This window comes from Grampus griseus (assembly GCF_964374135.1).
Source record: "Grampus griseus genome assembly, chromosome: 9".
NCBI classification, from domain to species: Eukaryota; Metazoa; Chordata; class Mammalia; order Artiodactyla; family Delphinidae; genus Grampus; species Grampus griseus.
In genome coordinates, this window is record NC_139003.1 from 82,958,830 (window position 1) to 83,030,918 (window position 72,089).

The window sequence follows — 72,089 nt, forward strand, 5'->3', positions numbered from 1 at the left end:
CAAGCCTACCTAAGGAAACAAGAAAAATCTCAAATAAACAACCTAACCTTACACCCAAAGCAATTAGAGAAAGAAAAACAAACAAACCCCCCCCCCAAAGTTAATAGAAGGAAAGAAATCATAAAGATTAGATTAGAAATAAATGAAAAAGAAATGAAGGAAACAATAGCAAAGATCAATAAAAATAAAAGCTGTTTTTTTGAGAAGGTAAACAAAATCGAAAAACCACTAGCCAGATTCATCAAGAAAAAAAGGGAGAGGGCTTTCCTGGTGGCACAGCAGTTGAGAGTCTGCCTGCCAATGCAGGGGACATGGGTTCGTGCCCTGGTCCGGGAGGATCCCACATGCCGCGGAGGGCTGGACCTATGAGCCATGGCCACTGAGCCTCTGCGTCCGGAGCCTGTGCTCCGTAATGGAAAGGCTGCAACAGTGAGGGGCCCGCGTATCGCAAAAAAAAACAAAGAGAAAGAAAAAAGGGAGAAGACTCACATCAATACAATTAGAAATGAAAAAGGAGAAGTAACAACTGACACTGTGGAAATACAGGATCATCAGAGATTACTACAAGCGACTATATGCCAATAAAATGGACAACCTGGAAGAAATGGACAAATTCTTAGAAAACCATAACCTTCTGAGACTGAACCAGGAAGAAACAGAAAACATAAACAGACCAATCACAAGCACTGAAATTGAAACTGTGATTAAAAATCTTCCAACAAACAAAAGCCCTGGACCAGATGGCTTCAAAGGTGAATTCTATCAAACATTTAGGGAGCTAACACCTATCCTTCTCAAACTCTTCCAAAACATAGCAGAGGGAGGAACACTCCCAAACTCATTCTACGAGGCCAGCATCACCCTGATACCAAAACCAGAAAAAGATGTCAAAAAAAAGAAAACTTCAGGGACTTTCCTGGCAGTCCAGTGGTTAAGCCTTTGCCTTCCAATGCAGGGGTGTGGGTTCAATCCCTGATCAGGGAGCTAAGATCCACATGCCTCATGGCCAAAAAATCAAAACATAAAACAGAAGTGGTATTGTAACAAATTCAATAAAGACTTTAAAAAAAGAAAGAAAACTATAGACCAATATCAGTGATGAACACAGATGCAAAAATCCTCAACAAAATACTAGCAAATAGAATCCAATAGCATATTAAAAGGATCATACACCATGATGAAGTGGGGTTTATCCCAGGAATGCAAGGATTCTTCAATATATGCAAATCAATCAATGTGATACACCATATTAACAAACTGAAGGATAGAAACCATATGATAATCTCAATAGATGCAGAAAAAGCTTTCGACAACATTCAACACCCATTCCATTTATGATAAAAACCCTCCAGAAAGTGGGCATAGAGGGAACTTACCTCAACATAATAAAGGCCATATATGAAAAACCCACAGCTAACATCGTTCTCAATGGTGAAATACTGAAACCATTTCCTCTAAGATCAGTAACAAGACAAGGTTGCCCACTCTCATCACTATTATTCAACATAGTTTTGGAAGTTTTAGCCATGGAAATCAGAGAAGAAAAAGAAATAAAAGGAATCCAAATCAGAAAAGAATTAAAGCTGTCACTGTTTGCAGATGACATGATAGTATACATAGAGGATTCTAAAGATGCTACCAGAGAACTACTATAGCTAATCAATGAATTTGGTAAAGTAGCAGGATACGAAATTAATGCACAGACATCTCTGGCATTCCTATATACTAATGATGAAAAATCTGAAAGAGAAATTAAGGAAACACTCCCATTTACCACTGCAACAAAAAGAATAAAATACCTAGGAATAAACCTACCTAAGGAGACAAAGACCTGTATGCAGAAAACTATAAGACACTGATAAAAGAAATTAAAGATGATACAAACAGATGGAGAGATATACCATGTTCTTGGATTGGAAGAATCAACATTGTGAAAATGACTATACTACCCAAAGCAGATCCAGCGCAATCCCTATCAAACTACCAATGGCATTTTTCACAGAACTAGAACAAAAAAGTTCACAATTTGTATGGAAACACAAAAGACCCTGAATAGCCAAAGCAATCTAGAGAAAGAAAAATGGAGCTGGAGGAATCAGGCTCCTGGATTTCAGAATATACTACAAAGCTACAGTAATCAAGTCAGTATGGTACTGGCACAGAAACAGAAATATAGATCAATGGAACAGGATAGAAAGCCCAGAGATAAACCCACACACATATGGTCACCTTATCTTTGATAAAGGAGGCAACAATATACAATGGAGAAAGGACAGCCTCTTCAATAAGTGGTGCTGGAAAAACTGGACAGCTACATGTAAAAGAATGTAATTAGAACACTTCTTAACACCATACACAAAAATAAATTCAAAATGGATTAAAGACCTAAATGTAAGGCCAGACACTATAAAACTCTTAGAGGAAAACATAGGCAGAACACTCTATGACATAAATTATGGCAAGAGCCTTCTTGACCCACCACCTAGAGAAATGGCAATAAATGCAAAAATAAACAAATGGCACCTAATGAAACTTAAAAGCTTCTGAACAGCAAAGGAAACCATAAACAAGATGAAAATACAACCCTCAGAATGGGAGAAAATATTTGCAAATGAAGCAACTGACAAAGGATTAATCTCCAAAATTTACAAGCAGCTCATGCAGCTCAATAACAAAAAAACAAACAACCCAATCCAAAAATGGGCAGAAGACCTAATAGACATTTCTCCAAAGAAGACATACAGATTGCCAGCAAACACATGAAAAGATGCTCAACATCACTAATCATTAGAGAAACGCAAATCAAAACTACAATGAGGTATCACCTCACAATGGTCAGATTCGCCATCATCAAAAAATCTACAAACAATAAATTCTGGAGAGGGTGTGGAGAAAAGGGAACCCTCTTGCACTATTGGTGGGAATGTAAATTGATACAGCCACCTATGGAGAACAGTATGGAGGTTCCTTAAAAAACTAAAAATAGAACTACCATATGACCCAGCAATCCCACTACTGGGCATATACCCTGAGAAAACCATAATTCAAGAAGAGTTATGTACCACAATGTTCATTGCAGCACTATTTACAATAGCCAGGACATGGAAGCAACCTAAGTGTCTATCGACAGATGAATGGATAAAGAAGATGTGGCACATATATACAGTGGAATATTACTCAGCCATAAAAGGAAACGAAATTGAGTTATTTGTAGTGTGGTGGATGGACCTAGAGTCTGTCATACAGAGTGAAGTAAGTCAGAAAGAGAAAAACAAATACCATATGCTAGCACATATATATGGAATGTAAAAAAAAAAAAAAGGCACTGATGCATACTACCGAATGTAAAATTGTTAGCTAGTGGGAAGCAGCTGCATAGCACGGGGAGATCAGCTCTGTGCTTTGTGATGACCTAGAGAGGTGGGATAGGGAGGCTCAAGAGGGAGGGGTTATGGGGATATATGTATGCATATGGCTGATTCACTTTGTTGTACAACAGAAACTAACACAGTATTGTGAAGCAATTACACTCCAATAAAGATTTTAAAAAAAGAGAGAGAGAAAATGGATGATAGAAATGTAATTTAAAATGTCCTGAAGAATTATCCATTTTATGTTTGTTTAAGAAAATATCATTTTATATTTAAAGAAAATACTGTAAGTCTTATCTTGTGGGAGAGTTTCACATCATCATTTTGAAACTCAGGGACACTCAGGTGGTCTTTACATCCAGAGACAGCAGCACCACCCCCTGGTGGCAACACGGCTGAGGTGTAAGATCAACAGCTTGGAAGTAAAATAGCAATTTATACGCAATCTATCTATCTATATATATATATATGGCAATTGGCCAAGCCTATTTTAATATACTATATCTACATTGTTATGGCGTATAGCCCTTACATTCTATACTGCCTCCCTTATAACATTTAATCTTACATTGTCAGGTAAATATAAATTTTTGCTTAATGGCAGTACTTATCACTAATCATGTTGGTTGTTTGAGTCATGTTCTCTAGTAAGTTCCTTAGGAAGGGCTCATAGAACTACTCTGAGTTCTTGCTTCTTCCTGTTAGCCCACAATCTTTATTTTTGAGGCTGTATGTCTGGATATAAAATTCCTGGCTAACATTTTTATCTTTTTGTGAATTTCTTACATATATTGTTCTTTTATCTTTTGGTATAATGTGCAGCTGAAAGTCATATTTTCTTACCATTAAATGTGACTTGGTCTTTTTGCTTAGGTGCCCAAGAGTTTATTTTCTTTTTCTTGCAATACAATAGATTTATAGAACACTGCTATCTTGGCTATTTTGGGTCTATTTTCCAAAATACATAATGTATCTTTCAATATTTAGTTTCAAATTTTTTTAATGGAATTTTTCATGGATTATAATTTTTAACATTTGTTCTGTTTCATTCTCTATCTTTAATATTTATCATTTTATATCAGATTCCTCTTGTCACATTATTCATCCCTTTTTAAAATTAATTTTCATTGGTGTATAGTTGCTTTACAATGTTGTGTTAGTTTCTGCTGTACACCAAAGTGAATCAGCGATATGTATACATATATCCCCTTTTTTTTTGGATTTCCTTCCCATTTAGGTTATCACAGAGCATTGAGTAGAGTTCCCTGTGCTATACAGTAGGTTTTCATTAGTTACCTATTTTATACATAGTAGTGTATAATATAGGTCAATCCCAATCTCCCAATTCATCCCTCCCCTCTTTCCACTCCTGGTATCCATACATCTTTTCTCTACATCTGTGTCTCTCTTTCTGCTTTGCAAATAAGTTCATCTGTATCATTTTTCTACGTTCCACATATAAGTGATATTATATGATATTTGTTTTTCTCCTTCTGAATTACTTTACTCTGTATGACAGTCTCTAGGTCCATCCACATCTCTTGCAAATTGCACAATTTTGTTTCTTTTTATGGCTGAGTAATATTCCATTGCATATATATGTACCACATCTTCTTTATCCATTCTTCTGTATTCATCCCTTTCTGATATTTAAAAATGTCCATTGAGATCATGATCATTCCGTCTCTAGACTGAGAAGAGCCGGAAGTCTGAAAAGAGCCAGACTCATACTTTTTTGTCCTCCTGCATCATTCCATTTTTCATGTCAGCAGCTGAATCTCATCTCAATATTTCTCATTATATTTTTTTCTTTAAAAAAATAACTTCTCACTTCACTCACTCGGATAGAGCTACTGAACCACCTAAAAGAACAGTCTTAGGAATGCAAAGATAATATTATTTTAATATTTAAATATTTAATTTTAGTATAATTATAGAGATAATATAATCTCTATTAAGATTTATACTCCTGGTGAACATTATTTTGTCTTCATATTCTACACCTAAAAATATTTTAAACACTGAACTATGCTAATATAGATAACATTAAAATTAGAAATTTTTTAGCCAAGCATTGCCTCAAGACATGCTAAAATTTTTTTTTTTTTTTTTATTGGTACACGGGCCTCTCACTGCCGTGGCCTCTCCCATTGTGGAGCACAGGCTCCGGACGCGCAGGCCCAGCGGCCATGGCTCACGGGCCTAGCCGCTCCATGGCATGTGGGATCCTCCCAGACTGGGGCACGAACCCATGTCCCCTGCATTGGCAGGCGGACCCTCAACCACTGGGCCACCAGGGAAGCCCCCATGCTAAAATTTTTAGCATACATATTTGAAGAGCTAAAAAATATAAGAATGAAGAAGTCAGTTTGAAATTTTTTTTAATTTAAAAAAACCTCTGAAAGCTTCCTAACTGCTGGTATTTACTCATTATACAAGTCAAATTAGTTTTCCTTCACAAATGAAATAATACATCGTTCTTTAAAGATTTTTTTTTTTATATGGACCATTTTTTAAAGTCTTCACTGAATTTGTTGCACTATTGCTTCTGTTTTGTGTTTTGGTTTTTTGGCCTTGAGACATGTGGGATCTTAGCTCCCCAGCCAGGGATTGAATTCTCACCCCCTACATTGGAAGGTGAAGTCTTAACCACTGGACCACCAGGGAAGTCCCACATTGTTCTTTATACTTTCCCTTCTTACATCTGTATTTTTGCCCTGGTTTATATTTTTAGAGGTAGGAATCAGAGGGATGTTCAGCTCCAAGTATATGGTATAACTAAAGTATGGGAACAGTTTTGCTTGCCCTGGTCTTCTTGTCTTTCCTCCCTTCTTTGTTCTTTCTTAAGCTTTATTGGTTTAGTCATAAAAATTGGTTAGTATGAAAATCTCCTCACCATCTTCAGTATGAGTTTGGGTATTCTAACCTAGTTGCAATCCTAAAATGTGCCTCCAGTAAGTGCTATTGCCATATTTTTCAAATGTTAAGTTCAAAGAGAGGATGTTCTTACATCCTTGAACTCCTAATTGCACTTTTAAAGTTTTGCTAATATTAAAATATTTAGGGGAAAATATTACATCAAAGAAAAGGCAATCATAACATAATATGGAAAGATATAAGAAGTGAACATACAGGAAATCTAAAAGTGTGGCAAGTCAATTACATATTAGAAATTAGACAAAACAAGAATTTAAGAACATCAAAAGGAGCTCCAAAACATGTGATGTGTAAGTACATCAAAAGTAGAGGGTAAGTGGGTACCCTTATTGATAAAAGTATAAAAATGCTCTTGTATCTAAAAGGAAATGATATCTTTGCCTGAAAGATTTGAAAGATTACACTTTAAATTATTAGCACTCAGGAGATATTAACTAGCCTTGATATGTTAAGACATGTTTAATATGTAAATGTTCTAGAACTATGACAAAAATGGAGTCTTCTACAGATTTTGGAAAAACTTTTGATTAAAATACATAACCAGATTGGAAAAGAAAAGGCAAAATTGAGCAGTTAAAATATATTTGAAATGATAGCAAAGATACAATTTAAAGAGGATTAAATTAAAATGTACAGGTTCAGCTTTAGAGAGAAGTGGGCTTAACCAAGAACCTGTAGTTTAAGTAATCTATGCCTCTACCATGTAGCCTCCCTCTACCAGGAGATCCACAGAAGTTCATTGAGAGGGCACCTAGTGCTCAGATATTGGTTTCTAAATACCATTATCCACTGAAATGAACCAGGGTTTTTAGTGAAATGCCTGATTATAGGCCTTTGGCAAGGAAACAGGACAGTGAGCTGGAATAACTTGTTGTTCCAGAAAACAAGAAAAGGTTCAAAGACTGATGGGAGTATGCTAAAAAAAACCCCACACAATTTACTGAAGAATAAAATAATATCTCAATAAATGCAGACATATGCCACATTTATGGAGTAAAGACTTAAACTAATCTATAAATTTTATGTAATTCCTATCGATATAACTATATTATATTTAAATATAACTAATCTAGATGATGAATAGTTTATATGAAATAAAAATGAGCACTTTGAAAGACAGAGCTGTGTTACCTCACAGAAAAAAATTACATTCCATAAAACAAGAATTTGAGTAGTTTAGAGCTCATATAAGAATTGAAAAATAAAATGAAACATAATATCCAGAAACTACTACTATACATGTGGGCATTTGAATAAAAATTCTTGGGAAATTAATTACATGTAGAGGAACACTTCTACCTCACACCATACTATAAATTCCAGGTAGATTATTCACTTATAAGCCTTTGAATGAGAGTAGAAAATATTTAGTATTTAATATATATGAAATATACTAATATTAGAAGGAATATTTTGTTATTAAATGAGAAAAGTAATAGAAATTAAGGAAAAATAGGGGTATTTTGGATTTGTGATATAGTAAAAATGGTGGTGCTAAAAAATATTTTAGCCTTTTTATATGTATGGTTGAACTTTGAACAACATGTGTTTGAACTGCACAGGCTCACTTATATGAGGATGTTTTTCAGTAATAAATACTACAGTACTACATGATCCTAGGTTGGTTGAACCCATGGATGCAATACTGCAGATACAGAGGACCAACTCTCAGTTATATAGGATTTTCGACTGCGGGGAGGTTCGGCGCCCCTAAACCCGGAGTTGCTGAAGGGTCAAGTGTAATCCAAAGTATCATATGCATAATAGAATATTCTATTTTATAAACAACAAGACTTTCTTCTGTGGAGTTAAATAAAATTTTTAAGACAGTCTCACGAAGTTGGATGAATAGACAGCCCCCTTAGACACAAATTCCCTACTGAACACTGCAGGGATACACAGGCACAGTTCAGGATTCCTTTGGAAATTACATTGCTGAAAGGTCTGCAGACAATCTGTCTCATCTCTTAGCCTTGGCAATTATGTTTCAGATAGTTGTTTTTGTTTCCCTATGTTATTCTTCTAATTGTTAGTCTATTCTCAGCTACTCTTCTGGCATTTGACCTCATGGATTCATTTCCCTGACTCTTGCTTGCTTAATGTTCCCAGCTAGCTGAAGTCAGGGGATACACCAACTGTTGATTTAATAACATCTATCCTTTGAAACAGATCTAGAAAAACCCTCCACCAATGCACTACCACCAAAAACAATACCAAATAGTTGAGCTCAGACTCACGTTGGCCTTACTTCTATCACAGTGTAGTCCTGGGTGGGCTGATTCTCCATGGAGAAGAATTATCCACCTTGAGAGCTGCTGAAATTTATTAGAGGAAGTCACCCAACTTACATGACTGGAAACTCTAACTTCAAACTCTCAAAACAGCACTCAACATGCTCCAGCAATCTTTTTACAGGTTTCTATTGGTTTCCCACCCTCACTAATATTTAATACTTTCTACTTTCTCCCCAGTCTCTCCTGCTTCATTTCTCATTCATAATCTAATTTTGTATTTAACTGAGAAAACAGATGTAAGTAACACTAACTTCTTCATTCTCTTACCATCTATCTACAATTATATATAATATATATTCTATATTATATATAACTCTGTCTTTTCTCCTATAATCATAGAAGGATGACCTTATGTCCATTAAAGGCTAAAACCTATGCTTGTTCTCTGAATCCTAACCTCCTTTCCTTTTCTAGGACTTTGCTCTTTCATTTACCTATTTTTTTGATCATCATCAACATTTCCCTCTCTTTTCTCATCCCCATTAATATACAAATATGATCCAGCAGTTCTGATCTTAAAGGCAGTTGCTCCCTTGAGACCACATCTCCCATTTCTCTTCTCCCCATCATAGAAAAATATATAGAATGAGTTAACTACTCAACCCGTCTCCACTTTTTTAACTCCTTTCCTACCTAGCCACTCCATTTGTCTGCAGACCCATCAGTCCAGTTCTCTGGCCTTATATTCATCAAATTTCAGCAGGATTAAGTGCTACTGAACACATTTGTCTGATTTAAACTCTCTTCTTTTGTTTTCAGTGACAAAACTCTCCTAGTTTTTCTTTTATCTCTCTGGTTCCTCCAGTCCATCTCACTTTACTTTATAGGCTTCTCCACCATTTCTTCACTTCTAAATGATGGAGTGTTCGAAAAATCTGTTGTATCCTCTTCTCACTCTTTCCTTAACAGTAGGTAATTCTACTGTTGTTTTGCCTTTAAACATTGAGTATGCACAAATAATGCTCAAAATTATATCAATATTCCTGAACTCTCCTTTGAGCCACAGTACTTACACATTTAACTACCTACTTGACATCTCTCCTTAAATATGTAATAGACATCTCAAATACAGAACATTCAAAACAGAGCCATCTATCTACATCTCTAACTTTTTCCTCTCCTAGTATTTGTCATTTAGTAAATGATATCATGATCCAAAAAAAAACTTAGGCTACATGCCTGACAGTTTTTCTTTATTCCACACATCAAATTCATTATCAAATCATATAGAAAAATTTCCAAACAATAACCAAACCTTTCTATATTTCTCCAAATCTATACCATTAATCTGGTCTAGGCTACCCTCATTTCTCACTTGTGTCATTATAATATTTTCATGACTGGTGTGCCTTCCTCCACTTTGTCCTCAACACCTTCAACCCCAGTTCATTTGACATGGAGAATCCATATTGTTCTCTAGAAATAAATACAATCATGTCATGCCTCAGTTTAAAAATCTTCAAGGCTTTCTTTTTGGATTTATTCTTAAAAAATCCCTACCATGCCTTATGTGATTTGACTCCTGCCTGCATTCTTAACCTCTTCCAGCAGAACTATCCCCTTGCTAAGTATATCCTATCCCTACTGTCCTCTTTATTGTTTTTCAAACATGCCCGGAATGTTCCTGGCTTATGGCTTTTCCACAGCTTAACAGTCTATCAGAAATACTTTCTACTGGATTATATGGCTGACTCCAGTTGGTCTATAATTCATTCATATAAGAATTATTCAGTTAGTACCATCTGTATGCTGAGGTACGTGATAATCTGTTATGAGGTTCCCCTGTATTTTATATCCTTGTGTTGTCTCCTCCTCTTAAATGTGAACCTGTTACCTGAGCAATACAGTATGGCAGAAATGATGGGACACTTTGCTAGTTCTGGTAGTTCTGGGCTTAAGCTTTAAGAAGCATTGGTACTTTGGGAACAGTGTGCCATCATGCCTGAAATTCAACTACTCTGAGACCAAGATGCTGTAAAAACCCCAACCTAGCCACATGGAAAGATCTCATGGAGGAGAGCTAAGGCCTCCAGCTTCAGATGAACTTCCAGCCAATAGACTGTATCAACGTGGCCACCTTGCAAGTGAGGCCATCTAGGAATTGAGCCTAACACCAGTCAAATCAGCCCAATTGGTGGCATGAGAAGCAGAGACGTATAGACATTCACCTACTTGAAGGTAGCCAGAGAGAGCTACATGATTGCTTACTTTTCACCTCTAGGAGATTACAATTCATTAGAATATGGAACACAGAGAACACTTCTCACTTCAGAGTGAAAGTGAAACTATTACTCAGCTTTTGTTATATATTAAATTCCATATCCATTTTGCTAAAAACTGGAAAGAAATTTGGTTCATGACCTTCAATTTATTTTCCCTTTTGAAATGGGGAATAGTGGTAATACTTCACTGTTGTCCTCAGAGGAGCTATAGTCACTAACCTTTTAAATGCAGTTTACGTTATGATTGGTATGCAATACAAAGTATTTAACTAGAAAAGTATTACCAGAGTTAGCATGGTTGATTTCTTTTGTATGATTTTATTATGTGATATTAGAGATTTCCTTGGGTTTAAAGTCCAGTAATAATAATGAATTTATTGTTTACTATATTTGAAACGGTCATGATATAAGATAATGGGCTTCATCACCAGCAGGGTCATAATTTCTGCCATCCTCCCTTATAACACATTTATATATAACATTCGATTATATTTTCCATCAGCTTCACAGATGAGTTTGCTTCTGGAAAAGCACATGCATTCAATTTAGTTTTTAGTGCCCCCATTCATCTGTGCCCCCATGAATTTCAATCAAATCCCGTTAACAACAATAACAAAAAGTTCCCTGTGAAGTATGATGCTGTTAACTTTCATATATTAGGATATGCATTTATGCAAAGGAGTTTGGGGCAGAATCATATTATTTTTATTTTGGTACTTTGACCTGAGGTTTTATTGGAGTATATATTCACAGAAAGCTTTTACCTAACCCCACCAAGAATGCATCTGATATAAGAGGCACTGGGTATGTTTCTTTATTTTAAATAATTTCTTTAAAAAAAAAAACCTCTAAGACTTCCCCAAACTCTCTGTCTGAAAAGTGAGGTGATGCTTTCATCCTCCTTGAGACATGGAAAATTTATCAGGCAGTTTACACATGGGCTGTTTCAATTTTCTCAACTGATATTTCCTTTCCCCTGAAAGATATGTAAGATGAATGTGTTGCTCCTAAACTCTAATCTGAGTTTTGGTCTTTGGTTTATTTTTTGTTCTTTGTTCTCTTGCAAGGAACTCAAATTCACAGATCATCTTCAAATTTAAGCAATACTTTCCATCAATATCTTCCTCCAAAATTTATATTGAAGATCATAAAATTGAATGGTAAATCTATAAAGAAGCACTGATATTGAAATGGATCTTTGGTATAAGTTTTTAGATGAAATCAATATAAAGATGGAATGTCTCCATGGAAGGAATATCTGCACCATTCTGGAGCATAGTGTGGTAGTTTGATAAACCAAAGTGTTTCTGCATTTCCTGTTGAGATGCAATTGTGCTATGTTTCTATGAAATCCACACATTTAAAGTAGATCTAGAAACAAATATTAACTAGAAATCCTCAGTAAAACCCTTTGTTTTTAGGGTTGAAGTATTATCTACATAATAGACAACCCACAGATAGGTTCTTAGCCTTATCAATGGTAAGCTGGGCAAAAGTGCCTGGTAGAAATTTGGGAAACAGAGAGTATGAATCATTAAGACCCAAAGATTGCACTTAAAAACTGACTTTCTGTTAAATTTTATGAGATTAGGGTCCAAAGTTCAAACTGAGATTAAATATTTATTATTATAGTCATTGAAAAATATAAAGGAATGGTACGAAATACAAATGTACGTGGAAGGGATGGAGATATTCTAAGAAATATTTCATATTTTTTCCATTTTAATATCACTTTAGAATCTGAATGATTCTCCTAGAGAAGAAAAAAGTAGAGCACAACTAGGTTCATACTCTTTGAATCAAGTCATGATAGAAAACATTTCCTAATGACAAAAATACTCATTTTTCATCTGTATTTCTTAAGAGCTTTTGGCACTTCTTTTGTCTTCTACGTTTGTATTACCACGTATAAAGAAATGACAATTTTAGAAAAAGTAGAAAGGTATTTATTTTTTAATTAGGCATGACTATCTTCCTAGCTAACAGTCTTTGAAACAAGTACATATTTATAGCTGTTCATTGTTAAAATAATTTATAACTCTTCAAAACCATCTTAATCTTATAAGTAATATTTGAAAATTTACAAATAATTTTTCCTGGGCTTCTCAAACACAGAATTTAGATAGTCATGTAAAGATTAAGCACTTCTGGGTTCTGGTTCACAATAGGGAGGTAGGAAGATCCTGAGCTCACCTCCTTGCACAGACACGCCAAGACTACAGACACACATGGAACAATTTCCTCTGAAAAACACCTACAGCCTGGCTAAGCAACAACTACATGTTGCATAAATGAGAAAAAAACCACATGAAAGCAGTTTGAGAGACTAGGACACAATCTCACCGTAAACCCACCCCTAGCACAGTGATGCATAATTGGGAGGGAACTCAAAATGTGGACCTTCTTCCTGAGAAGTGAAGGGTTTGAACCCCACATTGTGCACCCTAACTTTTAAGACCTGGACCTGAGAGATGAGCCCCTAAAATATCTAGCTTTGGAAACCAATGGGGCTTGTGTTCAAGAGACCCACAAGGCTGTAGCAAGCTGAGAAGTGGCCCTTACAGGGCCCGCACACTGACTCACCTGCCCCGGGGCTCAGTGCGGACACACCCTATTGCAACCATAAAGCATCAGCCTGGGGGATAGGCATCTAGCTTAACACACATGTCTAGCAGCCTGCTGGAACGCTCTCCAGAACAGACAGTGGCGGGCACCATCTTTGCCTTCTCTGTCTGCCATGCTCCAGAGTGCCAGTCCCTTCCAGAAGGGAACTTTTACACACATCTGGTGCCCAGTTCTTTTGGCTGCCACCCAGGGAACACCCCTTGACTTCCTGGCTCTGGAGACCACGGGAACTTGTGTTCCTGGGTCCCATGGGATAGTAACAGTGGGATAGGCAGATCTTAGCAGGCTACCGCCCCCAGAGCAATGCATAGATCAGACCGAAACACACCCCAGTCTTTCTGTGATAGAGTTCCAGTTTCTTGTCCAGGAGTTTTGTCCTGACAGGCAGGCTTCAGGTTTGGAGCACATCTAAGGGACCATGTAACTGCTATCAGGGAATGGAGGCCAGTGGACAATCTTCATGCTCACCCTCTGCCTCATGCCAGCTTGCCAGTATCTTCCAGAAAGGCATCTATGTCCTTGTCTGGAGTGCCAAGTTTTGTGGCTACTAACAGAGAACATCTTTATATGGCCTGGCTCTGGTGGCCAGTGGGGCTTATATTCATGGGTCACACAGACCTGTAACCAACAGAGAAAGAGTTCTTAAACAGCTACCACTCCCAGGACACAGCAAGAAGCAACAGACCAAGGAACTCAGTCTTTCTGTGAAAGAAGCCCATTTGCTTATCATCATAGCTTGCAGCCTGAGGGGCAGGCTTCTAACTAAGCACACGTCTAAAGTCTAACTGTTGGGCGCTATCTTTGTGCTTTCCCTCTGCTGTGCTCGAGTGCCAGCATCTCCCAGATGGGCCTACATGCATCTGGTGCCCTGGTTTTTATATCTAGTGTCCCTGTTTTTGCAGCTGCCACCCAGGGGATGCCCCTTGATCACCTAGCTCTGGTGACCAGGGGTCTTGCATTCCTGGGTCCCACAGGACTATAACGATTGGAGAGACAGTTTTGGGCAGGCTACAACTCCCAGGGCATTGCACTAACAGCAGAATGAAACACATACCTAGTCTTTTTGTGAAAAAGGTCTATTTGCTTGTCCTGGAGCTTTGACCTAAGGGGCAAGCTTAGCCATGGCTAACGGGCCCAGCCGCTCCGTGGCATGTGGGATCTTCCCAGACCGGGGCACGAACCCGTGTACCCTGCATCGGCAGGCAGACTCTCAACCACTGCTCCACCAGGGAAGCCTATATATATATATATATAAAGTCAGCCATAGAAAAGAATGATATCTTGTCATTTGCAACAACATGCATGGACTTTGAGAGCATTATGCTAAGTGAAATGAGTCAGACAGAGAACAGATTGGTGGCTGCCGAAGGCAGAGGATTTGGCGGGGGCAGGGGGCGGAAGTGGGGGTGCAGGTGGTGAAACCAGTTAAGGGAATCAAAAGATATAAAATTCCAGTTATAAAAATAAATGTGTCAAAATAAATAAATAAATAAATGTGTCATGGAGATATAATGTATACCATGTTGTGTATAGTTAATAATACTGTGTTGTATATTTGAAAGTTCCCAAGAGAGTAAATCTTAAAAGTTCTCATTACAGGATAAAAAAATTGTAACTATGCATGGTGATGGATGTTAACTAGACTTATTATGGTGATCATTTAGCAATGTATACAAATATTGAATCATTATGTTGTACACTGGAAACATAATGTTATATGTCAATTATACCTCAATTAAAAATTTAAAAAGGGGTTTTGCAGCTAGGGAAGTAGTTCCATTAAATGATCTCCTGATAAAAAACAATTAAAAATGTTTTATAAAATATTTTAAAAGTCTTTTAAAAGGCAACATTGAGCTGCTAAGATATTAAAGAGCTAATAGTCCAGGGAATTTGCTAAGATTGATCTTGAATTTTTAGCTTAATGTATTTACAGTTTATAGTGCCCTCGTGAACCTAAGAAGATGCAAATTCAGATCCTGTTTGGAGAAGTCTGTCTTTAAGCCAGGTTTCAAAGAGTCTTTACAGAAGAAAAATTCTAAGGACTATGAACATACAATGAAACTCATGAACAAGAGAAAACAGCAGATTAATTTTTAGGTCCAACAGGGGAAACAAAAACCAGACAGCTTGGTCAAAATGTTAAAAATTATTCAGATATTTGAGTATCAATATCAAACAAAGTATGTTAGAAAAGAAAAGGAAAGGCCATCAATCGCTCATTATATTCAGATGATACAATTTTCCATCTATGAAACACAAGAGAAAGTACAGATTGATTATTAGAACTACTGAATTTACCATTATTGCTGAATATAAGATTATTATCAAAAAAGCAATTGCATTTTTAAATAGAATATATTTTAAAAAGTAATATTTATAAAAGTACCGATATACAAAACATTAATAAATTAATATATAAATAATTAATAATATTAATAAATCTAAGTCTTTAAGATCTCTATGAAAAAATTAAATGTTCAAATACACTGAAAAGACATAAATAATTAGAGAGATATATCATGTTCTTGGTTTGGAAGATGCAAATATTTTAACCAGTTGTCCCCAAGTTAATCCATTAAAACTTACAAGATTTTGTTTGTTTATTTCAGATTTTGACAAGTTAAATTGTCAAATTCTAAAGCTTATGGAAAATGACGAAAGGCCAAGTACTAAGATATTTCTGAGGAAGAACCAGCTGGGGGGGGCAGTATAAAGTGCTAAGAAACAAACCATGTTTATAGGACAGAAGTGGCTTTGAGGATAGTGGGGAAAGATTGAGTTTCAATAGTGATGAGATAATTACTTTTCCATGAATCTGAGTTCTCACCTCAAATCATATGCAAATAAATAAATTCTAAGTCAAAAATGCCAAAAATATAAAAGTTTAGAGGACAATAGAGAGTAACAATTATGAACATGGGATAGTGGAAGACTGCTTACATTATACGTCACAAGCACAAATAATAAAAACAACATTGAGAAACATAACCACCTTACAAGCTTCCATTTATCAAAAGAAAAACAAGCATGGATATAAATGCTACAAGATATTGTAACTGATAAAGATTATTATCTACAAATCAATAAGAAAACCCAAGAAATATTTAGTACATGCTACTTATTGACTCATTTCTACCACCATTCCTCTCTCTGTGTTTCTTCTTATAACTTAGAGGATATCAAACTAAAAGCTATGTTTACTAGATTCTGGTTCAGCTAAGCTTTCTGGATGCCAAGTGGATCCTGCCAATTCACATGGAATTCACAGGGAATTTGGTCAGCAGAGGTCTTTTTATTATTCTTTTTGGCTGTTTTCCTCTGGCAAACCAAGTAAGTGGAAAAGTACATTTTTTTCCCTGCCTTGGCAACCCCTGTCTCTCTCTCAATCTCTCTGTCTCTGTCTCTCCCTCCCCAGATTTATTAAGGTATTTATTACATACCTTATTCATCCATTTTAGGTATTACAGTTCAATGACTTTAGGTTCTTGTGTACAGTTGAGTAAACATGATCACAATATATTATAAAACATTTAAATTACCTCAGAAAGTTTCCTTGGGCCGTTTTGAAATGAATGCCCTTCCCCACTTGCCAGCCCCAGGTAACACTGATTTCCTCTCTGTCATGATAGGTTGCCTTTTCTAGAACATCATGTAAATGGAATCATATAAATATAGCCTCTTGTGTTTGACCTCTTCCGCTTTGCGCAGTGTTTTTGAAACTTATTCATGGTGTTGTGTGCATCACTAGCTTGTTTCTTTTTGGCATTTGCAGATCCTGCCATCACCAACCTAGCCTTCCAGGCCATCAAGAGCTTGCCACCAGTGCCCCAGCTGAGCCTGTGGCAGCATCCTCCCCGAGGTAACGTCAGCAAGATGGAGACATACCTCGATCCACTTCAGTCCCCCTCACAAGAAGATCAACTACCATCTGCCCATAGACAAGACACCACTGAGAAAATCCCAGAACGTAGGGACAAGGCTGAAGCACCCCCCTGGACCACGGAGACTGAGAAGGACCACGTGAGAAAGTAGGAGGAACGTTACACGCTGACCACATTGCCCCTCCTACAGGCCGGCGCAGCATTGCCCGGAGAGGCTCGCTCCTCAACCCCTACCTACAGTTTCTCCAGAGAGAAAAAGAGAACCCACAGTAGACATCCAGCTTTCCCAACGGCGGAACGCATTTCCAGCGAGGCCCACTCAGGTCTCGCCTCAAAGAGATCACTTGGGGAACGGGCAGGGCTCCACCACTGGAAATCGAGTAGAGACAGAGAGCGCCCGGCTTGCAGCAACCAGCACTCAGAGCTCCGCAGACCACATTCCTACTTACTGTGCGCGGGAGCAGAGATCCCAGTCACGGTGCTGCTGGTGGTCCTGTCTGTCCCCGGAACACGGTTGTTTGGCAGTTTGGGGTTTTTTTTGCGGTACGCGGGCCTCTCACGGCTGCGGCCTCTCCCGTTGCTGAGCACAGGCTCCAGACGCACAGGCTCAGCGGCCATGGCTCACGGGCCCAGCCGCTCCGCGGCATGTGGGAATCTTCCCGGACTGGGGCATAAGCCCGTGTCCCCTGCATCGGCAGGCGGACTCTCAACCACTGCGCCACCAGGGGAGCCCCTGTTCGGCAGTTTTGACTGATTTGGGTCTCCAGTCAAAGGGCCCTACCGGTTCATTTTACCGCTTCGCTTCAGCAGGAAAGCAAATACGCAGCCTCCGTCCCTGCCCATCCAGGAAGCCTGGCCAGAGAACCTGGGCAGCCGCAGACCACACCCTATAGTGCTGGTGGGTCTGGGATCCAGGTCAGCAGCCCTGACCAACTGCTGAGCATAGTCTCTGGCCTCACGTAACCAGAGAGCCTGAAGAGAGGCCTACGCAGCCTCAGAACGCAGCTCCATGGTAGCACTGCGCTGTGGAGCCCAGCCTACAGCCCCGCCCAGCGGAGAAGCCCAGCCTATGACTCTGACTCATCACCAAACACAGCCAGTGGCCTTGTTCAGGCAAGGAGACTTGCCAGTGACCCAGCCCAGTCGTGGAGCAGTAGCGTGTGATCCCACCTGAAAAGGGAACCCGGACAGTGATCCCAGCTCAGGAAGCACAGTCTCTAGCCACACCCAACTGTGGAATACAGCTGGAGGACCCTCTCAATCAGAGAGCTCTGCCAGTGATCTTGCGCCAAAGTGGAGCTCAGCCAGATGTCTACCTGATCACAAAAAAAGCAATGAGTTTTTGGGTATGACACCTAAAACACAAGAAACAAAATAAAAAATAAACAAGTGGGACTACCTCAAATTAAAAAGCTTCGGCGCAGCAAAGTAAACCATCAGCAAAATGAAAAGGCACCTACAGAATAGAAAAAATATTTGCAAACCATGCATCTGATAAGGGGTTAATATCCAAAATATACAAGGAATTCACACAACTCAACAGCAAGAAAACCCAAATAATCCAAATTAAAAACGGGCAAAGGACCTGAATTGACGTATTTCCAAAGAAGATGTTCAAATGGCCAAGAGGCACATGAAAAGATGCTCAACATCACTAATCATCAGGGAAATGCAAATCAAAGCCACAATGAGGTATAGCCTCACACCTGTTAGAATGGCTCTCACCAAAAAGACAAGCGGTAACAAGGGCTGGTGAGGATGTGGGGAAAAGGGAAGCCTTGTACACTGTTGATGGGAATGTAAATGGATAGTCACTATACGAAACAGTATAGAGGTTCCTCAAGAAATGAAAAATAGAATTATTATATACTCCAGCAGTCCCACTTCTGGGTGTATACCCAAAGGAAATAAAATCACTACCTCAAAGCAGTATCTATATCTTATTCATTGCAGCAGTTTTGAAAATAGCCTAGTCATGGAAACAACCTAAGTTTCCACTGATGCATGAATGGATAAAGAAAATGTGGGAAATATATACAATGGAATATTATTCAGTCACAAAATAGAAGGAAATTCTTCCATTTGTGACAACATGGATGAAGCTTGAGGGCACTGTACTAAGTGAAATGTCAGACAGAAAAAGACAAATACTCTAAGATATCACTTATATGTAAAATCTAAAAACCAAAACATGGAAACAGAGAGTAGATTGGTGGTTGCCAGGGTGAGGAAAGAGTGGGAGAAATGAGTGATGTTGGTCAAAGTGTACAAACTTACAATTATAAGATGAATAATTTCTGGGGATGTAATGTACAGCATGGTGACTATACTTAACAACACTGTATTGTATATTTGGAAATTGTTAAGAAAGTGTATCTTGAACTTTCTCATCACAAAAAGAAAACAAAAAGTGTAACTACGGTGAGGTGATGACTATGTTACCTAAACTTATTGTGGTAATCATTTTGCAATGTCTACATGTATCAAATCATCACATTGAACACCTTAAACTTACACAGTGCTAAACGTCAATTATACCTCAGTAAAATTGGAAAAGCTCGTTTGTGTCTTTTCATTGCTGAATAGTATTCTTTTGTTAGGATATAGCGCAGCTTTCTTATGCATTCACCTGTTTGTAGACATTTGAGTCTTTATAATAATTTTGGGCTATTACAAACAAAGCTGCTATGAGCATTTGGGTGATGTGATGTAGACACATACTTTTTGTTGTTGTTGTTTTTAACCCAACAAGCAGAATTTGTTAATTGTATTTGTGTCATATATATTTTTAAGAATTAAAATATATATCTACTCCCTATATTCAATTCTATACTTTTTTAAACATCTTTATTGGATTATAATTGCTTTACAATGTTGTGTTAGTTGCTGCTGTATAACGAAGTGAATCAGTTATACATATACATATATCCCCATATCCCCTCCCTCTTGTGTCTCCCTCCCACCCTCCCTATCCCACCCCTCTAGGTGGTCAACCGAGTTGATCTCCCTGTGCTATGCGGCTGCTTGCCACTAGCTATCTATTTTACATTTGGTAGTGTATATATGTCCATGCTACTCTCTCACTTCGTCCCAGCTTACCCTTCCCCCTCCCCATGTCCTCAAGTCCATTCTCTACGCCTGCGTCTTTATTCCTGTCCTGCCCCTAGATTCTTCAAAACCATTTTTTTTTTTTAGATTCCATATATATGTGTCAGCATATGGTGTTTGTTTTTCTCTTTCTGACTTACTTCACTCTGTATGACAGACTCTAGGTCGATCCACCTCACCACAAATAACTCAATTTCATTTCTTTTTATGACTGAGTAATATTCCATTGTGTATATGTATCACATCTTCTTTATCCATTCATCTGTCAATGGACACTTAGGTTGCTTCCATGTCTTGGCTATTGTAAGTAGAGCTGCAGTGAACATTGTGGTATATGACTCTTTTTGAACTATGGCAATTTTATTGCAATCTTTAGGGCAATCATTAAAAAAAGAAAAGAAAAGAAAAAAGAAAAAAGTGGGAAGTGCAGCTAAAAAGTCAATAGAACTTTTTAAATAAATGACAGAAAAATTGGATATATATATATATATATATGTATGTGTATGTATGTGTGTGTATATATACACACACAAACGAGCCCCCCCCCCAAAAAAAAGCAACTGCAATCTCATACACTGTTGGTGGGAATGTAAAATGATACAACCACCTAGTAAAATTGTGCAGCAGTTTTTTTTTAAATTCACATAACTTTATATGTCCCAGCCATTCTACTCGTAGGTATTTACCAAAGAGAAATGAAAGTATAGTTTACACAAATACCTGTACATAAATGTTCATAACAGTTTTTTTTCCCCATAATTCCTAAACACTAGAAACAGCCATCCATGAACTGATGGATGGGTTAATATATTGAGGTGTATCCATAAAATGGATTAGTAGCAATAAAAAGGAATGAACTGTCAAGAACTGTGAAGGAGCTGAGATTTTACTCTATTTGCCAGCTAACAAGTTTGTCTGGCACAGTTTCATGAATGATGGCAGAAGACATGAGCATCTTGGGTCAGAGACAAAGGATTTTCTTACGTACAATAGTAGTAGGCTGAGTAGCATGGGTTCCCTTAGCCCCAGTTCCAACAGGGAAATATGAACAGGGCACATGCAATACATTATGTTACAGGCCAAGGACCTCAAACTTAGTGACTCAAATATTTTATACTAGGCAATAAGCCTTCTTAACCTTTGCCCTACAGGAAGACAAATATCTTTACCATACTGGACAGTATACCAACCTGCCTTTTGCTCTGGAGGGAGACATTCTAACTTTCAAGTCTCTTCTCTATACAAACATCCCAAAAAGATAATACAGAACAAAGGCCATCAGTGACTCTGCTCACAAGACATACAGAAAACATGAGAGACTCATGGAGGATTGTTTCTCAATAGCAATAACATGGATGAATCTCAAAATAAATATGCTGAGTGAGTGACAGCAGACCAAAAAGACAGACATACTATATCATTACAGTTTTATAAAATTATAGAAAAAGCAAACTAATATACGGAAACAGAAAGCAAGTGAATTGCTGCCTGGGATGAAGGAGGGTGAGGAAGGGTTACAGAGTAACAGAGAAGCTTTTGTGGGTGAAGCATATTATGATTTTCTTGATCTGGTGAGGCACTCACAGTGTATACATATGTCAAAAAGTAAAACTGTACTCTATAAGTTAACAGTTTATTGTATGTAAATTTTACTTCAATAGAACTGCAAGAGCATAGACAGAAGTCTTTCACCTTCTCTAATTCTTTTTACATATACCTGTCAGATCTAAAATTCTTTGAGTCTACTATCAAAATGCATATTGGACTGACACAGTAATCTGCTCATTGCTTGTACATTCACTAAATTATCTCTCACTTCATGTAATTAATACATGGATTTTCAAAACATTTAAATTTTTAATGAGCAAGGAGGCTGAAAATTTAATAGAGTTGATAATTCATGTTGGAGTTTCTGAGTTCTAATCTGCATTTACCTAGAACAAGTTTCTTACCTTCCTTTGCCTCTGTTAGTTTAAAGTCTATAAACTATATTTGGGAAATTCAAGAAGGAAACTAGTCTTGAGGGAAGTAATGAAAGCATACCTGAGGAACACACTTAATAGCATTAAGGTAGGTAAAAATAATTTTAGAATTTGATAGTACTTTAGAGATTAAGTCCAAAGCCCTCACTTTACAGTTTAGGAAAGTGACACCCAGAGAACTGGTATTGGCTGGAAGGTAAGTAAGTTTGGTAGCGACAGAGTAAGGATTAGAGCTCAGAAAGTCCTGATTGCTAGGTCAATATTCTTTCCATTACATGAAATTTCTATTCCTAGTAATAATAAGATTTATTTCTTCAGTTTTAGGAATGCGTTCTTCTGTATTCTTCCCTAAATTGAAAACAAGGCAATTAAGTAGTTTGAAAACAATATGCCTCATATATAATTTCAGAAAATCAATACAGGCAGTGTAAAAGCTACTTATTTTTCTACCCAGATAGTAATTGAGATCGATGTCTTTTCACAGTAGCTTTTTTACCTGTGAGCAAAGTGAGCACAATTAAAGTGAACCTAAGAAGAAGTTACTTATTAAGTAGTTAACTTGTCTTCCAATCTTTTTTTGAATGTTTTCTTAACAATTTTTCAAGAGGCATCATTGACTCTTTGACAAACCACACAATTTCTCTTGCAGGATTGCCCAATAGTATACGTACACACACACATATAAGAGTTAAGAACCATTTGGATTTTGATGGCTCTACAAATTACCTTACATGTTAAGCAGAAAAATCACTTATTGGAAGCCTTTACTTTGGCATGCTTTTTCTTAAACCAACAAGCACTGCAGTGTTAAGCGGACCTAAACAGGTGGAGCAGCAACAGAGCATTCAGGGAAAGCAGGAGAGGAAGGCCAAAGAGTCCTGGAGGCAAGAAAGAAACGCGATGACTGCTTTTCGTTAGGGGCTCTTTATTATATTTTCATCGACTTTAATATCCACATCTAACTTAGAACTCAGCTCAGGATTTTGTCAGAAAGTACCAACAGAGGTTAAGAACTCACTTTCAACTCATTAAGGAGGCCTAATTGTTTTACACTCTAATTACAGAAGAACCGCGAGCAAGAACGTTAGGTGTGTTAAGGGTTTTAACCAGGTTTTAGGGATCCACATAAAATAGCATGTTCCTTATTATTTGGAGAATCCTGTAGTATACCATCTGCTCCTGTCCTTATAACCATAGGAATTTTATGTCTGGAACCCATTCCTTTGTACACTGCCTCATCCTCCTAGCCATTTATTTGTCCTAAAACTGGGGAAAACAGTTTGCATGTTGGAATACAAGTCTATACATACTAATATTTGCTGTCATTTAATCTGCAGAATACCAGGGACAAACACATGTCTCAGATATAAATGAAATCCACAAAGAGAGGATTGTTCTGATGTTAAAAATGTGCAAATTATTTTGTATTAAATTATTTGATTACCTAAAAATTATTTTCAAAAAGTATTAATCAGGGCATAGAGTTTTCTTTTTTGGCTTATCTGGGTTTTGTTTGTTTTTCCTTTATTTTTTAGGTGACGAAAAAAATTAGATAGAAATGTTTTAGAAGTATAGTCCAGTCTGTCCTTCCTTCGACGTTCAAAAATTATTACCAGATTTTTTTTTTAATAGTCAAACTGGCACCATCAGGATATACCAGGAATCAGAAATTTCAGATTTTGTTGCAATGTTGTCAATGATGCTGTGAGTCAGTCTGAGCAGCACATTTTTATCTGTGCTCAATAGTTAATAGTCTTTATTTCCGTTTTTGCTACATAGAAGTATTTTCGTTTGATAACACATTGCCTATGAAGTACATTGGCCTGTTGGAAAATGCAAAATGATGGCAAAGTACCCTCTGATAATGATGACTGAGAGTGAGAGTGGGAAAATTCTAAAATTTCAAGGGGGATTCATTGACAAACAGTCCTGAAAAGGAAGACCTTCTTTATGTATGTAGAGAAATTTAATAATTGCTTGTGGTGACCAAAAAGCCTACTACACTACTAATAAAAATCTTAACAGCGACTCCCCTGGTGGTGCAGTGGTTAAGAATCCAATGCAGAGGACATGGGTTCGAGCCCTGGTCTGGGAAGATCCCACATGCTGCAGAGCAACTAAGCCTGTGCACCACAACTACTGAGCCCACATGCCACAAATACTGAAGCCCACATGCCACAAATACTGAAGCCCGCACACCTAGAGCCCATGCTCCACAACAAGAGAAGCCACCACAATGAGAAGCCCACGCACCATAACAAAGAGTAGCCCCCGCTCACCGCAACTAGAGAAAGCCTGCGTGCAGCAACAAAGATCCAACGCAGCCAAAAATAAATAAATAAATTTATATTAAAAAAAAGTCTTAACAGAAGCATGATTTATTGCTCTGAATAATCTTCTACAAAAAGTGCTAGTTCTTTAACAGTGGTTCATTTACCAGATTCTCCATTAGACTCGTTGCATTGCCAAGAACAAAAAGAAGTGAAGGAATGGGGCAGAGACTGGGTAATATTTGAAGCTAGCATTTTCACAGAGCTGGCTGGATCTCACAATATTTGCCTCTACATCAAGAATGATGTTTTGGAGGGAAGCAGAAACAAGGCTAAAAAAACACAAAAAAAGAGGTTTAGGGACACAAAGGGCTAAGTTTATTGGTAAAAGCAATATTGTAGAATTTAGAGGGCAAGGGTTTTAGAATCAGGAGACTTGAGATTGAATCCAGTTCTGACACATAAAATGACATTGAGGACCTTTGTATTTATGTAAATACATAGGTATTGGTTATTATCATTACTTTCCTTAAGAGACTCTACCTTTTAGTTCATGAAATATATTTATTCTGGATTAAAATAACAGTGGACATGAAATTCATTTGTAAGCCAAAATCTGGTTTCTATTTCTAATCTACTGAAATGGTAGATGGATCAGTGTCTGAAGATAAGCTAACAAAGAGGGCATAATAATGTCAAAATGTCTGGATCATTTGGTTCATTAAGAAAAAATACAGTTTATTCAATACCAATATATGCTTGGCATCATTACAGGAGAAGAATAATTCTACTTCTATTTCTTATTCCAATTGGAAATAATCATTGCAAATAAAGATGCTTCTTTGCATGCAGATGAGGTGTTTAAAACCTTCTTCATTAAACACGTCATTTATAGAAATATTTCTCCAAGTATAGTTTTTCTTTAAATAAAAGAAGATTGTAAAATCTTTTGATTCTGTTCAGTTCATTAATTGTGGCTAATTTGCCATTCTGACTACTTTTACTTTCTGGAAACAAAAATATTTCCCTATAACGACTTAGATTTCAGAAGGAAAGGTTAGTTGGCAATGTCAATCCTTCCAAAGTTTTCCCCGTAAGCATACTTTAGATATTCTAAAATTAAATTCTTCCAGGCCAAGTTACACAATGGTGCCACTAAATGCAAAAAGGAGATTACACTAAAAACTACAACGATATTTCAGAGAGTTCACAAGTCATGTCATGCCTGGTGTATTATGTACATTAATTCAAGATTATTTTACCCACAGGGGAAGCTCATTCCCTTTTAACATATGTTCCTGATTCAGCTTTAACGCCACACTGACCAAGCCAATGGACTCTTCATTGCTGTTCTACAAGATCCTGAATGTTAAAGCTGCATCTACCATAATTTAGTAAAAATTAGTAATTTTACCACCAAGAATTATTTGGTTTATTAAGTAAATATTTACTACATACTGTGGGTCAGTACTTTTTAAGTGCTGGGAACTAGGTATTAGAGTTATGAAGAGAAATTAAACACTAACCTTACCCTTAAAGTTTTAAAGTTATTTTCTTTGTTGGTTTGCTTTTAGAGGGTAGGAAGCACATCTTTACAAAACAGTTTGGTAAGAGCTATAGGAGCTCTTTGCACAAGAGTACTAGGTGGCAAAATACTGGGGTGGCAGAGGTTGCCTCACGGGAGAAGTAAGGTCGAGAAGAAGTATGCTTAAATCATACTTATATTATGTAAGGCTAGGGAGTGAGGGAAATGGGGAGATATTGGTCAAAGGGTACAAAGTTTCAGTTATGCACGATGCATAAGTTCTTGAGATCTAATTAATAGCAGCATAACTAGAGTTAATAATCTTGTATTATATACTTGAAATTTGCTAACAGAATTCATCTTGGGTGTTGTCACCACCAAAGCAACAGCAACAACAAAAAGGTCACTATGTAAGGTGACGGATATTGTAATTACCTTGATTGTGGTTATCACTTTACAATGTACACATATATCAAAACATCACATTGAACACCTTAAATATATATAATTTTATTTGTCAATTATTCTTTAATAAAGATGGAAAAATTTTTAATTTAAAAAAATTTTTAAATGGAAACCAAAAAATGTCTTACAAAGGACTTTTAAAAATATCTACACAATGGGGCTTCCCTGGTGGCGCAGTGGTTGAGAATCTGCCTGCTGATGCAGGGGACACGGGTTCGAGCCCTGGTCTGGGATGATCCCACATGTCGCGGAGCAACTAGGCCCGTGAGCCACAACTACTGAGCCTGCGCGTCTGGAGCCTGTGCTCCGCAAAAAGAGAGGCCGCGATAGTGAGAGGCCCACTCACCGCGATGAAGAGTGGCCCGTGCTTGCCACAACTAGAGAAAGCCCTCGCACAGAAACGAAGACCCAACACAGCCAAAATAAATAAATTAATTAATAAACTCCTACCCCCAACATCTAAAAAAAAAAAAAATCTACACTTTGTAGTTGAAAACAACTGAGACACAGAGAAATTAAGAAATTTTCTCAAGTACACACCCACGGAGGGTGCTGTCCCCCGTGGACACAGACCACCCACGGGGGACAGCACCCTCCCTAGGGGACAGCCACAGTTATGTATATACATTGTGTCCACAAAATTCCATTGTGGACACATAGTACGTCCACAGGTGTGTATATGCATTGTGTACCCAAAGTTCCTTTGTGGAAACATAGTAAGTACACAGTTGTGCATATGCATTGAGTACCCAAAGTTCCTTTGTGGACACATATTATATACACAGTTGTGTACATAGGTGCTGTCCCCCTTGAGCGTTGCTTGGCCTGATTCAATCAGCCCCTTGGATCAGGTGACTCCTATGGTTAAATCAGTTCCCATAAATCAGGTGACTACCATTGGTTCAATCAACACCCTTGTATCACTTGACTCCCATATATTTAAACCAGTCCCCTAAATCACATGACTCCCATTGATTAAGTCAGCCCCCTTAAATTTCCTGACCCCCCCCATTAAATCAATCATCCTTCTTAAATCTCCTGACTCTCATTATACCATAAGTTCCTTTGTAGACACATATTATTTGCACAGTTGTGTACTTAGGTGCTGTCCCCCTTGGGGGTTGCTAGGGCTTATTCAGTCAGCCCCTTGGATCAGGTGACTCTTATTGTTAAATTAGTCCCCATAAATCAGGTGACTCCCATTGATTCAATCAGCACCCTTGTATCATGTGACAAGGAGAACTGGCATGAAAATGAAGCATTTGCTTCCTGCTATCCAGTGAATAATACATTCCTTTTATTTTGACCCAGAGTCTCCTGTCTTCTACCAGCATCCATGAAAGAGTAAAAGTTATCTTTTTAGTTTGCAAAGAGGGTAAAATCCTAGATTCTTGCCAGGTATTGACAGTCAGTACAACCCAATTTAGAGATAGGAAGTGTTACAGACTGGATACACTATAAGGGTAGCTACTTCCTTTCCAGGATGGGGTTCCCAGTCAATATACTACTAAGCCTCTGAGCTACATACACTGTAGTACCATTTCTCAAGAGAGGTATTCTCACCCTCCATCAACCATGGAAAGTTTGTTAAAAGACATTCTCTATTGATTCTTTAAGTTATTTAAAAATTTTACCCTGAAGACGTTAAACATCTACAATTTTCTCTATAAAGTAAAATTCTAGCATGCTATCTAATGTTAATACATGAGTACAAAATCCTCCTACCCATATAGTAATATTCAATAAATATTATTATAACATAACCCCCCAAAATGGTTCATGTTAGCCAATCTCACAGCACCTGCATTCAAAATTGTTGTGCTATAAAACTTGTAGAATGTATGGATAGACACACTAAGCACACATATCTGAAGTTAGAGAAAACTTAAATACATAAATATACATACACATGGGCTTCCCTGGTGGCACAGTGGTTGAGAGTCCAACTGCCGATGCAGGGGACACGGGTTTGTGCCCTGGTCCGGGAAGATCCCACATGCCGCGGAGCGGCTGGGCCCATGAGCTATGGCCGCTGAGCCTGCGCGTCCGGAGCCTGTGCTCCACAACGGGAGAGGCCACAACAGTGAGAGGCCCACATACCGCAAAAAAAAAAAAAAAAAAAAAAGAAATATATATACACATACATTTATATATCTGACCCTTTAAACATAATGAACATGAGGACTCATATCTCACTGTCTATTAATGGTAAAAATAATAAAAATCCTAGTAAAAAACTTTATAAAACAAATAAATTTGCAGCAGAGATATTAAGAGAAAACATGACCTTGTATGATATTCTTGATGCAGTAGGTGTTATCTTTGATAAATAATACTTGTAAACCAGGGCTAATGGGGTATGGTCCCAACTGACACGTAAAATATAAGTGCTTCTGATGAACCTTATAAATGCCAAACAGCAGATGCATCTGTTGCCTATTAACATTCATGGATTTTCTTATTAAAAAGAAAGGTAGAAATTATATACAATGTAATTGCTGGCCATATAGTGAAGTTTCACAAAGAGTGTGTCCAAGATGATCCAGGCTTTCAGAATTAAAGGGAAAAAATAGCCTTAAAACTTTACATGTAAACCAAAGACATATGGTTTTGTCTATAAAAGCTTTTGTGGAAGTTTCCAGACACCTTAGAATGTTTTGTTTTGTTTTGTTTAGGTTACTATGACCTATATAACAAAACAAAAATGCCTGTGAAAGTGCCATGTTTCTAGGTACTTGAAAATTAATATATATCAAGGTGATATCTGAGACACTATGTTTACCCAATGACTCTACTAAGCAAACATTGAAAATACATAGCACCTCCTTTTACATCTAATTTTGCCAAAATGTTAAGAAGAAAACAACCAAGAAAAGTATCTGATTACTGATAAAGGGTAACAAATAAACCAGGAATTCAAAATTCTTTCAGAATAGTGTACTACAGCTTTCTTCCTTTTTTCAATAATACAACATCTACCTAAAATGCGTTATGACATGTATATAAATTAAACAAATGGGTGTTGAGTGACAAGGATTATGCTGGGCACTTGGAATGCACCAGTGAATAAAACAAATAAGCCTACCCTCTTTGGGCTTATGGTATAAAATTGGCAAAATAATTTTTAAACTTTATTTGAAATGGAAAAGACTCATTCTCCACTATAGTCCAAACATGATCAAGAAGATAAATTTTTATAAAATGACTTAAAATATAAATAAAAAGAGTCCCTTGTACTCAAATGGTAAATAGTAATGGTTATTTTTTTGGTACACTGTGGATTAATATGTTTACTAAGTGGCCCTCTCCCTTCTAGATATTTGCCTAGCTGTGTCATAGGCACACATTCAAATGCAGTTATGGTTTTAAAGTTAAAAAAAAAAGGAATAAAAATAGAATTGTCTAGGTCACCTTTAGACAGATGGAATGAGCAGTCTGATTGACAGAACAGAGTTAAAATATTCTAGGCTTCTCTTATTCTGGATTTGGAACGCTTACTCTAAGTGCTTAGATCTTCATGACTACATTAAAATGCTCACTCTCAATAAGTTTGTTACCTTGGGCTAAGAAAAATGGGGATTTGAAGTTGAAATGCTGTGCTTCAAGTAAATTATCTGAAAATTAACAGTTTATACATTCAAGTTTATATATTCTATAACAGTTTATAGATTCAAGGTGAGTAAATTTTATTTAAAATGACTGTTCTATGGTGGTGTCTGCTACTTTTAAACTTAAAAAATAACCTGTAGTTTGGCACAAATTCTCCATGCAAAAGTACTGTATAACCCGAAGAAAGCTGTATGCAAAAAACAATAAACATATTTTTGATTAAATTACTTAAAATGTTTTACTTCTGAGTCAGGTTTTATAGAGTATATAATATAGATAATATATACCATACACTATTTTTAGTGTTAGTCAGAAAGATTCATAAATATTCATAAAAATTAATATAACTTACTATATTTTAGAGTTTATAGCATGAAACATTTAAAGAAGGAAGCATTATATTGTAAATTGTAATACAACCCATTAGCCACTGTAATTTTACATTATATTAATATCTATAATAATAATCAGAATTATAAACTTTTAACTTTGAATTTTGACTTGAAATTTGAGGCTCCAAAATTCTTCCTTTTTCCATTATATCCAAAAATAAGTAGACTACTCATGCAGTATATTTTTATATTGAAAATATAACACTAAAATTATATACTTCTAATGACTATTATAAGTAAATATTCCAAATACCTTAAAAGTATAAACTCCATATGTTTTTTTTAAATTAATTAAACCCACCACCTTCCCTGGTGGCGCAGTGGTTGAGAGTCCGCCTGGCGATGCAGGGGACACGGGTTTGGGCCCCGGTCCAGGAAGATCCCACATGCTGCGGAGCGGCTGGGCCCGTGAGCCATGGCCGCTGAGCCTGCGCGTCCGGAGCCTGTGCTCTGCAATGGGAGAGGCCACAACAGTGAGAGGCCCGCGTACCGCAAAAATAAAATAAAATTAAATTAAAATAAAATTAATTAAAATGTTTGCCTATAAATTAAGATGTAAAATGATTAAATCACATTCCTACAACATTAATATACAGCATTTCCCACCCCCCCCAGAGTATAGTGGTACATGTTATTGAAAAGATTGCTAGTACAGAATATTGAAAGAAAGTTATTTGCATTCATCCCCTGTTTCAAATAAATACCAACATCACTAAGATAATACATTCAGAAATAGGAAGCATGTCACCCTAACTGAATAGCTCTCTTATATGAAGTGTCAGGGGAAATTGCTTTACTTAAATACTTAACAGAAGTGCACACAACCCTTATCTTTGACTGGAATTATTAGGAGCAAAATAACTTTAAAATAGCTTGGTTTCTTCCTTTTGCTAGCTTTACTTTTTTTTTTTAGAAGTATGTTGCATTTTATAATGATTATAAAGAAATGGCATTATTAAAATATTAATGGATGTGTAGTATCTTTTTTGCATTACCTTTTTTATATTACTTTTAATCAAATTGTCTGTATTATAAGGAAAACATGAATGAGAACAAATACAATAAAAATTCTTTTACATTATTCAATAGATAAATGTAATAGATACCTCAAGAATAAGGAATCTATATGCATCTACGATTTAGATTAATTTCATTAGATGAATTTAGACCAACTATTCAGTAAATACTCATTATAGTACTTTCTATATTTAGTTTTTTAATGGAAAATTTATGTTCTCTAAAAAATAAAAATTAAAAATAATGAGGAAAATGGAGTGCGGAAGGGGGCAGAGATTGGAATGTGCAATAAACAAATAATAAATGAATATTGAATAAATGGCTACAATAAAACCATCTAAAGATATCAAGGGTTAAAAAATAATTATAACGGGAAGAAAATATTTACAAATAATGAGCAATGAAATCTCTATTTTTAAAAACAAAATGGATGAAAAGTAACTACTAATGGTTCAACTTAAGAAATTAAACAAACCTCACAAAATAACCCTAAAGATATTAGAAAAATGTAAGATAAAAGCAGAAATTGTTAACATGGGAAAAAAAGAAATAAAAGAGATGATTAGCAAAACTTAAAGAAACGTTTTGGAAAAAAATAATAAAATATATAAGCATCTAGCATGATTGATTTGAGATAAAAAAGAGAAAAAAATTTGTATAAATACCCAAGAAAGCAAAGCACATAAAACTCATACTTTGAAAAATGAGATATGACCATAATTTAATTTATATCAATAATTTATGTACACATATACACACTTAAGGAGATGAAAGTTAAAATGTTGTAGAAACATAAAAATTACCAAAAAAAATGACTCAAGGAAAAAATATAAATTAGAATATAACAAAAACCTCTGCAGAAATAACATAACTTAAATTTCTCACATCTTCCCAGTCCCTGCAAAAAAAAATATGAGGGAGGTTGATGTAAGTCTGAAGTACAAATAGCTTCACTAGCCATTCTTATCATAAATTCAAGGACCAAAAAAAAATCCCTATTTAATTCAATTTATTCTAGTGGGTAGAGAAGGAAGGTTGCCCACATCCATTTATGAGACTGATAGAACCTTGATATCAAAACTGGCCAAGGGCATTTTAAGATATGTGCCAGTTTCTTCCATTATGAAGCACTTTTTTAAAAAAAAACTTCTGGTTTAAGCAATTCTCCACTATGCTAAAGTCATCAATGTATTCTGATATATTTCCTTTTCTTTTAATAATTTTAGAATATTTTTATTTTTAACATTTTGATCTTTAATATGGAATTTATTTAGAGGGATGATAGGAGGTAAGGATTTATCTTTAATGTTCTCTTTTTATCAAACTGATGGGTATTTGTATCAACACTATTCATGTGAAAGACCTGGCAATTTCATTGATCACAAAATCAGTATGGGCCCACAGTAGTGAACCAATGCAGGCATACATCTGGCATGTTATACTTGATTTTAAACCTGAATAGAAGATAAATGTGAAACCATATGGCATGATTTAAGGTACACACACACAAAATCTTCAGCTGCAGGCTTGAGAAGACTAATGGGAGATATAGTGGCTTTAATTCAATAATTGTTAAGGGTTCTCATGATGAAGAATGAAACGAGTGAAGAGTGCAATGCTCACAAAGGCATGGGCAGCTCCAGCTCTCAACCTTACACCTGAAGCCCTCATTGCCAATTGCCAGTCCTCCAGCAGAAGGCTTGAAGGTTAGGCCATGTTATCTCTAACACCTCTCAACTGACCGAGTCTTTGATTCTCTGTGAGAATATACTTTCCTTACAATATAAGAATTTGCATCAATAAAATTTGTCAATAAACTGATTTTCTTAAATATCTATGTAGACTGAATCAATATTTTTCAAAAAGATTTCTAATATATTTAATAACAGATTAAAATTTTAACTCTAAAAAACTAGAATGCATAGCTGTAGGTAACAATACATGTGCTTTAAAATTATTTTAGAATACATAAGAACAAGCTGTAAAATACAGCAGTATTAATTATTGTAGCAAAATGACTGAAGCCAAACTGTCACTAAACATGTCACTTTTTGACCTTTTAAGTTGGATAATCAAGTGTTTGAAAAAATAACAACACAGGTCTATATCCAGTCAAAGAGATTCTGTTCATAGTTACAGATATCTAGAAAGCAGAGTAAATAAATTAGTTCAATGCCTTGTTTAATTTAATTTGATATGTGTGTCTGTCCTTCTCGCTTACATAGAATAGCCTTGGGCATCTACCCATGGTCTGCATACAGAAGGAGGGATTCTCACTCTTGATAATATCTAGATGCCATGTGCTCTAATTGTGCTATCAACTTGACATAAAAGAGGAAAACAATTTATTCCTCCTCTAGACTCCATACTTTGCATCCTGATCTAATTTTTTCTTATCATTAAGCATCATTTATTTTCCAAGCTTCATATGAAAAGAGAATGATGGTAAAGCATCAATGGAATTTTTGTTTTATTTGTTTTGGTTTTTACTTTTCTAAAATTTGAAAATGTTAAAAAAAAGTGTCTTATTTTACGGATAAAAAGTAAATGATCATCTAATTACAAGCGTATCCTACTTGCACTTTTCTGAAATACTTGTTTAATTTATAACCTATGAGGGTTGAGATAGGTGTTTTGTTTTTTTTTTTAACATCTTTATTGGGGTATAATTGCTTTACAATGGTGTGTTAGTTTCTGCTTTATAACAAAGTGAATCAGTTATACATATACATATATTCCCATATCTCTTCCCTCTTGCGTCTCCCTCCCTCCCACCCTCCCCATCCCACCCCTCCAGGTGGTCAAAAAGTACCGAGCTGATATCCCTGTGCTATGCGGCTGCTTCCCACTAGCTATCTACCTTACGTTTGGTAGTGTATATATGTCCATGCCTCTCTCTCGCTTTGTCACAGCTTACCCTTCCCCCTCCCCATATCCTCAAGTCTGTTCTCCAGTAGGTCTCCGTCTTTATTCCTGTCTTACCCCTAGGTTCTTCATGACATTTTTTTCCTTAAATTCCATATATATGTGTTAGCATACGGTATTTGTCGTTCTCTTTCTGACTTACTTCACTCTGTATGACAGACTCTAGGTCTATCCACGTCATTACAAATAGCTCAATTTTGTTTCTTTTTATGGCTGAGTAATATTCCATTGTATATATGTGCCACATCTTCTTTATCCATTCATCCGATGATGGGCACTTAGGTTGTTTCCATCTCCGGGCCACCGTAAATAGAGCTGCAATGAACATTTTGGTACATGACTCTTTTTGAATTTTGGTTTTCTCAGGGTATATGCCCAGGAGTGGGATTGCTGGGTCATATGGTAGTTCTATTTGTAGTTTTTTAAGGAACCTCCATACTGTTCTCCACAGTGGCTGAACCAATTCACATTCCCACCAGCAGTGCAAGAGTGTTCCCCTTTCTCCACACCCTCTCCAGCATTTATTGTATCTAGATTTTTTGATGATGGCCATTCTGACTGGTGTGAGATGTTATCTCACTGTAGTTTTGATTTGCATTTCTCTAATGATTAATGATGTTGAGCATTCTTTCATGTGTTTGTTGGCAGTCTGTATATTTTCTTTGGAGAAATGTCTATTTAGGTCTTCTGCCCATTTTTGGATTGGGTTGTTTGTTTTTTTGTTATTGAGCTGCATAAGCTGCTTGTAAATTTTGGAAATTAATCCTTTGTCAGTTGCTTCATTTGCAAATATTTTCTCCCATTCTGAGGGTTGTCTTTTGGTCTTGTTTATTGTTTCCTTTGCTGTTCAAAAGCTTTGAAGTTTCATTAGGTCCCATTTGTTTATTTTTTTTTAATTTTTTTTAACATCTTTATTGGGGTATAATTGCTTTACAATGGTCTGTTAGTTTCTGCTTTATAACAAAGTGAATCAGTTATACATATACATATGTTCCCATATGTCTTCCCTCTTGCGTCTCCCTCCCTCCCACCCTCCCTATCCCACCCCTCCAGGCTGTCACAAAGCACCGAGCCAATATCCCTGTGCCATGCGGCTGCTTCCCACTAGCTATCTACCTTACTACGTTTGTTAGTGTGTATATGTCCATGACTCTCTCTCGCCCTGTCACAGCTCACCCTTCCCCCTCCCCATATCCTCAAGTCCATTCTCCAGTAGGTCTGCGTCTTTATTCCCGTCTTACCCCTAGGTTCTTCATGACATTTTTTTTTCTTAAATTCCATATATATGTGTTAGCATACGGTATTTGTCTTTTTCTTTCTGACTTACTTCACTCTGTATGACAGACTCTAGGTCTATCCACCTCATTACAAATAGCTCAATTTCATTTCTTTTTATGGCTGAGTAATATTCCATTGTATATATGTGCCACATCTTCTTTATCCATTCATCCGATGATGGGCACTTAGTTTGTTTCCATCTCCAGGCTATTGTAAATAGAGCTGCAATGAACATTTTGGTACATGACTCTTTTTGAATTTTGGTTTTCTCAGGGTATACGCCCAGTAGTGGGATTGCTGGGTCATATGATAGTTCTATTTGTAGTTTTTTAAGGAACCTCCATACTGTTCTCCATAGTGGCTGAACCAATTCACATTCCCACCAGCAGTGCAAGAGTGTTCCCTTTTCTCCACACCCTCTCCAGCATTTATTGTTTCTAGATTTTTTGATGATGGCCATTCTGACTGGTGTGAGATGATATCTCATTGTAGTTTTGATTTGCATTTCTCTAATGATTAATGATGTTGAGCATTCTTTCATGTGTTTGTTGGCAGTTTGTATATCTTCTTTGGAGAAATGTCTATTTAGGTCTTCTGCCCATTTTTGGATTGGGTTGTTTGTTTGTTTTTTTTGTTATTGAGCTGCATGAGCTGCTTGTAAATTTTGGAGATTAATCCTTTGTCAGTTGCTTCATTTGCAAATATTTTCTCCCATTCTGAGGGTTGTCTTTTGGTCTTGTTTATGGTTTCCTTTGCTGTGCAAAAGCTTTGAAGTTTCATTAGGTCCCATTTGTTTGTTTTTGTTTTTATTTCCATTACTCTAGGAGGTGGGTCAGAAAGGATCTTGCTGTGATTTATGTCATAGAGTGTTCTGCCTATGTTTTCCTCTAAGAGTTTGATAGTTTCTGGCCTTACATTTAGGTCTTTAATCCATTTTGAACTTATTTTTGTGTATGGTGTTAGGGAGTGATCTAATCTCATACTTTTACATGTACCTGTCCAGTTTTCCCAGCACCACTTATTGAAGAGGCTGTCCTTTCTCCACTGTACATTCCTGCCTCCTGTGCGTGGGTTTATCTCTGGGCTTTCTATCCTGTTCCATTGATCTATCTTTCTGTTTTTGTGCCAGTACCATACTGTCTTGATTACTGTAGATTTGTAGTATAGTCTGAAGTCAGGGAGCCTGATTCCTCCAGCTCCATTTTTCGTTCTCAAGATTGCTTTGGCTATTCTGGGTCTTTTGTGTTTCCATACAAATTGTGAACCTTTTTGTTCTAGTTCTGTGAAAAATGCCAGTGGTAGTTTGATAGGGATTGCATTGAATCTACAGATTGCTTTGGGTAGTATAGTCATTTTCACAATGTTGATTCTTCCAATCCAGGAACATGGTATATCTCTCCATCTATTTGTATCATCTTTAATTTCTTTCATCAGTGTCTTATAATTTTCTGCATACAGGTCTTTTGTCTCCTTAGGTAGGTTTATTCCTAGATATTTTATTCTTTTTGTTGCAATGGTAAATGGGAGTGTTTTCTTGATTTCACTTTCAGATTTTTCATCATTAGTGTATAGGAATGCCAGAGATTTCTGTGCATTAATTTTGTATCCTGCTACTTTACCAAATTCATTGATTAGCTCTACAAGTTTCCTGGTAGCATCTTTAGGATTCTCTATGTATAGTATCATGTCATCTGTAAACAGTGACAGCTTTACTTCTTTTCCGATGAGATAGGTGTTTTTCATCTGTAAAATTTGGGGCAGGTAAAATTTAAAAAGGGAAATGCGTAATGAAATAAATGTCATAAAAAACTATGTTTTATTAAGCATTTTTATTTCAACAGCAGGTAGTATGAATTATTGAATATAATATATATCTCATGTTTGGTCTTGAGATACATAATTCTTCATCGGGAATATGAATATTCTTCATAATTCTCGCATGATAAAAAAATAAAGTCAGATGAACAAAATAAAACAATTTAGAAGTCTTTGAATTATTTCATTGGTATATATATAAATGAAAACTAATTTTTTAAAAAATCAAAATCTGCATTTTTCAAAAATGAAAAAAATTTGAACATGTTATTTGTAATGGGGTAAAGTTTCAGTTTAATGCACTCATCAGATGAGCATATAATACCAAAGGTTACATGCTGATTTTGAGGTGAATACGCATGAATAGGTACATGCATGTTAAGCAGTCAAAGATGAAAAATCGCCAGGGCACTGGGCACAGACTCATGAGAATTCTCTTGTCTAATCACAGTCTTTGAAGTCATTTGCTGTTACACAAAACGTAAACATTATTAGGGCAATAGACATGATGTGGTTGGATCCACTCCCTTAAAAATATTATTTCAGTATTCTCTCTGAAAGCCTTTTGTCAATCGTGGAATATCTTGTGAGTGTTTAATCAATTAAGTATTAGGATAAAAATTGTGCTTGTAGCATAGTAGTGATCACAAACCACATAATTCCACTGTTTTTTCTCTTGAAATATTGTCTCATTCAGCAAGTACGTATGTTTTAGGAACTGTAATGGCCTCTTGCCTAACAATAATCTCATTAGGTAAAGATAAATGAATGCGTTTGTCAAAAGGAAATTATCAGAATGATGAAAAATACCAAATCCATAAATCACTAAATGTGTATACATAAATATATACATCATTGTATTTATACACAAAAACAAATACATAAATCATTGGAATGTGTAATTTTCCATCTTTTGATAACTGAAGACATTTCATTGCATGATTATATAATAGTAGTTTAAAACATTTGTGTCTGTATAAATTATACTCTTAGTGAGCCATTACTGATTATCTTTCTCTACCAATACATTCCTAAAATTATCATTTCTATTTCTATTGAAAAGTTATGAAAGTGCATGTGTACTTTCAAAAGCAGAAAACAGCAATGTAAGCAAATGTAAGGAAAATTGAATTTGATCAGAACATTTCTATGACCATTTTTTTTTCCTTTCAATAAGAGAAATAGCTAAAACCTTTAGATGTGGCTTCAAATATTTCACTTCAATTAAATATATCAGCAAACACTGTTGTTCTTTCTTGACATTTAAAATTTTGGAGCAAAGCATATGATGTCTTGAATTAATTTCATTTCTACTTTCAATTAATTTTTTCCACTGTAAAATTCAATTTTCCAAAATTTAATATGTTAAAAAAGAATAATAGTTGCTGATAGAAATTTTTCTAAGGCAGATGGTTTGTACATGTGGCTCAATGAATAGGTTACACTCATTTTTATCCTGTATAATGCAAACTTTTTTATTTTGGTTTGGTTTTGTCTATGTGAGCATTTAATCTCCTGTTCATTCACTCATCACTCAATCCATACATTTATGCATCTTTCTTTTCTGCCATTATTCCATTCTCTCATTAAGCAACTATTTACTGAGTGATTATAATATAGAAGGCACTATGCTGGTCTAGGTGGGAATATGGAATGAAACCTGCAAACATAGATATTTGCTCTCAGAGAGTTTCTTGTCTATAGTTGGAAATATTGATATTAAAAAATCAATAAATAAGTATAACTGTAAACTGTGACAAGTGCTAAAAGTGTAGATGTACTAAATGTATTTATAAGTGGCTTCTTATCAAAGAAGATAGCATGTACACACACCTGTCAATATGAGAAAAGAGGAAGAATGGAACAAATGCAACTGGTATAGAAGAATTGGTTATGGGAAGACAAGGAGTCTCTAGTCTGAGGGCTTCTATCTTTTCAAAAAAGTATAGAGCAGGAATATCAAATGAAAATTTGCTTTTTAGAGAAGTCGAGGAGAATAATAAAAGGGGGAAAAAAGTGGGAAAAGACACTGCAGATCATGGGAAGCAAATTTACTAGAGAAATATACTAATGGTACTGAGCATTGTAGGATGATCATTTGGTATTGGCGATCGTGAACATAAAATGACTGCACTGTGTAATTTTCTCTAGCAATGTTTGACCACACGGCTATAGAAAGCTTGAAGGGAGATTTCTGGAAATTCCATGTAATGCAAAAAAAAAAAAAAAAAAAAAAAGGAGAGAGGAACAATAGAAGAAAATGTTAAATGGTTGCATAAATTGAATCAGAAAACTGCAGACTGGAAAAAAATCTCTAAGGCAAATAACTAGATGTCCTCAAAAAAATAAATTGCAAAGAAAAAAGAATAGATGGAATGAGGATACAACTAACAACTAATTGCAATGTATGGACCTTATTTGGATCCTAATTCAAACAAACTATAAGAAAATAAAAATTAGGAAACACTCTCTATGATGTGGATACTATCTGGTTTTTTGATATTGAGGAATCATTATTAAAGTATGATAACAACAATATTGCTGTGCCTTTATCCTTTAGGAATATACAGTAAAATAATTACAGATGAAATTATATATTTGATTTCCTTCAAAATAATCTGTAATGGGAGGGTGGAGGAATTGGGTGAGGGTGTAAATGAAACAAGATTAGCCATAAGTTGAGTATTGTCAAAGCTGAGTGATGGGCACATGGTACACTTTTTCATATTTGTGTACATACGTGAATTTTTTCATAACAAGGTGTTTAAGAAAAAGTATATACCTCAGCAAAATATTGCTTTAATCCAATCTCTCACTACCCTACTAAATAAAATCAGATTTCTGAGCTAACCCTAAAAACTTCTCTGGACATTTTAACTCTCCATAACAGTTCACCTTTGTCTATTGCCACTCTCTTCCAAATACCTTCTATTTCCCTCATAAAGTACCACTGTTAGTGATACATAGGTTCCTCCTTGTCACTTGCTCTTTGTTTGCATTGTTTATTATACTAGGAAACTCCTTTTATTCACTCCAACTTCTGACTTTTCTAATCCATTAAAGTCCAGCTCAAAAAAAACATTTTCTTTATAAAACCCTTCTCAATCTCTTCCAGGGTAGTTGAATAGTTATCACGGTTCATAACCTTTTGTGAGTGTGACTATTATAATATGTTAGATTTGCATGGTATTAAAGCTATGTGTGCTTACATATTACTTTACCTACTAAATTGTAAGCTTTTTGAGTTTAGGGACTCTGTTTTCTTACAATTTTTAATCCATCAACAGTGGAAAGTAATAGATGCCCAATGAAAGTGAGTTAAATTTTAAAAGAGCCATTTAATTAATATCCTACCCTATTTACAAAATACATTATGTATATTGTACAAAATTTTAAACACTTCTGGATAGATGGTTTTCAATAACAATTTATACCTCTGATTTTTTAATGATGGTGCATAATTATTTTTAACTTTCTTAATTGATTTTCTTATATTGGAATATTTCAGAAAATAGAAACTGGGAGCATTGAATCAAAAAAATAAAAGAATTGTAACTACCACTAATCCACTTTCCTTATAAAGAAAATATTCTTAGAAAGCTCTATTCTTTCTTTTAAAACAATTTTTAACACTGTTCTCATTAAAGAAACCTATTGGTCAGAGGATTCTTCAGTTTCATGCAATTTGCAATCATTCTACTTTCATCAACTCCTCAGGAGCCAATTCCTTCAGTCATAAACAAAAGGCTGCCTCTTGCAATCAATATCAATCTAATTCAAGTAAGACACTTCTTTGTGAACATGCTCCTTTGAAATGTTATTATAGCATAAAATGAGCCTGTGGTAGTGAACAATACTCCATCACTATTTAAAGTAAATTAAAAATTTCAAATGCTGAAATAATCACCATAAAATTATAATGATAAAATATCTGTATTTTACATAGAAATCACAAGAAAGCCTTATAATTTTTAGGCTTAGCATTCTGGGTAAAATCATCATAAACAGAAAAAATGGGTCAGTAGATAGTCATTCCTAACGCTTTATATTAATATTACTTAGAGATTCAAAATGTTCAGTCTATTGTCAGATTTTAGATGTGAGAGGAGCAGGCCTAGGGAGGTTATCTTGTCAGTCCCTGCCTTCAAGGATTGCAGCTGAGGGGGAGACGAGTAATATGGTGGTTGATGCTGAGGGAAGTTTATAGAGCCCACTGCCTAGTGACAGAGAGGTAATCCTCCTAGTTTGCCTGACTCCTAGAAGGCTGCTCACTCCACTCCACCTAGTTGCGTCTTGATTGGCCCCCAAAAGAGTTCTAGTGACATTTTAACAGCACTATCTTATTTATCCAATATTGTTCATAATTTAAGAAAAGCATCCTAGGCGTGATCATCACATTTCCAGATTATGAGAAGGTCGAAAAGACAGTAACAATATTGAATTGAAATTAAAGTTTAAAAAAATGTTAAAAGGCATGAATAATAGGTTAAATATGGTACAATTTCCTAGAGATAAATGACATTTTAAAGAATAAGTTTATATATTGATTAATAGCTACACATATGGAAAACCAGAATTAAGTTCAACATGTCAGCAATGGAATGTGGCTCACTCTTCCTTTATCTACACAATTTCAATTGGGTAAAACTTTATTGTATGAGAAATGTGTGTGTGGTTTTCTTCATATTCTTTAAAAACTAGAAACTGATATAGTCTGGTAGTGGAATGTGTTAGGTTTGGCTCTGTGCCTTGAAAATATCTTTACAGATTGGAATTGAGAATGAAGGGGAGTGGAAAGGATAGTTCCTGAAGAATTGGAGGATTATAAGGCAACATTGAGCACCCAGCTGAGATCTGAGATTCTGATATCACAGTGCCCATCTGTGTCGTTGAGGGATGTCGTCTTGTGTAACTAGTAGTACTGGGCAGCCTGACTCTAGAAAGTGGGTCAACAATTAGATAGATCTGCTTAGGGGTGGAGAATTTTAAGCTGGTTAGGGTAAAAGAACAAAGGGACAAGAGTATTGAGGGTATGTGTAAGAGAACTGCTGAAATAATGGGTGGAATCTGGATTGAATTTGACGGTAAAACTAGAAAAGGATATTAAAGTGAGATCTTGAATTATTTGCCTTACTCTAGTTCCTACAATTTTAAAAGGGTCGTCAGGAAACTCAAGCATGGATTGAGCTTCTCATTGCGGGTTTCTCATTGCGGTGGCCTCTCCTATTGCGGAGCAAGGCTCTAGGCGCGCAGGCTTCAGTAGTTATGGCACGCGGGCTCAGTAGTTGTAGCTCACAGGCTCTAGAGCGCAGGCTCAGCAGTTGTGGCTCAAGGGCTTAGTTGCTCCATGGCATGTGGGATCTTCCCGGACCAGGGCTCGAACCTGTGTTCCCTGCATTGGCAGGCGGATTCTTAACCACTGCGCCACGAGGGAAGTCCATGCTTGGGTCCAGAGGACAGATGTGAGAAAAGTGAAGCTGGGGGACAATATAACATAACTGCTAAGAGCTGTCTGATGAAGCTACAAATTAGATCTTGGTTTAATATGTGTAAAATTTTGCTTACCTATAGAAGTGTCCACATTTGTCATGGAGAGTTAGTTTCTTCTAAGTCTATCACTAATGGTTTTCAAATATATGCTCAATGATATTAATATGAATATAATGAAGGGATCTATTCTTCAGACATAGGGCTAGAGCAAATAATTTTAAAGTCTGACTCTTCAATTCCAAAATCTGTTAAAATATGTAAAATCTGGCATTTATCTTTCTCATTAACAAATATTACACTACCATATAAATCTCATTAATTAAAAATTAGCTTAATATATTTATGCAAACATACATATAAAGTTCATCAGAATGTGACAGTATTATTTCCTCTACCTGTGTATGTAAGCTTAGGCCCACTGAGTAATAAGGTTTATCTCTTGTTCTAGAGCTACACTATCCAACGTGGAGCCACTAGCCACAAGTGTCTATTGAGCACTTGAAATGTGGCAAGTTTAAATTGACATCTGTGTAGATGTAAAGACACAGAAGATAATATTATAGACATACTGGGTTAAAAATATGATTATATCTATTGTAACTAATTTCACCTTTTTTCTTTTTACCTTTTCTAATATTACTACAATATTATAAACTATGTGGCTCAGAGTAAATTTCTATTGATCGTGCCGCTCATGAGGAAGGAAAAATATGGTTCAAAAAGGCAGTTCTTTTTACAGTAGAATGACTACATTACAGACATCATCCTTTGCATTTCCCTATAGTGATTCTCTTTGTTCACTGATTTGCTCCTGCAATGTGGCAAACATTGTTCTTGGCACCAGAAAAAGCAATGATCAAAACAGAAGAAAAAAAAAAAGAATGCCTGCACTAAAACAATTTATCTTCTAATGTAAGGAGAAAAACAATAAACATATTAATAAGTAAAATATGTAATATGTCAGATGATAATGATTGCTACAGGAAACATAAGGCACTGAATCAGGATTGGGGTTGCTGATGGGGAAATGCAAGATAGATCACGTATTTGGAATTGCAATTTTCATAGATGGTTTCGGAGGGCATCCCTGAGAGGGTAACACACATGCAAAGAAGGGAGTGAACCATGTGAAAGTCAGGAGGAAAAGTGTGATAAGCAAAGGAAAGATGAAGTGCAAAGTTCCTGATGCCCAACTTGGATGGAGTATTCAAATAACAGCAACTGCTTATAGGCAGTGTGGCTGAAGCAGAGGGAGGGAGGGAGAAACTGGTAAAGGACAAGGTGGTGTAGGACCTCGTATGCACCTTCCACTTCCCTGCTCTGCTCTGGATGAAAAAAGATACAATTCAAGAGCTTTAACAGAAAAGGAACTCTTTCTGTTACATTACACTGTAAAAAGCAAAGTTTAAAAATGAATCTCCCTGTGGCACATGGTACATTGAGAAAAGGCTGGTGACTAGTTAGGACGCAAGAAATGGTGGGGGCTTGGACCAAGGTGGCAATGGTGGAGGGTATGACAAGTGGTCAGACTCCGAGCCTACAGAATTTGCTAACAGATTGTGTCTTGTGAGAGGAGGAGAGGTGTCAGGATTCTTTCAGTGACCTTTCAGCTCCATTATATTACTAAATTAACATTAGAAAAATGTACATACTCAGTAGAATTATTTTTATAATGAACATATCTTTCTGCTATGAAATTCTGACTTTCAAGGGGGGAAAAGTGAGGATTTGTTTTTAAAAATATGCAGATTAGAACTTGTACAATAAAACAGTACACTAACGGTACAATAAAAATTTAAATTTTAAATGATGATGTTTGAACCACTTTGAGGCATTAGGTAGACTGATTTTTCTTCAGTAGTTTATCTAAAATATCAAAAATAACTGGTACATTATATAAGTTGTTCAACAGAATAATTCTTCCTGTAATGCAGTTACCAGTTATTGAAACATATATTACTTAACTCAAGAAGAGCTTTAAAAAAACAGTGCAGAGTTTAGTATCAACTCATTCTATACTACAAATTTACTCAGTTCCAGCCCTATTGACACTTGGAGCCAAACAATTCTTTGTTGTGGGGATGTCTTCCCCATCCAGTGGTGACAACCAAATGCTCCCTAACCACTAGAATCTCTTCTTAAACTTATAACAAATTAACCTTTTATTAATTAGGTAATTAAAGCAGTAGCTGACATTTATAGAAACACATTGTACCAGGGATCCTATTACGTGTGTTAAAGGCATAGTCGCATTTATTCACCATAGCCATGTAATTAGGGAGTTATTGTCATTCTCTCCTTCTACAGATAAGAAATTGCAGTTTAGGGCTTACCTGGTGGCGCAGTGGTTGAGAGTCCGCCTGCCGATGCAGGGGACACGGGTTCGTGCCCCGGTCCGCGAGGATCCCACATGCCGCGGAGCGGCTGGGCCCGTGAGCCACGGCCGCTGGGCCTGCGCGTCCGGAGCCTGTGCTCCGCAGCGGGAGCTGCCGCAGCAGTGAGAGGCCCGCGTACTGCAAAAAAAAAAAAAAAAAAGAAAGAAATTGCAGTTTAGATAGAGACCCACTTCCACAAAGTCTCAAAGCAAAGGATGGGAGAAAAGTGATCTGGAAGTCTGGGCCCTTCCTAACATTTCTTCAGGTGAGACTCTGCAAACCTAGATTTATTCATGAGTTTGTCTCCATGATTTAAAAATATTTAGTGCATTTAATTAAAATATCATAGTTAGACTGACACAATATTGTTTATCAGAAAGAAAACGGTTTGCTTTAATAAGTGTTTCCATTTTTAACTTTTTAATACTTTTGAATTCACATATGTGCAAACGTAATTTTGAAGATATATTGTCCCCAATCAAATTGCAACACTGTTAATATTCTTCAGTGTTTACATCTAAGCAAAAACTACATGATAGCAACATGATAGCAAACGTAATTTTGAATATATATTGTCCCAAATCAAATTGCAACACTGTTAATATTCTTCAGTGTTTACATCTAAGCAAAAACTACATGATAGCAACTTTGTAAACAATTAGGTTTAATTTTTTTCCAGAGGGAACATTTTAAATATGGTGTTTAAGCTGGATTTCATTAAAATATGTTTCTTCAGCTGTGTGAAGGGCTGTAAAGGAGTGAGGGAAGGAGTGGAGTGTGACAAAACTATGACAAAGGAGTTAGGAAAAACATTTCAGGAACAAAGAGAATTAATTAACTCAAACATATGATTCATCTCACTCTGGTAAGAGCTAATTGCCTTTTATGCACTCCAACTGTTAAAAGTACTGTGATGTGGCTACTCATGTGAACATAAAAACTATTAGAATGCACTGAAATTCATAATGCGTACTATATTTTACATAATAAAAATCCTTTCCTTCCTAACATAATGTTCCAGTATATTAAATTTTCTGGTTAACTTGAAATATTTCTTTAATTTTCCTAAGGTAGATTAGTCTTTATTTTGCCTTAATAAAAATACTATGATAAATACATTTCAAAGATGAGTGGATTTCTTTTAGTGCTCCAGAAATATCAGGGGTTAAAAACGTTACTGTGTAATTCTATAAAGTTTGACGTAAAACATGCAGAAAAAAATATAATGAATCTCTACTGTTCCCTGAACATCTCTATAAGGGTATTATTTTGTATATTTTTGAAAATTGTTCTGTGAACTCTTTCTCTTAAATGTATATTTTAGAGTGTAAGGAAGAAAGGATAATTAATTGGGTTTTGAATGAGATCCACACTCCTGTATAATCTCTCTTTAACACAAAATGTTTCAAATCTGAAATAACTCTTTCAAAGCAAATGTTTCAGCAGCAGAAACATTTAAAGTTTTTAATTAAAAATTTTAAAATCATTTTTATTCTTTCTCAGACTAACTACTTCATTTTCTGTTTATGTCTACTGGAGAGTGTTATTGCTGATAATTCTAAATACATATGTCCCTGGATATTTTCCTAAATAAGTCCCAGGAGTGAGTGAAGGAAATTTATACACTAAAAAGGTGATTTTCTGCCTTAAGTATCTGCCAGAGTCTCCCTAATCTATAATCAAAAGTGTGGCTCCAACCTCATCTACTGATTAATCAAGACTTGAATGTACATTAGAGTCCCCTGGGGGCTTGTTCAAACACAGAGTGCTGGGCCCACCCCCAGAATTTCTGATTCAGTAGGTCTCAGGGGCAACCTGAACGTTGCATTTCTAACAAGTCGCAGGTGATACTGATGATACTGGTCCAAGAACTACACCCCGGGAACTTCTGTATTTGAGGAAACTTTCCCTGAAAAACTAAACACTGATCAGTAGCACATCCTAAGATCTCTCAGCATTAACCACCTAAGTGTATGATACATGTTTTAGCACTTAATAATACATTTAAAAATGATTCTCCAATCTTATTTAATTTGTAAACTCAGTAGCAATAAGAACAATCCTATTTCTTTTCTACTTTCCAGAGAACCAGGTACTTTGTCCCTCATAAATATACCATTTAGCTAGTAAACATAAATGTGATAGACATATGAAAAATGTATAAAAGTGTTTTTAATCCATTAGATACTTATTTGTACACTATATTATTTGGATGATTTACTCTTATGTCACATTTTTATATTCTGAAAATAAATAACACGTAAAATAAAAAGAATTAATTTAGGAAAGTCATATTGGAGTAAAAAGCTCAGAACTTCCAGTCTAATTCTGAGTCTACCAATAGTTGGATCTATGATTTGGGGCAAATGATTTGTTCCCTGTGGGCCACAGTTTCTTCTTCTATAAACTGAGGGTATTGGATTAAATGAGGTCTAATCCTGGGAGCAGGTTTTAAATTGTATGATAATAAGTTTTTAAAAAGACTCACATTGTTATCTTACAGACTGATGATACTTTTATGTTATTCTAGAACACAAAAAGAGAGCGAAAATTTCAAGCCCTCTTTTTAACAATAGGTTACTTGATATGCCAGCTCAAAATAAGAGACAGCATGGAAGAAAACAAGGAATGCATACCTTTGAGGAAGAAGGTACGCATTCCCACATGCCTAAACCAGTAGATGAAAAGGCAGATAGTCCTCACATATGGTGCTATGTGCATTCTAATTATAACTAGAGTTTCATGTGGGTTTTCCATGTTCTTAATATAGAATTTTTTTAAAAAAAGTATCAAACCCTCAACTGTAAAAATATCAAATATCATTAGAGTAATTTATAGTTTAAAATAAAGCTATCATAAAAAGAATAGAATGTTTCACCTTAAATTAGATTTTATTATAAACCTCAATGTGTAGTTTGTTCCGTAGAATTAATGAATATACACCACTGCTTATTTTCTGTTTTATTGATGTAATAAGTAAGTTGTACTTTGTACTAAATTGTACTTTGAAGAGCTATTTCTTTTCTCTCCTTTAACTAAAGGGTTTCATTTCAGTACTTTTTATTTCCCTTAATAACGTTAGTACCCATGGCATTTAATAAATCTTATAAATTTAAGATTAAAATGTATCACCCCACACTCCTGTTTTTTATGAGTCTGACTTGCCTGTCGAGTATGCTGGAAGAAAAAAATACTGTATCACAATTCTTTTAGAAGAGTTCAGAATAATTTTTGTTTACTTTAACAGAGCAGGAGTAAGGTAAAAACTAAGTCCGTCTCAGAATTAAGTTTTTTATTGATGTTTCTAATCTCTCTGACCATAAATTCACTTTTCTTTGATCGACAATCATCAAAAGCAACAGAAGCAACATACACAAACAGAAATGAACTAACAAAAAGCTCAGCCTCTCCCTGTTATACTCCTATTTTGTCCACTCAGCACGTTTGCTACATTCTCCAAGTAATGAGGAGCCAGTGTGTTAATTACAAAACCATAAGGGAAGTACAAGAAAGAAGCTTTTCACTACTCCTCCAGTGCTTTGATCTAATTCAACTTGAGAACTATTGGGATCTTTACTTTGTCAAAGACAATGTTGAGTGTTCAACAGACTAATGTACAAGCAGGTTTGGCAGAGTAGGTTAGCACAGGGGGTTAACACCCACAGCATGCCTGAGTACCCTCCAAGGAGGATAGCACTCCCATTGATTCAGTATGCGTTCTTAAATATGGTGACCCTAATTAAATCAATCATCCTTCTTAGTGGGTGTCAGGAGACTTAAGGCAGATTAATTTAGCAGGGGCCAAGGTATTTAAGGGAGTTGATTTAATCAATGGAGTCATGTGATCTAGGGGCTGATTGAATCAACGGGAGTCACATGATAGTGGGGACTGAATCATTGGTAGTCCCATGATTTAAGGGAACTGATGAAATCAAACGCAATCACGTGATATAAGGGGGCTTCTTGTTTTAACAAGTGTCAGGAGATTAAGAAGGCCTATTAATTTAATGGGGTTCAGGAGAATTAAGAAGCCCCAATGACTTCATGGGTGTCAGGAGAGTTAAGAGGGCAGATTGATTTAATGAGGATCAGGAAACCTAAGGGATTTGATTGGTACAATGGGCATCAGGAGATTTAAGAAGGATGATTGATTTAATGGGGGTCAGGCTATATAATTGGGCTGACGGAATCAATGAGAGTCACCTGATTTATGGGGACTGATTTAACAATAGAAGTCATGTGATCCAATGGGGTTGATTGAATAAGCCCAAGCAACCCCTCACCAAGGGTACATCACCTATGTACACAACTGTGTATATAATATATATACATAGTATATATACACAACTGTGTACATACTATGTGTCCACAAAGGATCTTTGCATACACAATGCATATACACAAATGTGGATATACTATGTTTCCACAAAGGAACTTTATGTATACAATTCATAAACACAATTGTGTACCCCAGGGGGTATACTCACAGAATATCACATTGCTCAGTTGTGTAATTTGTATTTTGTTATGATATCAGGTAAAGTTCCTCTTCATTATTTCCTTTCCTGAAATACCACTGACTATCCTTAAAATTACTTTTCCGCATAAACTTTGAAATAAACAACTTGAGAACTATTTTAAGCCAAATATATACATGCACATACATATAAGTACACACACATCTCTTTAGGATATTGAGTGGAATTACATGGGTTTTATGGTTTAATACAAGGACAATTAACTTCTTTTATATCGAGTCTTTCCATTTTAGAGCATGATCTTTCTTACCAGTCATCCCTTTTGACCATCAATAAGTATTTAGCATCTCTTGCTACAGCTGTTTATTAAGTATTTTGTAGTTTTTGATGCTATTTTCATTGGGATTTTCTCCATTGCATTTTCCAGTTGCTGATTGTTGTCAACATTTACAGGAAAGATATCAATTTTTGTAAACTATTTTTCTATTTTCCATTACTAGATTCTTACATTAGTTTAACAATATTTCTTTGATTTCCAGAAATTGTCTAGAAACACTGTCACTTCTTGTGTAATTTGAGTTTTATCTCTTCTTCTTAGTCAATTTTTAAACATGATTTTGTTATTTTTGTATTAACTGGAACTCCCAGAATTAGGCTGATATAAAGGAAGAAAGTATATGCAGTAAGTGCCCAACTATTTTGACAAACATGAGTCTTTTATGTATAGTCATAATGTACTGTGCGTTTGTAATTGGCTCAGTGCATGAGCTAGACTCAGAAGAGTAAAATTCAGAAAGCAAGTCCCGAATTTTATTTTCCATTCACTTTATGGTAACAAAATCTTTCAGGTCAAAGTTTTATTTTTGTTTCATTTTTTTATACTTTGGTCATCTTTTAGCATTTATAAAATCATTATTTACAGTATTTATTTTCGTATACCCTACACATAATGCAAATATCCCCCAAACACTGTCATTGCAGAACCACTCTACTCAATAAATTTAGAAAGGCTGATAAGCTATCTTCACACCCACAATAAAGCTCCTATTACAAAGGAATTAATCTTTATCTCGCTGAATCATATATGTTCAATGCTGATTTCATCCTAAATTCAGGTATGACTTAAAATCAAATGGGGAAAGGAATCATAAAAATTCCAATGAACAAAGATATTTGCTTATCCATAATATATTGTATTGTTAGCAGGTGATTTAAAAATTTTATTATAATAGAACCCACATTTAAAAAAAAATTTTCTGGCCTCGCCAAGTATCATGTGGGATATTAGTTCCCCAACCAGGGATCCAACCTGTGCCCCTGCATTAGAAATGTGGAATCTTAACTGCTGGACCACCAGGGAAGTCCCCCACATTTGTTTTTTTATTCTGATCGCAAACCTTAGAGAAGGAATCCATAGAATATGGTGTAATGAATTATATATCGCTAGAATTATTTTTCCTTTCAGATGACTGTATCAGCTATTATAACTTTTTATATATCTCACCCTAATAATACAAGCAAAACTCCTCACAATAATTCATAATCGATTGATATCATTTTTCCCTAATAATTTTGCAAAGTATCATTATTGCTAAAATTAACTTTTTAATATTTTTGTAAATTTCACTTTGTTGCATTATTTCTTTTAAAATTTCTAAACATATATAAGGAGAATAATAAAGCTGTGTTTGTCCAATATGATACATATTACCTTCAGGTGGCTATTTAAATTTAAATTAAAGTTAGATAAAATTTAAAACTCAGTTCTTCAGTCTCACTAACTATATTTCAAGTCCTCAATAACCACTTGTGTCTAGTGTCTACCATGTGGGACAGCACAGATATAGAACACTTCCATCATTGCAGAATGTTCTATTGGACAGTGCTGGTTTAGAGTATAGCAAAACTGGCGTATCTTTGTTACTTGTAAAACATTGATTTTTTTTTACAATTTAATAGTTTGTAACAAGTTTTATAAAGATTAGATTGTTTGATCTTACATTGGAAATAACAAATATTTCCAATTTTAGTCCCTTTCACAAAGAGCACCAGAACTCTCTGGGTAGAACTTGTAGAACTACAAAATTAGAAACATCAGGATCCAAAAAACGAATATCAGAAACATAATAAGGAGTCACTTAAAAAAAACTCTCACATGATGATATTGGTTCATAAACTACTTGAAATTATTTCCTTCCACTTCCTCATTCACCTCTTCATCAATTCCACAACTATTTACTGAGGATACTGGACATAGACAAAACAAAAATAATATGTATAAAATGTCATATAGTAATAAGTGCTAAATTAAAAAAATTATAATAAAAGAGAGGATGGAATGAGTAGATAGGATTGGGGAGGAATTCCTGCTTTAAATGGCATGATCAGAAAAGAGTCCAGTCAGGTGACACTTGAGCATGGACCAGAAAAACCTACTATGTTACTGGCACTGACTCAATGTTAGACTCTGCATTAGACTCAAGAGCATTTTTGTTTTAGGCATTATGCTAGGGTTTGGAAGCACAGAGAAGGAAAAGACTTTTGTTCTATCCTCAGGAAGATCTAGGGATGTTTAGGGAAGAAGATAAATGAGACGATAACCCATTACCACACAATCTGCTAAGTGACATACTACACGTATGGGCATGTAGTATTATGTTTCCTTATCCATTAGGTAACAGTTTTCCCCAAAGGCATACTAAGCCCCATTAACAGTATTGAAAAAATTTATCCATTTATTTATTTCAAAATTAATTTGTAACAGAAAATAATATTAAGGAATCATAAAATATCTATTAGCTAAAGTTGGTTTCATTCTGGACATTATAAAAACCTTTAACCACTTTTCAATTTTTTTTTTTGAAATTAACCCATCTTCCCTTTCAGTGGGATAAGGTAACATTAATAAGACTAATGAACATAGAATCTAAAACATAATAAATGAGCAAATAAAAAGTTTGTGTCTTCTTTTTTGTCGAGCATATCCTAATAAATGTGGTAAAACATGGAAATTTTTTATAGCTATTCTTATCCTACTGACAGGATTCATTATTTTTACAACTGATTTAGAAAAAATATAAATTAATAATAACTGGCCTATTATTATTGTTGAATAACTTCAAATACATAGTACAATATTCAAAATATTCCTTTTCTTTTTCTTTTTTTTTTTTTTGCGGTACGCAGGCCTCTCACTGCTGTGGCCTCTCCCGTTGCGGAGCACAGGCTCTGGACACACAGGCTCAATAGCCATGGCTCACGGGCCTAGCCGCTCCGTGGCATGTGGGATCTTCCCAGACCGGGGCACGAACCCGTGTCCCCTGCATCGGCAGGTGGACTCTCAACCACTGCGCCACCAGGGAAGCCCCAAAATATTCCTATTTTTGAGTTTTGTTTTCTGAACTGAATATTAATAATCTCAAAATTAAAATAGATATAATTTTTCATGTACTTCATGATGGATGCCTTAGAAAGGTTTACATGGAGAGAGGTAAACACTTCTATTAGTTATCTCCAATTAACCATGAAACAAATAAAAGGCAAATGTATGATTGATAACTAAGAAGCTGCAAGTACCTGGGTAATAAGGCAAAAGTAATGTTATATATTCATAGATTATTATCTAAGAACATAATTTTGTTGGTATAAATTGATTACAAAGCAGTTGAAATTAATATGACTTTTAGGTAAGGACACAAATGTAAAGAGTTTTGAAGACAGCAACCATCTGAAAACAAACCACTCATACCATTTTTCATGAGACTAAGAGAAAGTCTTACTCTACTGTATTTAGAGACCATTACTTCTTTTCAATGAGACTTATAAGCAAAAAATGACACTTACTTAAAGCTTGAGTTTTAATTAAGTAAAGCCTTCAGTGTAAATTAATTCAGACTAGATTTTACTGATCTATAACATCATACGATTTTACTGTTATTTCTACAGTCCATTACTTAAAAATTGATTCAATTTACATTAACATGTGAGTGATTAAATAATTTCTGAGGAAATTTTAATTATCACTATGGCTGTTTTCTCTATATAACTAAGATCTTAAACACACACAAACTGAATTAAGGAAAAAAAACTTTTCAGAAAAGCCAGAATCTGTATTGGGAACAAAAGATATTCCTGTTCTATTCAACATTTTAGTGTTTAGCTCTACTTTTTCCTAAGTCATATATTAGTGTCGGAGTAAGAAAAGGGACTTGAGGTGTCATCTATTTATGTTATACTCATCATTTTGAGGATGGCCTTCCTCAGGGCCTTTGCACATACAATCCTCTTAGCCTCTAGTACCTATTCCCAGAATGTTAGTATGTTTCGCTTCCTCACTTAATTTGTGTCCCTGCTAAAATGCCACCTTTTAAGAGAAGATTTTCCTGACTACCTCTAGTCCCTTACCCTGCTTTATTTTTCTTTATAACACTTATTAACAATGTAGTGCCCTGTTTATTTCTGTAATATTCTGTCTCCCTCTAACTTTGCCACCACTAGCATGTAACAGCCATGAGAATGGGGTGTCTATTTTGTTTAAAATATGTATATAGGGTCTGAAAGAGGGCCAGGCAATTTAGAAGATGCTTGTCAAATATCTGGGAATGCATATGTGATTAAATGACTACCTCTATATTTAACTAGTTCATACAATCAGATGCTTTTCTATAGACACAACTGATCCAATTGAATTCAGTTTCAAGACAAATGAAAATCACAACCAAAATCAACTAATAAACCCAACTCTTTCTGTGGTTTCAGGAAATAAAATGGTGAATTTAGTTGTGTTTTGCTCATGTCAATCAGTTGATCTAGGATTGTTCACAAGTCTAGATATTCTTCATGATATCCAGATATCTAGGTTATCAAAGAGTGTATTTTGGTTTTCCAATTAATGTTTTATGCAAATTTCCATATTTTTCTACATCTTTCAAAATACACTTTAATATATTGATAGTTTCTAAATCTGGTTACAGGTTTAGGATTTTTGTTTGCCAGAGCAATATTTCTGCCTCACAAATTATTGTCAAATTTTAATTGAGCTGAAAGAGCTATTTTCCATGAGTTAATCAGTATTAACCTGCCAGAAGATGGGCATGTTTACACAAAGTCTTTTTGCAATGCTGTGCTCAACATTTAATTTTTTGGCAGAAAAATGCCTTCTTTAGAGTCTCGATTACTTCATATTCAAGTGGGAGGTATGGTAGAGTGAAAAAGAGGTATTATTTAATTAAAACAACCTGGGCTAAACCTCAGCTCTTCCATTTTGTAACTTTGAGATTCAGTGTCTACATTAATATAGAGTGGGTGAAGGAATACTGACCACATATCATGCTCTTATCACATACACACACACACACACACACAGAGTCAAAATATAAATTTCTCAAGAGCTTCTGCTACAAAAAGAACACCTGATACATTTAATTCTCTTTTTTCCTTATTACCTCCCATTCTCTAAAAGTACCTCTGAATTAGCTTCTTTTTTTTTTTTTTTTTTTTGCTGTGGTCTTATAGTCTCAATTTCAAATCATTCTGGATTTCAAATTAGTTGATAGGTGATGAATTTTAACAGCTATTGCTCTTATTTTAGATTTTAGTCATATAATACAGCTATTACATTAAACTAATATTCTTAGCAAATATATGAAAATCTATGTTAGGAACTGAACAAGAAAAATATATACTAGGAATTATGGCAATAAAACTTAATTCAAGGTATAGTACTATCCCTTTAGAAATGAGCCAAAATCGTAAAGAATGGAAAAGGAGAAAAGAGAGGTTGGGGAGAGACAGAACATTGAATGGAAGGATATTGTAAAATATATACATCTTAAGAATTAGGAGAGAAAACTAGAAGAATAAATACATGGATGGATAGTTATATGTGTGCTGATTGAGCAGAACATTTAATTAAGCCAACAAAGTCTTTTGGAGTGCTGTAATATTTCATTGAGAAACTGAAATTGAATTGGCCTAGAAGAAAAGCAAGATTCAAATGGTTAGAAAGGAGACAGAAGGTCATTCCAGAGTATGTAGGAATAAAGTAAGGAGATGAACATTTTAAAGTTACCTGAAATAGTAGTTTTTTTCTATTTTGAGGAGTTGCCTATAATCTGAAATGATTCCCCAAACTAATATAAAATGTCAAGTGAACTGTGTCCTCAATGGATTAATACTGATATCAGGTGGATTCCCAACAGATGGATAAAGTAGAGAATACTCCAGAAATTTGACTTGTATGAACTGTTCTCTTGATTTTCTTTTTTGAAAAGACATTTAAAGTTAAATGTAACTTGTGTATTTTTGGAAAATATACAAATTTCCCCATCATTAAGTTACAAAATAGATATGCATAAATGTGGAACTTTTGCCAGAAAAATTCTAAGGATAGGTTTCCTTATCTTTAAATTCAAAAAGGTACTGTCACTGAGAAACAGCTCTATTACTATTAGCCTACAAATTGTCCTTTTGGGAAGAAGAGAAAGTTAATTAAATATGTGAGGTCAAAGACCTGAAGGTGGGCTTCGCTGGTGGCGCAGTGGTTGAGAGTCCGCCTGCTGATGCAGGGGACACGGGTTCGTGCCCCGGTCCGGGAAGATCACACATGCCGCGGAGCGGCTGGGCCCGTGAGCCATGGCCGCTGAGCCTGCGCGTCCAGAGCCTGTGCTCCGCAACGGGAGAGGCCACAACGGTGAGAGGTCCGCGTACCGCAAAAAAAAAAAAAAAAAAGACCTGAAGGTGTGGCCCCTTTAGTGCTCCTGCTACCCCTTAGGTTGGAGTTCTGTCCCCAGCATACAGTGCCTCCTCTCCCCCAGGCTATGGTTTTATTGTTTTCTTTCCTTTCCTCATGGGTTTTCTTCAGTGCCATTTGGACAAAATCATTTGTTGTCCTTCCCCCCACGATTAAGCCTTTTTTTCCAGAGATACCAGGCCTTGTATGGTTTGGGTATCAGACTAAATCTTGTGTCTTCTATTTTTTGGAAGACTTTGCACAGAATTAGTATAATTTCTTCCTTTAATGTTTGGAAAAATTCACCAATGAAGATATCTGGGCCTGAAGTTGTTTTTTGTGGGAAGTTTTGAAAGTACAAATGTGGTTTCCTTAATAGTTGTATGAACTATCTAGGTTATCTATTTCTTCTTAATCGAGCTTTGAAAGTCTGTCCATTTCACTTAAGTTGTTGAATTTATTCCCATAAAAATTTTTAAATCTTTTATTATTTTTAAAATATCTGTAGAATCTTTATTGATGTCATCTCTCACATTCCCTTTTGATATTTTTGACCCACAAATAATTTTGAAACTTTTAATTAAGTTTCCAAATATTTGGGGATATTCCAGATGTGTCTCTTAAATATCTTTTGTTGTATAATAAATAACAGTTGCCACATACATATATGCACAATTTTTTTCCAAGTCATTTATTTCTTTAAGAAATTAGGTTAATCATTCTGTACCATATTCCACAATCTATATTTGATTTATTGCTCTCTCTTGATACTATTCAACATGTTTCCTTTTCTTTATATTTCCTGTAATTAAATCTGGAAGTTTGCAGATTCAGCCTCAAATTTGAGCAATAACAATTTGTAGATAGTTGTTATCTTTCTTTAACATTACATTATGGGCACATATGGTCTGGTTTTCCTAAGACAGATCAGTGTTTTCAGTTGTTGTCAGCCAATCCATCCTTTACTGAGTTCACCAGCAACATTTCATGTGATTTTTATAGCATATAGTTAGGATTTTTATCTAGACCCATTATTTAATTTGAGTTTGAAAATGATGATTTTAATCGTCTATCATTCCTTCTGCTTTATTAGTTGGACTTCTATAAAGGAAATTAACCTTATCAAATGTTTGGCTACTCTGAAACAGTTTATATTGTAAAGTAGTATAATTTCTTCTTTCCTTATACTTGCCAATTTGAAGAATAACAAGTTATTACATCAGCACTCTAAAAAGGAAGAGTAACCATATAATTTAACCTTCAAACTGAAACAATTCTGAGTGACATGAGGTGGTTTTAACAATTACCCTAGGAGAGCAGTCATTGGGGATATTCCAGGCAAAAGTGACTCACAAGTGTTTTTTAAAATTCATGGATTTCTGTGTATTTTATGTTTCACTTTACGGTAATTTTTATTTTTTATTGCCCCAATTGTTTTATCTTTGACCATGGAAAGCCTATTCAAGTTGACTCCTATGTCCTTTGGAGATGATCTCAGTAGTCTTGGACAGATTTCTTGATTTCTTAGACAAAAAAGATACTTCATGCTCATCTTCTGTATTTCCTTCTCCCAGATCTGGAAACAATTTTTCAAAAAGGCCTTGCTCCTTTTAGTACGTAATGGTATTTAGATACTAAAATACTGGTTCTAGTGTGTGATTGCTTCCGTGTTGCCATTGCTTTTATGCCTCTCAACAAACAGAGCTAGGAAAGGTGCATTTTTCAAAAGGGAAGACTAATAATAAGTGTATGCTGATATTTTTAAATCAAAAGAAACAATACTGGGATTTTATTTAATTTCTTTTATATTTGCTTTTCATTTTCTCTTATTCTAAAAATACTGATTAAATTATTGGTTTTTATATTATCTCTATTATCTACTATCATGTATATTCACTTAATACCAATATTTTTACTAACAATGACTAATTCAGCTTCAAATTTCTTTGGTGCTATTTTTAATCCTTACAGCATATCTCGGTAGCAACGTCAGTTACAATACTGTTTTAAAATAATGGTAAATAATTCTGGTCAGAGGGGTTACGTAGTCAAATTGATGTGTGATTTGGGGTATTTTTAAAAATTTATTTTTATAATTTATGTAGAACGTTTAAAGTTCGAAATTCAAAACTGTAAAAACAGATATTTTAAGAGTTGTAGTTTATCATTTAACATGTTCCTATTTTTGCCAGCCTCACAAAAGATAACATTAATAAAACCAAAGTAATGCTGCAATATTGAAACTAGTTTGACTATATTTACGGACATATGAACACATAAAGGTAACTTCTATTATAGAATAACTATTTTAATGTCTTTGGTCTCAGTTTAATCATAGGCAACTTTTTTCCTGTCCCCATTACTTTTTTTTTTTTTTTCGGTACGTGGGCCTCTCACTGTTGTGGCCTCTCCGGTTATGGAACACAGGCTCCAGACGTGCAGGCTCAGTGGCCATGGCTCACGGGCGCAGCCGCTCTGCGGCATGTGGGGTCTTCCTGGACCGGGGCACGAACCTGTGTCCCCTCCATCGGCAGGCGGACTCTCAACCACTGCACCACCAGGGAAGCTCCCCATTACATTTTTATGTAAGCTATGCTAGTTTCAGGTGTCTGTTTTGGTATGCTAATTTCAGGGAAATTGCTATAGTTTTTTTCAGACGCCAGTCCATAAATTCAGATTATTTCATCACAGCTCTTTGTACAACGGCTGAGTTCATCAAGCACATTTTTCTTACTTTTATGTCCTATTCTGACCCTACTGCTGTTGTGCAGATTTGTAGAAAGCAGAAACACTGGATGACTCTCCTGTGAGAGTGGGTGAGTGTTAGAGATGTTGGAAATGCCATTTTTAGAGCTGTTTCATGTGAAGGGTCATATACTCTAAAAAGAATGTCTCCCAAGAAACCCTCATCCTGAAAGGTTCTGCTGCATAATTCAAAATGGCTACAAATGTCTGTAATGAAACTATGGAAGCATGGGGAAGTATCTGTCCTTAAGGCATGGCTTAACTTAGTGGTTGAAACTTCGTTTGGTAATATGATTTTTCCCGTTAATTTTAGATGATGGCAGGGAAAATAATACCTCTCTAAAATAGTTAACAGAGTGTTCATTCATATACAGAAATATAATATACTGGAAAAGATAGTAAATTTCAGTTGATGAAATATTGTAGAAAAGAAAACTATTAAATTTTATTTAACCCATTATTGCTCGAATTTATCTGACCACAGAAATTTTTGCTTTCCTATATCACATATTAATATGCAGGAGAATTATTGTTCTATAAACACATCTAAGTTTTGTAAAGACTGTGTTAAATAAAGCTCAACAGGTACATTTATGATAAACCTTTTCAAGGCTTTCTATTTATTACTGTGAATCAGGACTCTTCAAGCTGGAGTACAGTACATGGGCCATCTCCCAAACTTATTTATATAAGAACCACTTTTCTACATGACACAAACTGTGAAATATTGTTTGAGAGGTATAATCATTCTTAATTTTCACAATTTATACCCCTCTTTCTCACCCAGAGAAGGTCATATAATTTATCATGAAATGCAGAGAAATATGATTTTATCGCTATTCTTCTGATTACTAATACATTTAACTTTTTAACTGAGGTATAATATACACACAGAATTCTGCCTACCTTGTAAATGAAAAGTTTGATGAATTTTCACAAACTGAGCCAACTGTGTAACTAGCATCTAGCTCAAGAAATAGAATATTATACCTACCTGGAAAAGGAAAGGAAAATGCAAATTTCCTCAGACATTCCAGGACCATCTCATTTTCTTTCAAAGAATAGTAAGCAATGAGGTAAGTAAGACAAAATTTAACAGATATACTCCCAAGTTGTATTAGATGAACTTATTCTAGGTTGCAGAAATTAGACTAGAGATTTTGCTTATCAACTGCATGGACAACCACCCTGTAGACTTGTACCCCCTCCCAAAGCTACAGATCTAAGAAATTGGCCAGAAAAAATGTAGAGTAAGTGAAATCTTACTCTACTTTAAGTGAAATCCATTCAACCTGTCTTTCCACAAATGTTCCATGCACTAAGACTATTTCCCTCTATTCCTTGATCTTTTGTACTTTGGCAATAGGGTTAGTGATGTGAAAAATACAAGTAGATTTGTTTATATAGGTGGCAATTGATGGGAGGAAGAGGAATGATGACTGGCAGTTGCAAACAGTATTCGTGGACAGTGGTGAAAGTGGCAAAGAAAATTCTCTATTTGGAGCGACATCTGTATCACTTGAAGACACAGCTCCTTAGTTTCTTGTGCTATCTGTAATTGTCTTTTTTGCCTGTTTGCATGGCCATGTAAAATTGATCTTGGAAGAGCTAATGAGGTACTGCCAACTGTCACTGTCTTAACTCTCTGCTTATAATAGCTATAAAAAATTGATGCCTATTATGTTCCCACCACTATGTTTAGGTTTCAAACTACATAATCCCTAAATCCCACCTCAACACTGTGAAGTAGGTATTGTTAGTCCTATTATATTAACTAGTAAAACCAACAGAGAGACAAAGTACCTTGCCCTAAATTGTACAGATAATAAATTGAGAAAACAAGTTTTAACTCTAGGTACATCTGGCTCAAAAATCAAGCTATTTGCACTTAAACATGCATCCTATAATTTCTTTAGGTTCTGTATTCTTGAGAGCAGCCCTGTGAGATAGGGATTGTTTTTATTTCATGGAGGTGCAATCACTGAGAGCCGGGGTTTGAACCTAGGTCAGAAGATTGTGGATGTACTACTTTTTCAACTAACCAAATAGCATACATATGTATATATATATTTTCTTTTTAAATTCAACTTTAAAAAACCTCTTTCTATTAGGAAGTTCAGAGACTTACTATATCAAAGAAACGGAAGCATGCTGCTGACTTTTAATAGAAAATGAAAACACATGGTTTGAAATGGGGAGAGGGCACTAACATGTTTCTGATTTTTCATGATGTTAAAAATGTTTCTTAAAAAAATGTTTCTTAAGGTACAGCTTAAGAAATGGTTTCTTACATGAGACAGAAGGTTAGAGCCAGATTTCCATCATTCATCTCTGTTTACATGACTGACTACATTAATATTTTTATGTTGCAGTAAGAGGTGAATTCATTTTTTTCAATACTAATAGTTATTGAGGTTAAGATAAAATATAAGTACAAGAAAATAAATATATGAAAATCATTAAACATAAAATTACATCAGTTAGCATTTTGTACCCAAGGAGAGATATATTTACAGAAATTTAAAACACTTTTTAATATAATCAGAGAGAGAAACATTATAAAGTACACCACTTTCGGTTTATTTGTTTTACCAGTAATTTTCTCAGACTTCTCCGCGGAACTGGTCTTGTTGTTCCTTAATTGATTTTACACTTAATAAAGTTAACATGCCATAAAAGGAACAAAAAAACAAAATGTTACTGATTTTGGACATTAAAAATAATGTATAATTAAGATATATATTTATATACAGTAAAAAGATCTTTCTATAAAATGATTGTTTTAGTATTTATTGGTAGACTCCTTTTCTAAAAAAGAGAAGACAGCATATTTTATATAGCACAGCCAAGAGGCACATGAAAAGATGCTCAACGTCACTAATCATTAGAGAAATGAAAATCAAAACTACAATGAGATATCACCTTGCACCAGTCAGAATGGCCAGCATCAAAAAGTCTACAAGAATAAATGCTGGAGAGGGTGTGGAGAAAAGGGAACCCTCCTACATGGTTGGTGGGAATGTAAATTGGTGCAGCCACTATGGATAACAGTATGGAGGTTCCTTAAAAAACTAAAAATAGAGCTACCATATGATCTAAGAATCCCATTCCTGGGCATACATTTGGAGAAAACCATGGTTCGAAAGGATACATGCTTTCCAATGTTCATTGCAGCACTGTTTACAATAGGCAAGACATGAAAGCAAACAAAATGTCCATCAACAAAAGAATGGATAAAGAAGATGTGGTACATATATACAACGGAATATTATTCAGCCATTAAAAACAATGAAATAATGACATTTGCAGCAACATGGATGGACCTGGAGACGATCAAATTGAGTGAAGTTAAGTCAGATAGAGAAAGACAAATATGATATCACTTATATGTAGAATCTAAAAAAATGATATAAGTGAACTTATTTACAAAACAGGAACCAGCTCACAGACTTAGAAAACAAAGTTACGGTTACCAAAGGGGAAAGGTGGAGGGGAAAGATAGATTGGGAGTCTCGGATTAACATATACACACTACCATATTTAAAATAGATAACCAGCAAGGACCTACAGTATAGCACAGGGAAACCTGCTCAATATTCTGTAATAACCTAAATGGGAAAGGAATGTGAAAAAGAATAGATACATGTATATGTATAACTGAATCACTTTGCTGTACACCTGAAACTAACACAAAATTGTTAATCAGCTATACTCCAATATAAAATAAAAATTTTAAGAATATAGCATAAATTACAGTTCTATTGACAGAATTGTTTTTTATGTTTTATCAGTGGTGTCAGAGATTTCCCGATTTTATCAGCCTTATTGAGGTATATTTACATGTAAAAACTGTATCCATGTACAGAGTGCAGTTAATTAATTGTGATGATAGATGTACACACTGTAAAACCACTGCCAAAATCAAGATACACATTTCCATCACCTCCAAAAGATTTCTTAAGCCCATTTAGAGTTTATCCCTCCCTCTGCACCCTACCCCAAGCAATCACAGATATGTTTTTGGTCAGTATAGATTAGTTTGTATTTTCTAGATATTTATATAAATGGAATCAAATGGTATGAACGTTTTTGTAACAGGCTTTTCTCAGCACAATGACTTACAGATTCAGACATATTATTACGTATATCAGCAGTTTCTTCACTTTTATCCTGAGCATAAAAATATTTAGGTAACAGATTAATGTGTTTTGATACTATTTTAAAGGGAATTTTTAAAAATAATGTTTCAATCATTTATGGCTAGTACATAAAGTCCAATTGACTTGTATATATAAATCTACCATGCTCTGACCTTCTAAATTCACCTAATTCTAGTTGTTGTTTTGTATACTTCTTAGGATTTTCTATATAAACAATCATACCATCAGCAAATAGAGACAATATTATTTCTATCACTCTAATCCCTATGCCTTTTATTTACTTATTTTTCCTGCTTTATGTCAATGGCTATGTCCTCGATTGTAATCTCAAATAGAAGTGGTAGGAGTAGGCATCTATGCCTTCTTTCTGACCTTAGAGGGGAGCATTAAATATTCACTATTAAATATGATATTAATTGTAGGATTTTACAGAAACTTTCTATCAGACTGAGAAAGTCCTTTGTCCATTTTTATTACTACTGTACTAAACATTTTTATTATGAATAGATGTTGAATTTTGTCAAATGCTTTTTCTGCATCTATTGATGTGACCAGGGATTTTTGTCCTTTATTTTATTAATAAAAGTATTTTATTATGAAATAATCCTTTTTATTTCTGGTAGTACCTTTTGTCTTGAAGAATCGTTTTTTCTGATTTTATTATATCTACTATCAAGTGTATTCTTGAAATTTCATATCTTTTCCCATCTCTACTTTCAACTTACCTACGTTTGTATATTGAAAGTGAGTCTTTTGGGGATAGCATATATTTGAGTGCTCGTTTTGTAATCTCTTATGATTATCCATGCCATATATATGGAGTGCTTAGTCCATTAATATTTAATGTAATATTGATATGGTTTGATTTTGTTGTACCATTTTACTGTGCTTTCTTTTTGTCCATTCTAATTTTGTGTTACTCTTTTCTTTCATTTCCTTGAATAGTTATTTTGATTATTTGAATAGTTTCTATATATATTAGTTTTATACATATAGAAACTCTTTGAATAAGGCATACTAATATGTACTGACTTTATACATATAACTGTTTGCATTTTTAATGGCTTCTCTAAAGATATATTATATATCTTTAATTGTTCACAGCCTAATCAGAGTTAACATTGTACCCATTCATGTGAAGTGTAAAGACCTTGCAATCATCTAGTTCCATATACCTCTTTTGATATCCTTTATGCTAGAATTTTCACATGCATTTAAAAATCTGTAAGAAAATATAATTTTTCCTTGAAAAGTCATATATTTTAATGTAATAAAGAATAAAGATAGATGTGTAAATATAATATATCCATATATTTATCACTCTTTATAGTATTGCAGTAGCTCCTTACTGTTTGAGTTTCCCTCTGCTACCATTAACTTTGACCTTGAAGAATATCCTTTAGCATTTCTTGCAGTTCATATCTTCACATAACACTGTCTTTTAGTTTCCTTTTATCTGAAAATATCTCTAATTTGCATACTTTCTTGAAGGCTAGTGCCAATTATCTACTACATGTGGAAGTCTGTGTTGCTAGCTGTTTGTTTTTTCATTACTTTAATGATGATATTCCACTGCCTCTGCCTCCCATAGCTTCTGATGAGACGATCACAAGCATTTAAAATATTGTCCCCTGTACATCATGTGCCATTTTTCTCTGGATTCTTTCGATATTTTCCTTGTATCTCTGGACTTCTGCAATTTGGATATGATATGCCTAGGCAGAGTACATTCACTGCATTTGTTCTGTATAGATTTTGCTGCATATCTACCACATTTAAATTAATGTATTTCACCAAATTTGGAGCATATTTGGCCATTATTTCTTTAACTTTTTTTGCTCCCACATTTTCTTTTCTACTTTTGGGACTCCTGTTACATTCATTCTAGAAAATCTGATATTATTGAATATTTTCTGAGGCTCTGCTTGTTTTTTTATTTTAATATAGTTTTCTCTTTGGCCCTCAGCCTGGATAATTTCCATTGAACAATTTTAAACTCTATTTGGTATTTCCTCTGTCAGCACCATTCTGCTATTAATCCCATTGAGTCTGGATAATTTCCAGTGAACAATTTTAAAGTCTATTTGTTCTTTCCTCTGTCAGCTCCAAGCTACTATTAATCCCATTGAGTCTACTTTTTATTTCACATATTTTGTTTCTGTTTCTATAGTTTCCATTTTCTATTTATTATTTTTACTTAGCATTCTTTTTTTTCAAATCTTTATTGGAGTATAATTGCTTTACAATGGTATGTTAGTTTCTGCTTTGTAACAAAGTGAATCAGCTATAAATATACATATATCCGCATATCTCTACCCTCTAGCATCGCCCTCCCAGCCTCCCTATCCCACCCCTCTAGGTGGTTCAAAACATCAAGCTGATATCCCTGTGCTATATGGCTGCTTCCCATTAGCTATCTGTTTTAAATTTGGTAGTGTATATATGTCCATGCCACTCTCTGACTTTGTCCCAGCTTACCCTTCCCCCTCCTTGTGTCCTCAAGTCCATTCTCTACGTCTGTGTCTTTATTCCTCTCCTGCCCCTAGGTTCTTCAAAACCATTTTTTTTTTTTAGATTCCATATATATATGTTAGCATATGGTATTTGTTTCTCTCTTTCTGACTTACTTCATTCTGTATGACAGTCTCTAGGTCCATCCACCTCACTACAAATAACTCAATTTTGTTTCTCTTTATGGCTGAGTAATATTCCATTATATTACCATTCCAATATATGTGCCACATCTTCTTTATCCATTCATCTGTTGATGGATGCTTAGGTTGCTTCCATGTCCTGGCTATTGTAAAAAGAGCTGCAATGAATATTGTTGTACATGACTCTTTTGAATTATGGTTTTCTCAGGGTATATGCAAAGTAGTGGGATTGCTGGGTCTTATGGTAGTTCTATTTTTAGTTTTGTAAGGAACCTGCATACTGTCCTCCATAGTGGCTGTATCAATTTACATTCCCACCAACAATGCAAGAGCGTTCCATTTCTCCATACTCTCTCCAGGATTTATTATTTGTATATTTTTTGATGATGACCATTCTGACTGCTGTGAGGTGATACCTCATTGTAGTTTTGATTTGTATTTCTCAAATGATTACTGATATTGAGTGTCCTTTCATGTGTTTGTTGGCAATCTGTACACCATCTTTGGAGAAATGTCTCTTTAGGTCTTCAGCCCATTTTTGGATTGGGTTGTTTGTTTTTTTTGATATTGACCTGCATGAGCTGTTTGTAAATTTTGGAGATTAATCCTTTGTCAGCTGCTTCATTTGCAAATATTTTCTCCCATTCTGAGGGCTGTCTTTTGGTCTTCTTTATGGTTTCCTTTGCTGTGTAAAAGCTTTTAAGTTTCATTAGGTCCCATTTGTTTATTTCTGTTTTTATTGCCATTTCTCTAGGCGGTGGGTCAAGAAGGCTCTTGCTGTGATTTATGTCATAGAGTGTTCTGCCTATGTTTTCCACTAAGAGTTTTATAGTGTCTGGCCTTACATTTAGGTCTTTAATCCATTATGAATTTATTTTTGTGTGTGGTGTTAGGAAGTGGTCTAATTACATTCTTTTACATGTAGCAGTCCAGTTTTCCCAGCACCACTTATTGAAGAGGCTGTCTTTTCTCCATTGTATATTCTTGTCTCCTTTATCAACGATAAGGTTACCATATGTGCGTGGATTTATCTCTGGGCTTTCTATCCTGTTCCATTGATCTATATTTCTGTTTTTGTGCCAGTACCATACTGTCTTGATTACTGTAGCTTTGTAGTATAGTCTGAAGTCCAGGAGCCTGATTCCTCCAGCTCCATTCTTCTCTCTCAAGATTGCTTTGGCTATTCAGGGTCTTTTGTGTTTCCATACAAATTGTGAACTTTTTTGTTCTAGTTCTGTGAAAAATGCCATTGGTAGTTTGATAGGGATTGCACTGAATCTGTAGATTGCTTTGGGTAGTATAGTCATTTTCACAATGTTGATTCTTCCAGTCCAAGAACATGGTATATCTCTCCATCTGTTTGATTCATCTTTAATTTCTTTCATCAGTGTCTTATAGTTTTCCGCATACAGGTCTTTTATCTCCTTAGGTAAGTTTATTCCTAGGTATTTTATTGTTTTTGTTGCAATGGTAAATGGAAGTGTTTCCTTAATTTCGATTTCAGATTTTTCAATATTAGTGTAAAGGAATGCAAGAGATTCCTGTGCATTAATTTTGTATCCTGCTACTTTGCCAAATTCATTGATTAGCTCTAGTAGTTTTCTGGTAGCATCTTTAGGATTCTCTATGTATAGTATCATGTCATCTGCAACAGTGACAGCTTTACTTCTTCTTTTCCAAATTGGATTCCTTTTATTTCTTTTTCTTCTCTGATTGCTGTGGCTAAAACTTCCAAAACTATATTGAATAATAGCCGTGAGAGTGGACAACTTTGTCTTGTTCCTGATCTTGAAGAATCCTTGCATTCCTGGGATAAACCCCACTTGATCATGGTGTATGATCCTTTTAATGTGCTGTTGGATTCTGTTTGCTAGTATTTTGTTGAGAACTTTTGCATCTATGTTCATCAGTATTATTGGCCTGTAGTTTTCTTTCTTTATGACATCTGTGTCTGGTTTTGGTATCAGGGTGATGGTGGCCTTGGGGGATGAGTTTGGGAGTGTTCCTCCCTCTGCTATATTTTGGAAGAGTTTGAGAAGGATAGGTGTTAGCTCCTCCCTAAATGTTTGATAGAATTCAACTGTGAAGCCATCTGCTCCTGGGCTTTTGTTTGTTGGAAGATTTTTAATCACAGTCTCAATTTCAGTGCTTGTGATTGGTTTGTTTATATTTTCTATTTCTTCCTGGTTCAGTCTCAGAGGTTGTGCTTTTCTAAGAATGTGTCCATTTCTTCCAGGTTGTCCATTTTATTGGCATATGGTTGGTGGTAGTAATCTCTCATGATCCTTTGTATTTCTGCAGTGTCAGTTATTACTTCTCCTTTTTCATTTCTATTTCTGTTGATTTGAGTCTTCTCCCTTTTTTTCTTGATGAGTCTGGTTAATGCTTTGTCAATTTTGTTTATCTTCTCAAAGCACTAGCTTTTACTTTTATTGATCTTAGCTACTGTTTCCTTCATTTGTTTTTCATTTATTTCTGATTTGATCTTTATGATTTCTTTCTTTCTGCTAACTTTGGGTTTTTTTTGTTCTTCTTTCTCTAATTGCTTTAGGTGTAAGGTTAGGTTGTTTATTTGTGATGTTTTTTGTTTCTTGAGGTGGCATTTTATTGTTATAAACTTCCCCCTTAGAACTGCTTTTGCTGCATCTCATAGGTTTTGGGTCGTCGTGTTTTCATTGTCATTTGTTTCTAGGTATTTTTTGATTTCCTCTATGATTTCTTCAGTGATCTCTTGGTTATTTAGTAGTGTATTGTTTAGCCCCCATGTGTTTGTATTTTTTTACAGATTTTTTTTCCTGTAATTGGTATCTAGTCTCATAGCATTGTGGTCAGAAAATACTTGATACAATTTCAATTTTCTTAAATTTACTAAGGCTTGATTTGTGTCCCAAGATATGATCTAACCTGGAGAATGTTCCATGAGCACTTGAGGAGAAAGTCTATTCTGTTGTTTTTGGATGAAATGTCTTAAACTATCAATTAAGTCCATCTTTTTCATGTATCATTTAAAGTTTGGGTTTCCTTATTTATTTTCATTTTGGATGATCTGTCCAACGGTGAAAGTGGGGTGTTAAAGTCCTCTACTCTGATTGTGTTACTGTCAATTTCCCCTTTTATGGCTGTTAGCATTTGCCTTATGTATTGAGGTGCTCCTATGTTGGGTGCATAAATATTTACCATTGTTATATCTTCTTCTTGGATTGATCCCTTGATCATTATGTAATGTCCTACTTTGTCTCTTGTTATAGTCTTTATTTTAAAGTCTAATTTGTCTGATATGAGAATTGCTACTGCAGATTTCTTTTGATTTCCATTTGCCTGGAATATATTTTTCCATCCCCTCATATTCAGTCTGTATGTGTCCATAGGTCTGAAGTGAGTCTCCTGTAGACAGCATATATATGGGTCTTGTTTCTGTATCCATTCAGCCAATCTATACCTTTTGGTTGGAGCATTTAATCCATTTACATTTAAGGTAGTTATCGATATGTATGTACCTGTTACCATTTCTTAATTGTTTTGGGTTTGTTACTGTAGGTCTTTTCCTTCTCTTGTGTTCCCTGCGTAGAGAAGTTCCTGTAGCATTTGTTGTAAAGCTGGTTTGGTGGTACTGAATTTTTTTAGTTTTTGCTTGTCTGTAAAGGTTTTAATTTCTCCGTCAAATCTGAATGAGGTCCTTGCTGGGTAGACTAATCTTGGTTCCCTTTCATCACTTTAAATATGTTCTATCACTCTCTTCTGGCTTGCAGAGTTTCTGATGAAAGGTCAGTTGTTAACCTTATGGGGATTCCCTTGTATGTTATTTGTTATTTCTCCCTTGCTGCTTTTAATATTTTTCTATTTAATTTTTGATAGTTTGATTAGTATGTGTCTTGGCATTTTTCTCCTTGGATTTATCCTGTATGGGTCTCTCTGAGCTTCCTGGACTTGATTGACTATTTCCTTTAACATATTCGGGAAGTTTTCAACTATAATCTCTTCACATATTTTTTCAGTCCCTTTCTTTTTCTCTTCTTCTTCTGGGACCCCTATAATTCGAATGTTGTTGCATTTAATGTTGTCCCAGAGGTCTGTGAGACTGTCCTCAGTTCTTTTCATTGTTTTTTCTTTATTCTGCTCTGCAGTAGTTATTTCCACTATTTTATATTCCAGGTCACTTATCCGTTCTTCTGCCTCAGTTATTCTGTTATTGATTCCTTCTAGAGAATTTTTAATTTCATTTATTGTGTTGCTCATCAGTGCTTGTTTACTCTTTAGTTTTTCTAGGTCCTTGTTAAATGTTTCTTGTACTTTCTCTATTCTATTTCCAGGATTTTGGATCATCTTCAGTATCATTCCTCTGAATTCTTTTTCAGGTACACTGCCTACTTCCTCTTCATTTGTTTGTTCTGGTGAGTTTTTACCTTGCTCCTTCATCTGCTGTGTATTTCTCTGTCTTCTCTTTTTGCTTAACTTACTGTGTTTGGGGTCTCCTTTTTGCAGACTGCAGGTTCGTAGTTTCCATTGTTTTTGTTGTCTGCCCCCAGTGGGTTGTGTAGGCTTCCTGGTGGAGGGGATTGATGCCTGTGTTCTGGTGGATGAGGCTGAATCTTGTCTTTCTGGTGGGCAGGACCATGTCTGGTGGTGTGTTTTGGGGTGTCTGTGACCTTATTATGATTTTAAGCAACCTCTCTGCTAATAAGTGGGGTTGCGTTCCTGTCTTAATAGTTGTTTGGCATAGGGTGTCCAGCATTGTAGCTTGCTGGTCTTTGATTGGAGCTGAGTCTTAACATTGAGATGGAGATCTCTGGGAGAGCTTTTGCCATTTGATATTATGTGGAGATGGGAGGTCTCTGGGAGACAAATGTCCTGAACTGGGCTCTCCAATTTCAGAGGCAGAGGTCTGTCACCCAGCCCAAGCACCATGACCCTGTCAGCCACACGGCTCTGAAGAAAAGGGAGAAAAAAGAAAGAAAGAAAGAAAATGCAATACAATAAAGTAAAGTAATTAAAATAAAAATTAAAAAGTAATTAAAAAAAAGAAAGAGGAGTGCGACCAAACCAAAAAACAAATACACCAATGATAACAAGCAATAAAAATTTTACAAAAACAAACAAACAAACAAAACCGGACAGATCGAACCCTAGGACAAATGGTAAAAGCAAACCTATCTAGACAAAAATCACACAAAGAAGCATACACATACACACTCACAAAAAGTGAAAAAGGAAAAAAAAATATATCTATATATACAAAAAAGGAAGAGAGCAACCAAATCAATAAACAAATCTACTAATGATAATAAACTCTAAATATTAAGCTAAGATAAACATAAAACCAGAAAAAAATTAGATGCAGAAAGCAAACCCCAAGTCTACAATTGCTCTCAAAGTCCACCACCTCAATTTTGGGATGATTTGTTGTCTATTCAGGTATTCCACAGATGCTTCAGGTTACAGCAAGTTGATTGTGGAGATTTAATCTGCTGCTCCTGAGGCTGCTGGGAGAAATTTCCCTTTCTCTTTGCTCACACAGCTCCTGGGGTTCGGCTTTGGATTTGGCCCTGCCTCTGTGTGTAGTTCACCTTAGGGCATCTGTTTTAGTTCAGACAGGACGGGGTTAAAGTAGCAGCTGATTAGGGGGCTCTGGCTCACTCAGGCTTGGGGGAGGGAGGGGTACAGAATGCGGGGTGAGCCTGCGGTGGCACAGGTTGGCATGACGTTGCAACAGCCTGATTCATGCTGTTTGTTTTCCCAGG